The sequence below is a fragment of the Procambarus clarkii genome, chromosome 5, assembly GCF_040958095.1.
Source record: "Procambarus clarkii isolate CNS0578487 chromosome 5, FALCON_Pclarkii_2.0, whole genome shotgun sequence".
Lineage (NCBI taxonomy): Eukaryota > Metazoa > Arthropoda > Malacostraca > Decapoda > Cambaridae > Procambarus > Procambarus clarkii.
In genome coordinates, this window is record NC_091154.1 from 19,153,834 (window position 1) to 19,220,770 (window position 66,937).

At 42.0% G+C, this 66,937-nt stretch overlaps 1 long non-coding RNA gene across 1 annotated transcript; it reads right to left on the bottom strand.

Annotated features, from left to right (window-relative positions):
• Positions 1-25,257: 25,257 nt before the first annotated feature.
• LOC138373591 (uncharacterized) lies at positions 25,258-56,592 on the bottom strand. The gene is made up of 2 exons (XR_011231228.1): positions 54,320-56,592; positions 25,258-27,729 (listed from the first exon to the last, which is right to left on the bottom strand). It is a non-coding gene; the product is annotated as an uncharacterized lncRNA (long non-coding RNA).
• Positions 56,593-66,937: the final 10,345 nt, after the last annotated feature.

Consider the following 66,937-nt stretch of genomic DNA (forward strand, 5'->3'; position numbering starts at 1 on the left):
CTGGCAGACTCATACAACACGGCTGGAGGAACAGGCCCAAATGCCCCCGTCACTACCCCGGAAGAGGAATTCCCCGAGACTGCCCGAGTCTCAACACCACCAAAACCCTGCCCCGAACCTACAGATGGTAAGGAACCGGATGCAGGCAGGAAGGGTGAACCAGGGAAAAGACAAGGGGGCGTGGATGGAACCGAAGCAACCAACACCCCCAAGTCCCTAAACGAACTACAACGGGGCAGCCCCGGGGCTCCCGGGGAGGAAACCACGAGAACGTTGCCACCACCAAGGCTCAAGTGCAACGCCCCTGCTGCCCGCACCCGCTTTGTTAGCACAACTGGGTAACCGAGCCATCAGCAACCAAACTCGCAGGACTCCGGGTCAAAGGTGTCACCGACCCCACAGGCAGCAGACGGAGGCAAAACAGAGTCACCCAGAGACAAAGGGTGAGAGCAACCCTCAAACTCGCTGGAAGCGAGGGGGGCCTCTTGTAACACTGTAAAAGTGTTTGGTTTAGTTTAATACATACATAGAGTACACGAGTCACAGACAGGGATCTGAGAGGCGCCAGTTGTCTGCCTGAGATCTCACACCTCTAAGCGTTAATGACCCCAAGTGACCTGAGGTCAGATCATGCGAATTTCACCTTGCTTCTACTAATCTCTTAATTGTAGTCTGGTAGCCTTCAAACATGCCGACGTTTAAGGAGTGGCTTGGTAGTGCCGGAGGCTATCTATTTGTGGGCGGAGTTAGCTACTAGGTTCCCCAATATAAACTCGGAGAGCTATCGAGCATAAAGCATTAACAGACAGAACGGCAGTCAGCAGAAGCAGAGGAGACGGCCCTAGCAGGGAGGCTGTCGGCCGGCAGGGCGGGAGTCTCTGTCAACTACAGACCCCCCCCCCCCCCCTCTCTATCCAGCTATAGGCAGAGACACTTGGTGAGTTGAGCAGTAAGGTGACTTGGTCGTGTTTACATATGTTGTGTGATGATCAGGGGCAGTCAAGTTGTAGGGTTCTCGAATTCTTGGATGATGACTCACTTTGCATATTAAACTGGAACATTTTAATTGAATTGCTAAATTATGATACTTCATGTGAAATATAATTATGAATTTATTATTTAAATTGTGTTTAACTTTGTTCCCTAGAGATTTTGAGTTGAGGTGAGAAAGCCTCTGTAGTTACTGGTTTCATGGTTTAGAATGAGTACATGATAAAGATGGGACCATACTAATAATGATCTCTTGATAACATCTTTTGAGAATTTTGTGATACAGACAAGTTCCATTCCTTGTCTTGTATGTAATGATCATGAATGGATGGTGGCAGCATTTCGTCTTCTACTATCTACTCTTCTACTTCTATCTACTCTTCTACTTCTACCTATCTACACCTCTCCCTCCACCCATCTCTAAACTCTCACTTTCAACTAATGACCCTCCTCGCTCCTCCCACCTCTCTCCCTCTCACCCCAAACCCTCACTAATTACTTCACTATTCATTTTTTTCCTTTCGTTTTCTCTTATACGTTTGTGGCAATGATTATGTATTCTAGAGTTCTCTCTAGAGTTTCGGGTAGCTGATCCAGTTACGGCGCCGTGTAGTCTTAGCACCTAGGTAGTCAAATACCTAGGTTACAAGGTGTTGAACGAGAGAGGTTGCCTTAGGAACTCTGGAGGGTGCTCTAGAATAGTTAGCTAACTGGGGACGGGATAACGGACTAGAGAGAGCTGTTTCCCCCGGCCTCGTTAGTTAACTGGGGGGTGGAATAATGGACAAGATTTTAGCTATTTCCCCCCACCCCCCGTTACAATGGTGGCAGCGGTGCCGACGGGGCTCCCCCCAGAAATGCCACTTTATAAAATAGTTTAATACAAGTGGCAGAGTCAGGCTAATATTATTGTCAGTTAAGATAATATAATTGTCAGTATTCTAATATAATTGTGTCAGGATAATATTATTGTCATTCAGGATAATATAATAACACTGAACACACTTGAAAGCTTGTTCGCACGAAGTTCCAGATTTTCTATTTTTTTTTTTGTTTCTATGTGACGAGGCCATACCCCTAGCTTTGAACAGCCGAACACCACCGCGTTACCATCACATATTATATATATCACACCACCGCGTTACCGTCACATAGAAACAAAAAAAATAGAAAATCTGGAACTTCGTCTGTGGTAAGGTAAGGAGAAGACACACAAAACACAAGTAAATTTTAACAATGCAATTTTAATTAAGTTAAAGAAAGCAAAACATGAATAAAATGGACATACAAATTTGTATAATAAAATCTATCAATCAAAATAATAAGAATAATCAAATGACAAAATGAAAAGTTACGTTAAGACAAGTGAGTAATAACAAGCAGTGCAATATACAATTAAATGAGAGGTGCAGGAATATTGGCTTTAAGCTATCACCTCTCTTAGTACACGTAAGCCACAGCTTAGTCTACCAAGAAGACGTGTTAACCTTATGAAAGCACTGAATATTCTGAGGACTGAGGTTGTGGCGGCCCCAGACATCAAGTAGTATGGTGGGTGGAGTGCAGTTGCAGCTGGACCCCGCAGCCAATCAGCGACGAGCAGGCAACAAGACAGGTAGTTTGGCGGTTTGAGGTGGAGCAGGTGTTCCTGGCTGCATACGTTTTGCTCTCTGGCAAACCTTGGAGATGATGATGTTGTTGTTGGATATTTCTTCCATACTAGTTTTATATAGATGTTTAGCGACGTAATTTGGAGGAAGAGCAGGCTCAATCTCTTGAAGGAGATTATCGTCACAACTCTTCCCCGAAGCCTGCGGTTCTGGAAGAAGTACGTCGCTAAACATCTATATAAAACTAGTATGAAAAAGTTTCCCCATATAATAGTTGTTCGATATAGACCCAGTAAACTGAAGGAGGAGGACGATTGGGCCAACATCGAACAACTTGTGATTCCTACCAGCCTGCGGCCCACTATTCTACACCTGGCCCACGGAGCACTCCCACTACGGCTTCAACAAGACTTACCATGGAATTCGTCGACTACTACTGGCCAGGTATGGTAAATAGCGTCAAACAGTATGTAAAACAGTGTCATACATGTCAGATGGCAGGCAAACCGAACATCTCCATTCCCAGAGCGCCACTGATTCCCATACAGGTGCCTGCGGAACCTTTCCACAGACTCATAATAGACTGTGTTGGTCCTTTACCTCGGACCAGTTCAGGTAACGCCTATATCTTAACCATCCTGTGTCCTACCACCAGATTTCCCCTAGCAGTTCCAGTGAAGAACATCACGGCTGCTACGGTTGTAAAACATCTATTGAAGATCTTCACTCAATACGGATTTCCCAGGGAGATTCAGAGCGACTGTGGTACCAACTTCACCAGTGATCTCTTCAAAAGGACACTGAGGAGTTCAACATCAAACAGGTATTGTCCAGCCCCTATCATCCTGCTTCACAGGGTTCTCTTGAACGTAGTCATCAGACTATCAAAGCACTCTTGAAAAAGTTTTGTAGTGAAACCTCTAAGGATTGGGATAAGCAAATCGACCTTATAATGTGTATTTACAGAAGTCTCCCCAATGAGTCCCTAGGAGTATCTCCTTATGAGATGCTCTACGGCCGTAAGTGCCATACTCCCCTTAACGCTTTCAAAGACTCTCTCAGAGATGCCACCTTCAGTGAGCATCAGAATGTGCCCCAGTTTCTTCAAAACCTTCAACACATTCTAGAGAGAGTCCACCGTTTTGCCCATGATAATCTATTGAAAGCCCAGGAGAGGATGAAGACTCATTACGACCAGACCAGCAAAGTAAGCAAATTTAAGCCGGGAGACTTCATCCTAGCATACTTCCCTATCCCAGGTTCACCTTTACAAAACAGATTTTCAGGACCCTACCGCATCAAAGAGTGCAGAAGCAACAACAACTACGTTATAGAGACTCCAGATAGGCGGCGGAAGACCCAGCTGTGCCACGTCAACCTCCTGAAGCAATATAATGGTACTCCTCCCACTGTCCTGATTAACTGTTCTACCTTCACAGAACCCTACATCCACAGTGAGACCTTCCCAGCTTCTCCTCCCGAAAGCACTGACAAGGAGTCAGCGCTTTCTAATTCCGAAATCCTTAATGATCTTCCCAAATACTTTCAGGATAATAATAGTGCTCCTTTGCCATATTCTAATTCCACTCTCACCTCGTCAGATAAGCCCTTCATCCTCCATGTCGACGGCAGTGGTACCGACGTTGGTGGTGTCGTGATGCAGCAACGAGGCGAGCAGAACACACCTGTCAGCGACTACTGCTACAAGGAACTACGGAACAATTGGCAAGGAGCTACTCTTCATCATCCTGAAGCTCCAGCACTTCACTCCACACCTGAGAAGTGCTCGGTCTACCATCAACACGGACCACACCACCCTACACCTCCTGCAGCACGCCCACTTCTCATCTCAACGTCTTCTACTATGGGCTTGATAACTGCAGAAATTTAACCTGGAGACACGCTATACAAAGATTCCGACAACATCTTAGCCCATGATCTCTCCAGAGTTTATGAAATAGAAGCGACTCCATCTATTACTCCACCACATGACGACGTACTTCTTCCAGAACCGCAGGCTTTGGGGGAGAGTTGTGACGATAATCTCCTTCAAGAGATTGAGCCTGCTCTTCCCTCCAAAAATACGTTGATATAAACATCTATATATAAACAAGTATGGAAGAAAAATCCAACAACGACAACACCAGCAAGGTTTGCCAGAGCGCAAAACGTATGCAGCCAGGAACACCTGCTCCACCTCAAACAGCCAAACTACCTGTCTTGTCGCCGGCTCCTCGCTGATTGGCCGCGGGTCTAGCTGCAACTGCACTCCACCCACCATACTACTTGATGTCTGGGGCTGCCACGACCTCAGTCTTCAGAATATTCAGTGCTTTCATACGGTTAACATGTCTTCTTGGTAGACTAAGCTGTGGCTTACGTGTACTAAGAGAGGTGATAGCTTAAAGCCAATATTCCTGCACCTCTTATTTAATTGTATATTGCACAGCTTGTTATTACTCACTTGTCTTAACGTAACTTTTCATTTTGTCATTTGATTATTCTTATTATTTTGATTGATTGATTTTATTATACGAATTTGTATGTCCATTTTATTCATGTTTTGCTTTCTTTAACGTAATTAAAATTTCATTGTTAAAATTTGCTTGTGTTTTGTGTGTCTTCTCCTTACCTTACCACAGACGAAGTTCCAGATTTTCTATTTTTTTTTATTTCTATGTGACGAGGCCATACCCCTAGCTTTGAACAGCCGAACACCAACGCGTTACCGTCACCATATATATATATATATATATATATATATATATATATATATATATATATATATATATATATACATATATACATATATATATATATATATATATACACATATATATAATATATATATACATATATAGATATATATACAGTATCCACTCAATTTAACGGCCTCTTTTATACCGATCTGCCGGTAATAACGACCGGTTTGGGAGATCGGTATCTAGAACCTCATATACCAGTCTGGCGGTCGATATTGCGGAAGGTCGGTATTAAGTTTGTTTTGGCATCGGCGGCCCCTCACGTGGCAACAGGCCACTGACCTCCAAGGCCTTGCGGGAGGGATGGGAGGCAGTGATTGATGGAGGGAGGCATTGAGGGGGAGAGGCAGGGAGAGTATTGGTGGTGGTAGTGAGGAAGGGAGAGAAGTGGTGTTGAGGGAGGCAGGGAGAGGGGTGGTGTTGAAGGAGGTAGGGAGAGGGGTGGTGTTGAGGGAGGAAGGAAGAGGGGTGGTGTTGAGGGAGGGAGGGAGAGGGGTGGTGTTGAGGGAGGGAAAGAGAGGGGTGGTGTTGAGGGAGGGAGGGAGAGGGGTGGTGTTGAGGGAGGGAGGGAGAGGGGTGGTGTTGAGGGAGGGAGAGGGGTGGTGTTGAGGGAGGCAGGGAGAGGGGTGGTGTTGAGGGAGGTAGGGAGAGGGGTGGTGTTGAGGGAGGTAGGGAGAGGGGTGGTGTTGAGGGAGGCAGGGAGTGGGGTGGTGTTGAGGGAGGGAGAGGGGTGGTGTTGAGGAAGGCAGGGAGAGGGGTGGTGTTGAGGGAGGCAGGGGAAGTGGTGGTGTTGAGGGAGGCAGGGGGAGAGGTGGTGTTGAGGGAGGCAGGGAGAGAGGTGGTGTTGAGGGAGGCAGGGAGAGGGGTGGTGTTGAGTGAGGCAGGGAGAGGGGTGGTGTTGAGTGAGGCAGGGAGAGGGGTGGTGTTGAGTGAGGCAGGGAGAGGGGTGGTGTTGAGGGAGGCAGGGAGAGGGGTGGTGTTGAGGGAGGCAGGGAGAGGGGTGGTGTTGAGGGAGGCAGGGAGAGGGGTGGTGTTGAGGGAGGCAGGGAGAGGGGTGGTGTTCAGGGAGGCAGGGGGGAGTGGTGGTGTTGAGGGAGGCAGGGAGAGGGGTGGTGTTCAGGGAGGCAGGGAGAGGGGTAGTGTTGAGGGAGGCAGGGAGAGGGGTGGTGTTGAGGGAGGTAGGGGGAGGGGTGGTGTTGAGGGAGGCAGGGAGAGGGGTGGTGTTGAGGGAGGTAGGGAGAGGGGTGGTGTTGAGGGAGGTAAGGAGAGGGGTGGTGTTGACGGAGGTAGGGAGAGGGGTGGTGTTGAGGGAGGTAGGGAGAGGGGTGGTGTTGAGGGAGGCAGGGAGAGGGGTGGTGTTGAGGGAGGTAGGGAGAGGGGTGGTGTTGAGGGAGGCAGGGAGAGGGGTGGTGTTGAGGGAGGCAGGGAGAGGGGTGGTGATGAGGGAGGCAGGGAGAGGGGTGGTGTTGAGGGAGGCAGGGAGAGGGGTGGTGTTGAGGGAGGCAGGGAGAGGGGTGGTGTTGCAGGAGGCAGGGAGAGTGGTGGTGTTGAGGGAGGCAGGGAGAGTGGTGGTGTTGAGGGAGGGAGGGAGAGGGGTGGTGTTGAGGGAGGTAGGGAGAGTGGTGGTGTTGAGGGAGGTAGGGAGAAGGGTGGTGTTGAGGGAGGTAGGGAGAGGGGTGGTGTTGAGGGAGGCAGGGAGAGGGGTGGTGTTGAGGGAGGTAGGGAGAGGGGTGGTGTTGAGGGAGGCAGGGAGAGGGGTGGTGTTGAGGGAGGTAGGGAGAGGGGTGGTGTTGAGGGAGGCAGGGAGAGGGGGTGGTGTTGAAGGAGGCAGGGAGAGGGGTGGTGTTGAGGGAGGCAGGGAGAGGGGTGGTGTTGCGGGAGGCAGGGAGAGTGGTGGTGTTGCGGGAGGCAGGGAGAGTGGTGGTGTTGCGGGAGGCAGGGAGAGTGGTGGTGTTGAGGGAGGCAGGGAGAGTGGTGGTGTTGAGGGAGGTACGGAGAGGGGTGATGTTGAGGGAGGTAGGGAGAGGGGTGGTGTTGAGGGAGGTAGGGAGAGGGGTGGTGTTGAGGGAGGTAGGGAGAGAGGTGGTGTTGAGGGAGGTAGGGAGAGGGGTGGTGTTGAGGGAGGGAGGGAGAGGGGTGGTGTTGCGGGAGGCAGGGAGAGGGGTGGTGTTGAGGGAGGCAGGGAGAGGGGTGGTGTTGAGGGAGGTAGGGAGAGGGGTGGTGTTGAGGGAGGTAGGGAGAGGGGTGGTGTTGAGGGAGGGAGGGAGAGGGGTGGTGTTGAGGGAGGCAGGGAGAGGGGTGGTGTTGAGGGAGGCAGGGAGAGGGGTGGTGTTGAGGGAGGCAGGGGGGAGTGGTGGTGTTGAGGGAGGCAGGGAGAGGGGTGGTGTTGAGGGAGGCAGGGAGATGAGTGGTGTTGAGGGAGGCAGGGGGGAGTGGTGGTGTTGAGGGAGGCAGGGAGAGGGGTGGTGTTGAGGGAGGCAGGGGGGAGTGGTGGTGTTGAGGGAGGCAGGGAGAGGGGTGGTGTTGAGGGAGGCAGGGAGAGGGGTGGTGTTGAGGGAGGCAGGGAGAGGGGTGGTGTTGAGGGAGGCAGGGAGAGGGGTGGTGTTGAGGGAGGCAGGGAGAGGGGTGGTGTTGAGGGAGGCAGGGAGAGGGGTGGTGTTGAGGGAGGCAGGGAGAGGGGTGGTGTTGAGGGAGGCAGGGAGAGGGGTGGTGTTGAGGGAGGCAGGGAGAGGGGTGGTGTTGAGGGAGGGAGGGAGAGGGGTGGTGTTGAGGGAGGCAGGGAGAGGGGTGGTGTTGAGGGAGGGAGGGAGAGGGGTGGTGTTGAGGGAGGCAGGGAGAGGGGTGGTGGTAAGGAAGGCGGAGGGCAGAATTGCTGACCAAGGCGATGGTGCCAAACCTCTCACCCCATACTGTATTAAATTTTGTAATCTTAGTTGTAAAATATTTATGCCAAAATATGTTAATTTTCGTATATAACTATACATTATTAATCGATAACATGTTTTATAGTTTCCTATTGGTAATTAAACAAATATAGTTTTATTTATGAATTATGCACAGCTGGCATCTGCAAGCAGGCGCTGACAGATATGTCTGAGTAGCCAGGCCTCGACCCCTATAGTAGGTCCTTCCTCCATCGCCTGCTGTTCTCATGTTATGAGGAACGCAGTGAGGGAGGGGATGGAAGATAATGAGGGAGGGGATGGAAGATAATGAGGGAGGGGATGGAAGATAATGAGGGAGGGGATGGAAGATAATGAGGGAGGGGATGGAAGATAATGAGGGAGGGGATGGAAGATAATGAGGGAGGGGGTGGAAGATAATGAGGGAGGGGGTGGAAGATAATGAGGGAGGGGGGTGGAAGATAATGAGGGAGGGGGTGGAAGATAATGAGGGAGGGGGTGGAAGATAATGAGGGAGGGGGTGGAAGATAATGAGGGAGGGGGTGGAAGATAATGAGGGAGGGGGTGGAAGATAATGAGGGAGGGGATGGAAGATAATGAGGGAGGGGATGGAAGATAATGAGGGAGGGGATGGAAGATAATGAGGGAGGGGGTGGAAGATAATGAGGGAGGGGGTGGAAGATAATGAGGGAGGGGGTGGAAGATAATGAGGGAGGGGGTGGAAGATAATGAGGGAGGGGATGGAAGATAATGAGGGAGGGGGTGGAAGATAATGAGGGAGGGGGTGGAAGGCATTGAGGTAGGGGATGGAAGATAATGAGGGAGGGGATGGAAGATAATGAAGGAGGGGACGGAAGATAATGAGGGAGGGGATGGAAGATAATGAGGGAGGGGATGGAAGGCATTGAGGGAGGGGATGGAAGATAATGAGGGAGGGGATGGAAGATAATGAGGGAGGGGGTGGAAGATAATGAGGGAGGGGATGGAAGGCAATGAGGGAGGGGATGGAAGATAATGAGGGAGGGGATGGAAGATAATGAGGGAGGGGATGGAAGGCATTGAGGGAGGGGATGGAAGATAATGAGGGAGGGGATGGAAGGCATTGAGGGAGGGGATGGAAGATAATGAGGGAGGGGATGGAAGGCATTGAGGGAGGGGATGGAAGATAATGAGGGAGGGGATGGAAGACATTGAGGGAGGGGATGGAAGATAATGAGGGGATGGAAGGCATTGAGGGAGGGGATGGAAGATAATGAGGGAGGGGATGGAAGACATTGAGGGAGGGGAGGGAAGGTGGTGTTTGGTTTATATGGTTCACTTGTTGTGTGGTCCACTTGTTATACAGTATAAAGTATATCCTACCTGAATGTTACTTGAAAAATTACCGACATCTTAACTTCGGAAATACCAGAACTCCGGAAATAATGACCAGGGTACAGCCCCATATAGGCCGTTAAATTGAGTGGATACTGTGTATATATATATATATATATATATATATATATATATATATATATATATATATATATATATATATATATATATATATAATGTGATAGAGACGACTATTGTGAATATACCTTTGCCAAGTTCTCCAGTAAATCCCTTAAATCCTCCATGACTATCGGTGCCATCTATAGATTTCCTAATACCAACATAGCTTCATTCTCAGACAACGTAAGGAATTTTATTATAAATAACAATCTCAACAAAAATCACATCATTGTAGGTGATTTCAATATTGACCTGGGTCTACAAAATAACCCTCAAGTTGACTATTTCCATAACAGCATGCACTCCTGTATGCTAATCCCCACAATCACCAAGCCCACCCGAGTCACTCAAACATCTGCCACTACCTTGGATCACCTATGGACTAATATAACAGCTCCCCTTACATCTGATGTAATCTATGACAGAACAACTGACCACTATCCTACCTTCCTCATAGCAAACATGGACACACCACCACCAGAGAACAAGAAACTCTCATTCAGACTACACAGTGAATCAGCTTTAGGCAATCACTCAAATGCACCCCACAATATTAACCGGGAATCTGAATTCAACAATACCCAGGATATAAACTCATTAACTAACCTCTTTCTCTCCAAAAATATAAGCCTCTACAACACTCACTGCCCCCTCCTTACCAAACAAGTAACTGACAAAAGAATAAAAAATCCGTAGCTCACAAGTGGCATAATCAAATCAATCAACAAAAAACATGAATATGAAAAGAAATTTAGGACTGGCCTAGTTACAAAGGTAGTAGTTAAAAGGTACTCATCAGTGCTTACCAGTATCATAAGAAAAGCTAAACTTATATATTATGAGATTAGATTCAAAGAAGCAAAAGGCAACATGAAAAACACATGGAATACCATCTCTAATATTCTAGAAACTAAACAACACTCCCACAGATAACTCTCTAAGCATGGCTTTACACCGTCAACTGATTTAGAAATGGCAAATAAATTTAATAGCTTCTTTTCATCGGTTGGTGCTAACTTTGCCAGTAAAATCCCACAGACTCAAGACACATATCAACACATATCTCTCAGGCAGCTATCCAAACTCTCTTCTTCTTTCACCAGTTATTTATTTATTTATTTATTTATGCATATACAAGAAGGTACATTGGGAATGTGAGGATACATAATATGGTAATTACAGTCTTGTAAAGCCACTAGTACGCGCAGCGTTTCGGTCAGGTCCTTAATCCAAGAAAATTTTAAGTAGGTAAATACTTGCAAAATTTATAAAAAAAAAAATGATAACAGTTACATGGCAAGAAAAAAAAATTTGAGAGAAAATTGTAGGTACAGTATATTAAAGCACATAGGTAGCTAAGATTGATTGCAATGACAGCTTGAACGGTAGTTGACAAAAATTGGTAGGCACAATACAGCATATGGCTAGCACATAAAAGAAGACAACAATGAACACAATGATAAGGTTGTTTGGGTTAAATACATAAAAATTAGGAGATTGGGTAACACTAGGTACAGAGCAAATTTAAAGCTCAGTGTAGGAAACAAAGATGATGAAATTAGGTAATTTTTGGTTTTGGCAAAAGGCAAAAGTTTTACAGTTTTTCAATTAAAGTCAGCCCGACAGATGTTGTGTCCATCATACACTCACTAAAAACGAAAGCTGGGAAAGTCAGTGAAATCCCATCCATTGTATACAAGAGCGCCTCCCATGCCCTTACGCCACCTATAGCTCTGCTGTTCAACAAATCCCTCAAGTATCATACCTTCCCTGATATCCTTAAAAACGGAAGAGTAAAGCCAGTTCATAAAGGAGGTAATCCGGCAGACAAACAATTATAGACCAATATCAAACCTACCCATACTATCAAAAATATTTGAAAAAATTATCTACAAACAGCTCTACTCCTACCTCGTAAAATTCGAGATTCTTAGCCCCTGTCAGTTTGGCTTCCGCTCCCAAAAGAATACCAAAGATGCAATTATTAGTCTCCTTGATATAATTTACTCAGCCCTTGACAAAAATGAGTTTCCGATTGGACTCTTCATTGACCTAAGAAAGGCCTTTGATATTCACTGCACATTCTCTCATGTGTATTATACATATATAAAACGCTAAACTATAATGCCAATCCTGATCTCAAAAGCTTCATAGAAGGTTGTATCAGAACCCATGAGCATCACACCAGAAATAAATACAGTTTTGATATTCCTAGAGTACGACTTAATCAAACTAGAAATGCTCTACAAATCAAGGGGCCCAGAATGTGGAATGACCTTCCCAACCATGTTAAAGACTGTACCTCTCTCAACCAGTTTAAGTTAAAAGCGAAGCTATACCTAATAAATTCCCTGTAACCTACCTTACCCTTCTATTGTCAACCAATGTCTGTTTTTTTTCTTTAAAGAGCGCTGTTTGTCGACATAATTGTATTTGTGCTGCTTTTTCATCTATGTTTTCATTTCTTGTTTTCATTCTACTCATTATGCTCAATTAGTATTAAGCTTGTCATTTAAGTTTATCATGCCCGAAACGCTTTGCGTAATAGTGGCTTTAGGCATTGTATGTACTAGCTCTACCTATAAGTCAAACAATCCTTGTAAAAATTTATTGTATGTATGTACCTTACCTAAATAAAATTGTATTGTATTGTATTGTATATAGTATTGTTAATCACAATTACCTCTTATGTAAATTCCATCATTAAGGAATCTGAGGCCATACACTGGACTATATTCAATCCTATCTTAGTGATAGACACCAAAGTGTAGCCATCAATAATATAACCTCTCCCCCACTCTACCAATAATCGTTGGCGTACCACAGGGCAGCATTTTGGGACCTCTCCTATTTCTTATATACATCTATGATCTGTCTAATGTCTCTTAATATTCTGAAACCTATTCTGTTTGCTGATACTACCCTCATCTACTCTAACCCCAACCCACATACACTAAATAATGTTGTTAATAATGAACTAAAAAAGTCCACTTATGGATGTCAACCAACAAACTAACACTTAACATGGAAAAGACCTACTACATCTTATTTGGAAGCAAATCTGCAAATGCAATTCAGCTTCAGGTAGACAATGTAAACATTAGCAATAAAAATGATGGAAAGTTTCTTGGCCTATTCCTAGACAAGAGACTCAACTTCAGTACCACATACAACACATAACTAAGAAAGTCTCTAAAACAGTTGGTATACTCTCCAAAATCAGACATTATGTACCTAACTCTGCTCTCATCTCTCTATATTATGCACTAATCTATCCCTATCTTAATTATGGTATCTGTGCAAGGGGTTCAACCACTGCAAACCACCTCAAGTCCATCATCACCCAGCAAAAATCTGCTATCAGAATAATAACAAATTCTGCTTTCAGACAACACTCAGCCCCCTTGTTTAACTCCCTAAACATAATCTCACTCCACAAATTCTCTTGTGTCAACTACATTTACAAAACCCTGTTCTTAAATGCAAATCCTGCTCTGAAACTCTCCCTGGACAGATGTAATAGGACCCATTATCACCACACCAGAAATAAATATCTCTTTGATATCCCCAGAGTCAAACTTAACCTGTGTAAACACTCTATGCAAATAAAGGGACCCAGTCTATGGAACTCACTCCCTATTGAATTGAAAAGCTGTCCAACTTTTGCATCATTCAAACACAATACTAAAAAGTACCTAATTTCATCTTCATAGTTTTTTACCTTTTGCTTTAAAATTGCACTGTATCTATTGCTACCCAATCTCCCATTCTTTATGTACTCAATCTGAACATCTTTATCATTGCTGTCTTCTTATATGTGCTGTCAATCTGCTGTAAAGTGTCTATTAATCTTGTTTAAATTACCAATCAAGCTGTCAATGTAATCAGAGCTTTAATATACCAATGTGCTTTAATATACTTACTAATCTCTCTCATCTCATTTTTTCTTGCAATGTATTTGTTATCATTTTATTAATTCTGATAGAATTTACCTACTTAAAATTATATGTTAGATTAAGGACCTGCCCGAAACGCTGCACGTACTAGTGGCTTTACAAGAGTGTAATTACTGTACTATGCTATGTATTCTCACAAACCCAATGTACCTTCTTAAGAACATAAGAACATAAGAACATAAGAACAAAGGCAACTGCAGAAGGCCTATTGACCCATACGAGGCAGCTCCTATCTATAACCACCCAATCCCACTCATATACATGTCCAACCCATGCTTGAAACAATCGAGGGACCCCACCTCCACAATGTTACGCGGCAATTGGTTCCACAAATCAACAACCCTGTTACTGAACCAGTATTTACCCAAGTCTCCTAAATCTAAACTTATCCAATTTATACCCATTGTTTCGTGTTCTGTCTTGTGTTGATACTTTTAATACCCTATTAATATCCCCTTTGTTATGTCCACTCACCCACCCGTAAACCTCCATCACGTCACCCCTAACTCTTTGCCTTTCCAGTGAATGCAACTTAAGCTTTGTTAATCTTTCTTCATATGAAAGATTTCTAATTTGGGGAATTAACTTAGTCATCCTACGCTGGACACGTTCAAGTGAATTTATATCCATTCTATAATATGGCGACCAAAATTGAACTGCATAATCTAAATGGGGCCTAATTAGAGCAAGATATTGCTTGAGAACCACAGCAGGTGTCTTGTTACTAACGCTGCGATTAATAAATCCAAGTGTCCGATTTGCCTTATTACGAACATTTATGCATTGATCCTTTTGTTTTTAATTATTACTAATCATAACTCCCAGATCCCTTTCGCAATCTCAACACCATCTAGCTCGTATCTTGTAACTCTATCATCATTACCTTAAGAACCACTGAACTGAACTGCAAAATCTAAATGGGGCCTAACTAGAGCAAGATATAGCTTGAGAACCACACCAGGTGTCTTGTTACTAACGCTGCGATTAATAAATCCAAGTGTCCGATTTGCCTTATTACGAACATTTATGCATTGATCCTTTTGTTTTAAATTCTTACTAATCATAACTCCCAGATCCCTTTCACAATCCGACTTCGCAATCTCAACACCATCTAGCTCGTATCTTGTAACTCTATCATCATTACCTAACCTCAGAACTTTACATTTATCAGCATTAAACTGCATCTGCCAATCCTTTGACCATTTCAAAACCCTATCTAGATCAACTTGAAGTGATAGCGAGTCCTCCTCCGAATTAATTTCCCTACCGATTTTCGTATCATCGGCAAATTTGCAAATGTTGCTACTCAAACCTGAATCTAAATCATTTATATATATTATAAACAACAGAGGTCCCAGGACAGAGCCTTGAGGCACTCCACTTACAACATTTTCCCACTCTGACTTGACTCCATTTATACTAACTCTCTGTTTCCTTTGGTATAGCCATGCCCTAATCCAGTTTAATATAGCACCCCCAATACCATGAGCCACTATCTTTATAATCAGTCTTTCATGTGGCACTGTATCAAAAGCTTTGCTAAAGTCAAGGTACACAACATCACAATCATTACCACTATCAACTGCCTCAACTATGCTAGAATAAAAAGATAACAAATTTGTTAAACATGAACGGCCATTTATAAAACCATGTTGCGACTCAATTATTAATTTATGTTTTTCAAGATGAAGACGAATTTTATTTGCTATTATAGATTCGAGTAACTTACCCACAATAGACGTTAGGCTAATTGGTCGATAGTTAGACGCAAGTGATCTATCTCCTTTCTTAAAAACTGGTATCACATTAGCAACTTTCCAAAAAACTGGCACTCTGCCTGACTCTATTGATTTATTAAATATGGTTGACAGTGGGTCACAAAGCTCCTCTTTGCATTCTTTAAGCACCCTGGCAAACACTTCATCCGGCCCTGGGGATTTGTTTGGTTTGAGTTTTACTATTTGTTTCAGAACATCCTCCATGGTAACTGCTAAACTCGTCAACCTGTCCTCGTCCCCACCCACATAGACTTGTTCGGCTGAAGGCATATTGTTAAGTTCCTCTTTAGTAAATACAGATACAAAATATTTATTAAAAATACTACTCATCTCTTCATCACTATCTGTTATTTGACCTGTCTCAGACTTTAATGGACCTATCCTTTCCCTAGTCTTAGTACGATATAACTGAAAAAACCCTTTAGGATTTGTCTTTGCTTGCCCTGCTATGCGAACTTCATAGTTTCTTTTTGTTTTCCTTATCTCTTTTTTAACATTTCTAACCAGTTGTACGAATTCCTGTTCTAAAGTGACCTCCCCATTTTTCTTGTATATATATAAATAAATAAATAAATAAATAAATATAATTATATTTATATATATATATATATATATATATATATATATATATATATATATATATATATATATATATATATATATATATATATATATATATATATATATGATATGTCGTACCTAGTAGCCAGAACGCACTTCTCAGCCTACTATGCAAGGCTCAATTTGCCTAATAAGCCAAGTTTTCATGAATTAGTTGTTTTTCGATTACCTAACCTATCCTAACTTTTTTGGTTACCTAACCTATAAAGATAGGTTAGGTTAGGTAGGGGTTGGTTAGGTTCAGTCATATATCTACATTAATTTTAACTCCAATAAAAAAAAATTAACCTCATACATAATGTATGACATACATAAAGGTAGCTTTATCATTTCATAAGAAAAAAATTAGAGAAAATATATTAATTCAGGAAAACTTGGCTTATTAGGCAAATCGGGCCTTGCATAGTAGGCTGAGAAGTGCGTTCTGGCTACTAGGTACGAAAAATTATATATATATTATATATATGTATATATATATATATATATATATATATATATATATATATATATATATATATATTCAGTGGTACCTCGCATTACGATTGCCCCAAAAGACGAATATTTTGGGAAACGAACGGCTCGATCGGCGTCAAATCGTCCCTTATGACGAACGCTGGTTTGAGTAACGTCAACACCACATGGTGGGGTCGCGCTGCTTCTTGCACATTCTTAGACGCCTCCGACGATGCACATAAATTATGTTGTTCTTGTTTATAGATGCTAATGATGCTGGGATATAAAAGGGTGACTACTGAGATGTTGCAAAGCATTGACGTTTTTGTAGGAAAAAAGAAATGAAATGTCTGATATACAACAAATGTCAAAAAGGTTCGTTCGGTGTTCGGCAGGTAGGCTGCTCCATTATAACAATCTTTCTTTGTTTCAAATGTGTTCCATTTGTTTTTTATTTGTCATTTGCGTCTCAATAATGGAGAAGCCTACCTTACATACACTGAATAAACCATTATGACATTTTCCTTTCTTCAAATGTGTTCAATATTTATTTTTCATTTGCCTTATAGCAAAAGGTTCATTCGGTGGTCGGCAGGTAGGCTGCTCCATGTTTCTTACATACAAAAAACGTAAATAATAAAAAAAATGAAGAATTTTGAAAACCAGTACAAATGTCAAAAAGGTTCGTTCGGTGGTCTACAGGTCGGCTGCTCCATGTTTCTTAAAAAAAAAAAAAAAAAAAACGAAAAATAAAAGAACTGTTGAAACAATTTGAAAAATGGACAAATGTCATAAAGGTTCGTTCAGTGTTTGTCGGGTAGGCTGCTCCATTATGACAATCTTTCTTTGTTTCAAATGTGTTCCATTTGTTTTGTATTTGTCACTTACGTCTCAATAATGGAGCAGCCTACCCAAGTGACAAATACAAAACAAATGGAACACATTTGAAACAAAGAAAGATTGTCATAATGGAGCAGCCTACCCAACAAAAACTGAACGAACCTTTTGCCATAACAAATATGAAAGACAAGGGCTGCTGGCTGGGTTAGTACTGCGTGAGCAACCATTTGTGGCACACGTGCCTCTGGCTCTCAAACACCTGTCCCACACGGTGTTGAAAGACTGTGCTCAGTCGGTGCAATTCAGACCCTTTTGTTTGAAGAACATAAGGGTCATAACATTGGTGAAGCTAGGCGCAATAAGGGCTTAACACAACGGTCGGATGCCAGTGATACAGCACCTATGAGGATGATACAGCAAGCGTATCCAGGTGTAGCTCTGAGCCCCACCCTTGCCATCTCTAATGTATATAGATGATACATAGATGAGTCGTTTTCTGCGTTCAGTGATGATGCATCTGATACAAGTAGCATAGATTAACAGTGTTAGCGGCTTCCATGGTGGTGGTGTTCATTGATATTTTCAAGAATACCTGAATCTTTTCCTGACTGATGGACACTCTTTGAGGCTAGCTGAATCTCTTCCTGACTGATGGACACTTTGAGGCTAGCTGAATCTCTTCCTGTGTGGGACCTTACAAAGCGATCTTTTCAAGACTACCTTACAAATTGAGCTTTTCCTATAATCGTTTCAATACTACTTTATGCTTTACAAGCTTGGCTACATACCACCTACAAGTACTAAAGCCAAGGGTGCACGCAAGTGCGTTATTTGCAAGCACACATAACGATGAAACAGGAAGCAAAAATCTATCTGTAGCTGGTGCAAGGAGAGCAAAGTCGCGCTGTGTACCATGGACTACTTTGTTGACTATTATGCACCTCCAAAGTACTGAGTGTGTAATACAGTGTGTTACTGTGCAAATAGTATGTGAAACTGTACATATTGTAATATTAGTGAATTTTTACCACGTAATATTGTGACAATAAACATTTATTGTGGACACATTACTGACACATGTATCACAGTTTCATGGAAAATTATGAACATTCTACTGTATACATATTGTAAAGGTCACAAATATGCATCATATACGATAAATGAAACAAATAAAACCGCATTGGAAATGCATAGAAAAAATATTTGAAAATATATTTGTGGCAACACGCGGTGCTTGAATGGCCTGCGCGACCGTGTCTGGGAGCTTCACACACGGGCGACCAGGCCCTGATGACGTCACAGCGCACCTTGTCCACGCCCTCACAGCCAAAGTACGTGGAATTTGGTAATTATTTTTACATAGACATGTTCAGGGACAGTAATTTATCATTTTACAAAGAAAAATTTTATTTTGGGGAACATTTGATGTCATGCACTCTGGGGAAATTTCACAATAAACACAGTGCATCACACTGGTTACATGGGGGGACACTCGTTTTGTATGACGTCCGTTTCACATGACGAACATGGAACGGATTAAATTCGTTATGCGAGGTACCACTGTATATATATATATATATATATATATATATATATATATATATATATATATATATATATATATATATATATATATATATATATATATAACTGAAAACTCACACCCAAAAGTGACTCGAACCCATACTCCCAGAAGCAACGCAACTGGTATGTACAAGACGCCTTAATCCACTTGACCATCACGACCGGACAAAATGAGGTGATAGCCGAGGCTATTTGAACCACCTCACCGCCGGCACTCGGATAGTAATCTTGGGCATAGCATTTTACCAAATCACCTCATTCTTTGGGGCACACGTGAGGAACACAAATACGAACAAGCCTGAATGGTCCCCAGGACAATATGCAACTGAAAACTCACACCCCAGAAGTGACTCGAACCCATACTCCCAGAAGCAACGCAACTGGTATGTACAAGACGCCTTAATCCACTTGACCATCACGACCGGACAAAATGAGGTGATAGCCGAGGCTATTTGAACCACCCCACCGCCGGCACTCGGATAGTAATCTTGGGCATAGCATTTTACCAAATCACCTCATTCTTTGGGGCACACGTGAGGAACACAAATGCGAACAAGCCTGAATGGTCCCCAGGACAATATGCAACTGAAAACTCACACCCCAGAAGTGACTCGAACCCATACTCCCAGAAGCAACGCAACTGGTATGTACAAGACGCCTTAATCCACTTGACCATCACGACCGGACAAAATGAGGTGATAGCCGAGGCTATTTGAACCACCCCACCGCCGGCACTCGGATAGTAATCTTGGGCATAGCATTTTACCAAATCACCTCATTCTTTGGGGCACACGTGAGGAACACAAATGCGAACAAGCCTGAATGGTCCCCAGGACAATATGCAACTGAAAACTCACACCCCAGAAGTGACTCGAACCCATACTCCCAGAAGCAACACAACTGGTATGTACAAGACGCCTTAATCCACTTGACCATCACGACCGGACAAAATGAGGTGATAGCCGAGGCTATTTGAACCACCCCACCGCCGGCACTCGGATAGTAATCTTGGGCATAGCATTTTACCAAATCACCTCATTCTTTGGGGCACACGTGAGGAACACAAATGCGAACAAGCCTGAATGGTCCCCAGGACAATATGCAACTGAAAACTCACACCCCAGAAGTGACTCGAACCCATACTCCCAGAAGCAACGCAACTGGTATGTACAAGACGCCTTAATCCACTTGACCATCACGACCGGACAAAATGAGGTGATAGCCGAGGCTATTTGAACCACCCCACCGCCGGCACTCGGATAGTAATCTTGGGCATAGCATTTTACCAAATCACCTCATTCTTTGGGGCACACGTGAGGAACACAAATGCGAACAAGCCTGAATGGTCCCCAGGACAATATGCAACTGAAAACTCACCCCAGAAGTGACTCGAACCCATACTCCCAGAAGCAACGCAACGGATTAAGGCGTCTTGTACATACCAGTTGCGTTGCTTCTGGGAGTATGGGTTCGAGTCACTTCTGGGGTGTGAGTTTTCAGTTGCATATTGTCCTGGGGACCATTCAGGCTTGTTCGCATATATATATATATATATATATATATATATATATATATATATATATATATATATATATATATATATGTTGTACCTAGTAGCCGGAATGCACTTCTCGGCCTATTATGCAAGGCCCTATTTGCCTAATAGGCTGAGTGATTTTTTTTTTTCAATATAGTTCTTCCAATTAGTTTATTTCAATTATTATTATTATATTATATTAGGAACATATATTATTGACTTAATTGTGTTAGTTTAGGTTGGGTTAATATAGATTAGGTAGGGATGGTTGGGTTCGGTCAAATATCTACGTTAGTTTTAACTCAAATTTAAACAAATTAGCTCATACATAATGAAATGGATAGCTTTATCATTTCGTAAGAAAAAAATTAGAAAAAATATATAAATTCAAAAAAACTTGGTCTAATATGCAAATCGGGCCTTGCATATTAGGCCGAGAAGTGCGTTCTGGCTACTAGGTGCGACATTATATATATATATATATATATATATATATATATATATATATATATATATATATATATATATATATATATATATATATATATATATGTCGCACCTAGTAGCCAGAACGCACTTCTCGGCCTAATATGCAAGGTACGATATATATGTTGTACCTAGTAGCCAGAATGCACTTCTCGGCCTAATATGCAAGGCCCGATTTGCATAATAGACCAAGTTTTCCTGAATTTATAGATTTTTCTAATTTTTTTCTTACGAAATGATAAAGCTATCCATTTCATTATGTATGAGCTAATTTGTTTAAATTTGAGTTAAAACTAACGTTGACATATGACCTAGCTTAACCTAATCTAAACTAACTCAACAAAGTCAATAATTTATGTTCTTATTATAATATAGTAATAATAATTCAAATAAACTGGAAACAATTTATTGAAAATAAAAGAAACACACTCGGCCTATTAGGCAAATCGGGCATTGCATAGTAGGCTGAGAAGTGCGTTCTGGGTACTAGGTATGACATTAACATATGTGTGTGTGTGTGCGTGTATATATATATATATATATATATATATATATATATATATATATATATATATATATGTCGTACCTAGTAGCCAGAACTCACTTCTCAGCCTATTATTCATGGCCCGATTTGCCTAATAAGCCAAGTTTTCCTGAATTAATATATTTACTATAATTTTTTTCTTATGAAATAATAAAGCAACCCTTTTCTCTATGTATGAGGTCAATTTTTTTTTATTGGAGTTAAAATTAACGTAGATATATGACCGAACCTAACCAACCCTACCTAACCTAACCTAACCTATATTTATAGGTAAGGTTAGGTTAGGTAGCCAAAAAAAGCTAGGTTAGGTTAGGTTAGGTAGGTTAGGTAGACGAAAAAACATTAATTCATGAAAACTTGGCTTATTAGGCAAATCGGGCCTTGAATAGTAGGCTGAGAAGTGCGTTCTGGCTATTAGGTACGACATATATATATATATATATATATATAATATATATACATATATATATATAATATATATACATATATATATAATGTTAAATACGACCGAAAAAATAAGATTAATAATTCTAACACAAATTTTGTCGATCTTTCTTATGTTACTTTTCACTGTTGATTGTAATTGAAAAATCAATTCTCCAAAATTCATTATTATTTCTAGTCTGACGCGACACTTGAGCGCGTTTCATAAAACTTATTACATTTTCAAAGACTTTAGTTTACACACACACACAACTATAACTGAATAGAGCTTAAACAACTTCGATTTTTTATACCTGCATTTGGGTGAGGTGATATGTTACAACTGTTTTGGATAAGGTGAAAACAAACTTTCAACCCAAGACAGAACACGAAACAATGGGTATTGAAGGTAGGAATGGAAGTAATTGCAGAGGGCCTATTGGCCCATATTTCTTGATGCTTCTATATTGGAGCGGAGTCTTGAAGTGGGCAGAATATAGTTGTGCAGTAATTGACTGTTGATTGCTGGTGTTGACTTCTTGATGTGTAGTGCCTCGCAGATGTCAAGCCGCCTGCTATCGCTATATCTATATCGATGATTTTTGTGTTGTTTGCCAAGATTTCTCTGGTGATGGTTTGGTTGTGGGAAGAGATTATATGTTCTTTAATGAAGCCCTGTTGCTTATGCATCGTTAAACGCCTGGAAAGAGATGTTGTTGTCTTGCCTATATACTGAGTTTTTTGAGGCTTACAGTCACCCAAGAGGGCATTTGAAGGCATAGACGACGTTGGTCTCTTTTAAAGCGTTCTGCTTTGTGTCTGGAGAGTTTCTCGTGAGTAGGCTGGCCGTTTTTTGGGTTTTATAGTAAATCGTCAGTTGTATCTTCTGATTTTTGTCTGGAAAAAAATTGATAAAAAAATCAATTTTTAGTCCTACTCATGAGAAACTCTTATATTACGTATATTAATATATCTTCCTTCCGAAGATATATTAATATACGAAAGTACTGAAGGAAATTCCCGTTTCAATTCTTCCATTTTTCATCACGTGTTAATTTTCGTGATTTACACACACACACACACACACACACATAATTATTAAACAAATAAATAAATAAATAAATATATATATTATATTATATATATATATATATATATATATATATATATATATATATATATATATATATATATATATATATAAAAACACACAATGGGGCCTCGACTTACTATGCTAATCTGTTGCCAGAGACGGATCGTAAGTCGAAATATCGTAAGTCGAAGCGATTTTTCCCATAAGAAATAAAGAGAATTGAATTGAATTAATCAGTTCTCCACGCTCCAAAATATTAACATACAAATACATTTTATACTGAATACAATGTTTTTTTTCCTAACTACAACACAGTACCAAAGTGTTTCTTACCTTTATGGAGGGCTCTTGATGGCATATGGTGATGAGGGGGGAGGAAGAGAGTTGTTCCTGTTTGAAAGGGGAGTCCCCTTCCATTATCACATCAGGCAGTGATGTTTTCTCTGGGGTACTCTCTCTCCTACGTTTTGCCTGAATACCACTAGGACCTTGTTGTGGTTCAGTGCTTGTTTGTCTCACTACAAATTTGTGATGAGACATTTGTTTTTCCCTTCATTTTTAACATTAGTCTAATGATGCATCAAAGTGTCATTGAATGGGTTAAGGCAACGACCTACTGCAGCTTGATTTGGGTGAATCGTTTCAGCAAAGGTTTGCAATTCTTCCCATGCTGCACACATTTTCTTAATTGTTGAGGATGAGACATTCTGTACTCTTGTTTCTGCTCTATGGTCATCCTTACATGGGTTTTCATATGTTGAGCCTTACCACTGACTTTCCTGGGACTCATGGCGTGATATATAATAATTACTTTAAATGTTCAAAATGCAAAAAATCACCACAAAAGCGAAATTTCTTATAGGCGTGATCGTCACTAAGCGGGCAGCTGTAGTAAACTGAGGCAGGTTGGCCCGTGACTGGGAACCACGCACTCGGTTGACCCGAACGTGTACCAACGGAAGTCGAATATCGGAAGTTAACGATACCATCGGATGTCGAGTCGCATTTTTCGATGAAATTTACATCGTAACTCGAAATTATCTTACGTAGGGGCAGTCGTATGTCGAGGTGCCACTGTATATATATACATACACAGTGGCACCTCGACATACGATTACCCCTACTTACGATAATTTCGAGTTACGATGTAAATTTCATCGAAAAATGTGACTCGACATCCGATGGTGTCGTCGACTTCCGATATTTGTTGGTACACGTTCGGGTCAACCGAGTGTGTGGTTCCCGGTCACGCGGCCGACCTGCCTCAGTTTACTGCAGCTGCCCGCTTAGGCAGCTGCCTTTGTGGTGATTTTTTGCATTTTGAACATTAAAGTAATTATTATATAACACACCAGGAGTCCCAGGAAAGTCAGTGGTAAGGCTCAACATATGAAAACCCATGTAAGGATGGCCATAGAGCAGAAACAAGAGTACAGAATGTCTCATCCTCAACAATTAAGAAAATGTGTGCAGCATGGGAAGAATTGCAAACCTTTGCTGAAACGATTCACCCAAATCAAGCTGCAGTAGGTCGTTGCCTTAACGTATTCAATGACACTGTGATGCATCATTACAGACAAATGTTAAAACGAAGGGAAAAACAAATGTCTCTTGACAAATTTGTAGAGACAAACAAGCACTGAACCACAACCAGGTCCTAGTGGTATTCAGGCAAAATGTAGGAGAGAGAGTACCCCAGAGAAAACATCACTGCCTGATGTGATAATGGAAGGGGACTCCCCTTCCAAACAGTAACAACTCTCCTCCTCCCCCCCTCATCACCATCTTCCATATGCCATCAGGAGCCCTCCATAAAGGTAAGAGAAACTTTGGTACTGTATTGCAGTTAGAAGAAAACATTGTATTCAGTATAAAATGTATTTGTATGTTAATATTTTGGAGGGTGGGGAACGGATTAATTCAATTCCCTTTATTTCTTATGGGAAAAATAGCTTCGACTTACGATATTTCGACTTACAATCCGTCTCTGGGAACGGATTAGCATTGTAAGCCGAGGCCTCATTGTATATATGTGTATGTATATGTATGTATGTATATATGTGTGTATGTATGTATGTGTGTGTGTGTGTGTTGTTAAATATGTCTGAGAAGGTAAGATTCATAATTTTAACACAAATCTTCTCCATATTTCTTTTCACTGCCGATGGTAATTGAAAAATCAGTTCTCCAAAATTCATTTTTATTTCTAGTCTGACGCGACGCTTGAACGCGTTTCATAATAACTTATTACATTTTCAAAGACTTTAGTTTACACACACAACTGTAACCTGTAAACACATCCATACTTATACTCGCATTTGGGTGAGGTGATATAAAAGTTTTGGGTGAGGCGATTGACATTTACACAAGACAGAACTCGAACCAATGGGTATAAAAACATATGAATGAAAGTAACTGCAGAAGGCCTCTTGGCCCATAGCATCACCACTTCCTCCTGATGCTTCTATATTGGTTCGGAGTCTTGAAGTGGGTAGAATATAGTTTGCATTAATTGACTGTTGATTGCTGGTGTTGACTTTTTGATGTGTAGTGCCTCGCGGATGTCGAGCCGCCTGCTATTGCTGTATCTATTGATGATTTCTGTGTTTGTTAAGATTTCTCTGGTGATGGTCTGGTTGTGAGGTGAGATTATATGTTTCTTGATGAAGCGCTGTTGTTTATGCATTGTTAATCGCCTGTAAAGAGACATTGTTGTCTTGCTATATACTGAGTTCTTTGGGGCTTACAGTCCCCAAGTAGGCATTTTAAGGCATTGACGATGTTGGTTTCCTTTAAGGCGTTATGCTTGGTGTCTGGAGAGTTCTTTATGAGTAGGTAGGCCGCTTTCTTGGTTTTATTGTAAATCATCAATTGTATTTTCTGATTTTTGTCTGTAGGGATGACGTTCTTATTAATATCTTTCAGGACCCTTTCCTTTGTTTTATGAGCCGTCAAAAAGAAGTTCCTGTAAAATAGTCTAATAGGGGGTACATGTGTTGTGTTAGTTGACCCTTCAGAGGTTGCATGGCATTTTACCTTTCTTTTTATGATGTCTTCAACAAAACTATCAGAAGCCATTGTTGACTAGGACCTGTCTTACCCTACAGAGTTCTTCATCGACTTGCTTCCATCCTAAGTTGTGGCCGAGAGCATGATCGACATAAGCGTTGACAACACTCCTCTTGTAACTGTCTGGGCAGTCACTATTGGCATTGAGGCACATTCCTATGTTCGTTTCCTTAGTGCAAACTGCAGTGTGGACGCCTCCGCTCCTTTCCGTGACTATTACGTCTATAAAGGGCAGCTTCCCATCCCTCTCCATCTTGTAAGTGAAACTCAACACAGAATTCCGTTCAAATGCCTCCTTCAGCTCCTGCAGATGTCTGGCATCAGGTACCTACATAAAAATGTTGTCAACATACCTACAGTATATGGCGGGTTTCAAGTCCATGTCAACTAAGACCTTCTACTCGATGGTACCCATGTAGAAGTTCGCAAACGGGACACCTAGGGGAGAACCCATAGCGACCCCATCTACTTGCTTATACATATGTCCATCTGGGCTCAAGAAGGGTGCCTCTTTAGTGCAAGCTTGAAATAGTTTCTTAAGTATGATTTCTGGTATGTCAAGAGAGTACAAGCCGGATCACAATACAATCTGTCTACTATTATCCCTGATTGTTTCATCCACAGGTACGCTGGTAAACAGTGATTTTACATCCGAGGCTCTAATCCCTGTGGCCCGTGTTCCTCGCAGTAAGTCAACAAATTCCTTTGGAGACTTCAGGCTGAAAGCACAGGGTACATAAGGAGTCAGCAAGCCATTGAGTCACTTAGCCAGTCTGTATGTGGGTGTGGGTATCTGGCTGATGATTGGCCGAAGTGGGTTTCCAGGCTTGTGGGTCTTGACATTTCCATATGCATACCCAGGTTTGTATTCCCCAATAACCTTTGACAGGTGGAGTCCAGATTTCTTGGCATTCACAGTTTCGATCACTGTTTACCTTTGTTTTCAATTCGGCTGTAGTGTCCTTTGTTACCCTTTGGAATTTAGTTTGGTCAGAGAGTATGAGGTTCATTACTAGAAAGTATGAATCTCATACTCTCTGAACAAACCAAATTCCAAAGGATAACGAAGGACACTACAGCCAAATTGAAACGAAGGCAAACATATTGATCGAAACTGAATGTAGGGTGTCATTGACCCTCAAATGGCTGTCAAAGAAAGCCACTTCCCAAAGTGGGGATACCCTAAATGAGCTTGTGGAGGCCCTCGGACCCTCCCCAGCATATAGGCTCACTGGGTAGCTTGTTTTCCAGGTAAAATCAGAATCTGTCGGGGCTCCCATGTCCATGATCTTCGCGATCACTGGTGCTACCTCCCCTGGAGGTCCCATTAGACTTAATTTGAACTTATTATCCAAAAACTCGAATCTCAAATGAAATGGCCATCCCTCGGGCCTCTGACGGAACTTCTGGCTCCCTCGGCTGGCGTTTAGACCCATAATATGAAAAGTCTGAGGAAGAGGAAGTCATCCCTGCGGTTGCTAAATGAACTTCAGGCTCCGTCTGCTCATACTCAGACCATTAATATGAAAAGTCTGAGGAGGATTTCTTGGTGGTCATCGTGGTCATCGTGCTGCCGGCGTTGGGGTCTGTAAAGGACAGTGCCATTACAGTAAGGAGGACATGCATTTAACTATTCCCGGCTTGGGTCTCTACACTGTGGACATACATAATCTGGCCTAGAACATACATTTGCAATGGTTGCTCCCACACAGTCTCCATGAAACCACTCTGCACACCTATCACACTGTCAACCCGTTCTCACACAAGACAGCACATATATGACTTAATGCTTAAAGTCAATATGTTGAATATGAATTAGTAAATATGTGATATATTCCCAGTTACTTTTTTTACCAAGGCCCAAACTCTTCCTCACGTACCAATTTACGTGTCACAGTACCCGTCCGTCAACATAGATAGCAGAATATTCGTGATTGGTTCAATTATAAGGAAAATTGTAGTTTTCAGGTCCCACATGGGTTGTGAAATTTACCTACTGTTGTCCATGCTCTTATAATATTACAGATCAGCTATATCCTATTGAAGGCTCGTAGTTTTGTTTTGAGAAATATTAGTTGTTCTTAGTAAATTATAATAAGCACTATAAATTATTACATAGAATAACAGTGCTTCACCAATCAATATTATATACCATAGTTTGGCTTTAAAAATCTTTAAAGAATGTTTTGTAGGAACGCTAACAGAAAACGATGTTACATTTGAATGTCTATGGGGTAAACTACTGCAAACAGGACGGAATTGTGTCTACTATACCAACTATAGCTAGGATGGGTATATTGTCACCTACCGCCTGTTAGGTGGGAAAGGGGTCCAATACCACCCACAGGATGGGTATGAGGGTCACATCCACCCACAGGATGAGTATGGGGATCACATCCACCCACAGGAAGGGTATGGGGTCCAATACCACCCACAGGATGAGTATGGCGTCCACTACAACCCACAGGATGGGTATGGGGCTCCAACCACCCATAGAATGGGTATGGGGCTCCAACCACAAATAAAATGGGTATAGGGTCCAATAATACCCACTGGATGTTTAAGGCGTCCATTGCCGCGCGTCGAGCTCGAAAACCGCAGCATTCATCTCAGAACCATGCCTATTTCACACAGATTCCTTAATAAACGTAAGAGTTTTATATGTCACAAGAAAGATAGAAATATAAGCTTCATTCTAAATACCTTACCATGGGCATATTTAAATTTAAAGCGAAGATACGTGTACTTTTATAATAGCCGAGCTTTAACCCCGGACAGATTGATCGACCGAGCAACTCTCTCTCAGAACAATGTTTATTTCACGTGAATTCGTTAATAAACATATATGTTTTATATGTCTCAAGAAAGGCAGACATATAAGCTTCACTTTAAACACTTTACCATAGACATATTTAAAGTTCTAATGAAGATACATGTATTTTAAAAATTACGGAGCTCCCACCCCATACAGACTGAACGACAGAGCAACTCTCTCTCAGATCAATGTTTATTTCACGTAAATTCGTTAATAAACACAAATGTTTTATATGTCTTAAGCAAGATAGAAATAAGAGCTTCATTTTCAATACATTACAATAGACATATTTATAGCTCAAGTGAAGATACATATGTTTTTATAGTAGCGCTCAGTAGCTTGTCGGGCATGGAGTGCAGACGCCTACGCACTTGCCGATATATTGTATAATTAACAAAGATACGCTAATAAAGCCTAAAATCTTATATGCCTCCAGAAAGACCGAGATATGAACATTATTATGATTTCACCAAATGAAATATATCATGTTCGAGAACAAAGATATATCAATTTTAAATTAAGTTTCGACTCTTGCTCGGGCGAGAGAGAGGGAGCGACTCTCGCCCCATCTATTGGAGATTCTGTCCACTAAAGACCCAAAGCTACTAAAACCCTCCTAGCATTATTTAAGTAATGAAGTAATATGGTATATTTACTATAATGTGGGTGCTGAATGCAGAACATGAGAAAACATATATTTACTCCAAACTAATATAATTTCATTATGAAATAAGTAAATAAGTAGCATCAAAGGAAGTCGACGGTCCAAGCGTCAATGTTGTGGAACGACTTATCCAAGATATATCGTTGTTTGGAAAGTGTTTGTTGGCATATCCAGTTGTCGCACTTCTCTGTACAAATTATCACAAATTTAAATTATAATGTTAACAAGTAGAATACGTATTTTTAATAAAATCTAACATAGCTAGCCAGAAAACATTTAACATTTATTAAAAAAATATATGTTTGGAAGTTAAATCGACTTCATAGGACAATAGTGTTGTTATATATACTCGTTATTCGTTGACATGCGTTCGCTACTTAAACTACCATGTACTGTACTTATGTGAAATCTCCCATGTCTCTTCGCTCATCTCACCGAACCCTACAGGCTCTGTGATATATTGCTTAATTAATTGAGATTCACAAATAAAGCTTATAATTGTATATGTTATCAAAAAGGCAGAGCTTATTTTAGTTCATTTATTATGCACCCCATACCCATCCTATGGGCGATAGTGGAGTGTTACAGAGGCGCATAATGGGCTCAGGGACTGAGCCCCACAATTCATATAGCCAAGGAAGTTATAATCTTGATAAGCTAGTTACAAAAGTCAATGCACATTGTCACATCAACAATGGGCTCGAGACCGACCACAAGTACAGTTTATAATTTAAGCAACTGACATATATGGAGGGCTAGTGTCACAATTGATTTGTTTATCCTACACATAACCCCCTCTCCCCCATCCAATGGGCAGCGGTGGATAGGTTACAATCAAGTCGTTTTTTGCGTTTTATTCAGAGATTAGATCTTATTGGGTGAGGAAAGATATTCATATTTTAAAGAAGGCTTCTTGGCTGATGCTCTCCATTGATGGAAAATATACAACCTTTTGAAAATCAATGTTAGTTTGATCTAATATTGTAATTAACGCAGTTACCTGATGTTATTCTTCACCTATATCTTTTTCTGGTTAATCCCTATTTGCATTATGCAGTTCAGGCTTCGTCGCCAGACTATAGTTTTTAGTTTAGTTAATTTATCACATAATGGGTTCAGGGACTGAACACACAATTTATTTATCTAAGCAAGTTACAATCTTGAGGAGCTAGCCACAAAATTCATAACACATCGTCACATCAACAACATGGGTTCGAGATCGACCACAAGTACAGTTTCTAAATTAAGCAAATGCCATAAGTGGAGAGCTAGTGTCACAATTGATATGTTTGTCCTGCACATTTCCACAGTGGCTTGCTTGGGTTCTTTTAATTATCTTAGATATCATTGAAGAGAACCTCCTAGGTACTATACTGTATATATGCTGGTAAGAAGTATAATTATCCTGAGAAATCGTGTAAATTATGTTGTACGAGTGCTTCCAGTTAAGTAACATAGTTCATTTGTGTGCGCGTGCTTGAAGAGGAAATGTTATCCCCCCCCCCACCCCCCATTGTAAATATTTGTGGGTTTCAGACCATACGGCCACGGCTTACCCTCGCCGCGGTCGAGGGTAAGAACACCGGATGTATACCCAGTATTACAAGTAAACATTAGCAATAACAATTATGGAAAGTTCCTTCACCTATATATAGACAAGAGACTGAACTTCAGCACCCACATACAACACATAAGGGGATGCTCTGAGAGAGAGAGAGAGAGAGAGAGAGAGAGAGAGAGAGAGAGGGAGAGAGGGAGAGAGGGAGAGGGAGAGAGGGAGAGAGAGAGAGGGAGAGAGGGAGAGGGAGAGAGGGAGAGAGAGAGAGGGAGAGAGAGAGAGAGAGAGAGAGAGAGAGAGAGAGAGAGAGAGAGAGAGAGAGAGAGAGAGAGAGAGAGAGAGAGAGAGAGAGAGAGAGAGAGAGGGAGAGAGAGAGAGAGAGAGAGAGAGAGAGAGAGAGAGAGAGAGAGAGAGAGAGAGAGAGAGAGAGAGAGAGAGAGAGAGAGAGAGAGAGAGAGGGAGAGTAAAATTATCCACTGAGGTCTGATTAAGTCCTTTTGGGGACCTTAATCATTAGGACGTCCAATGATTAACGCAAAGTGAAGCGTATTCAGATGGTATATTGACAACATTCAGCATATCTCATAATGACCTAGTAGTACTTGGTGCACAAATACCTTTTCCAAAGGAATCGCAAAACATAAACACAACTGTACCGTACAGTGTTATATATTTATTTCAGTTTGAACAATTTTTAACATTAACATTCCAATATTCATTTTAGCAAGTTCTCTCATAATGACGTGTGGGTTAGCAATGTCAAAGGCTGACTTAAGATCTAGGAAAGTGGTATATGACCTATCAGTATGCAGGGTGAGGAATGTGGTAATACAGTGATGTACACTCTTTCCATGCATAAAGCAATATATCTGGGGAGACAACATATTATTAATTTTGTAAAGGAGACGGTTGAGAACCATCTTCTCAAGACACTTATAGAGACAACTAGTGAGGGAGACTGGGCATAAAGCACTCGGCTGGTGAGGTTTAGGAATGGGAATAATAACACTGTTGGTCCATGACTTAGGAAGCTCCCCAGTAACATAGCTCATATTATACAATTGAAGAAAGGTATTCCTTGGAACTAGCAGAAGCATAAGCAGTATGCCGTAAGTAACTCCATCCTCCCCGGGTGATGTAGCTTTGCCTTTATGTAGAGCAGAATCTAGTTTGTATTCAGTAAAAAGCATGTCACAGTCATCCTCTTGATGAAGCATGAAGTCAAGGAACCTTGCCCTATCAGTATATCTATTATTTAATTCATTCTGTGAGGGTAGAGGAAGACTGTCAAAGCTGGAAGTCGTGGCCCAAGCATCAACAAGATCATTTGCTCTGTGCAGAGGATTAGGGTACGAGATCTCTGCAGCATTTTTCCCTTTGATCTTGTTGATATCCTTCCATGCCCGACTTAGTGGCGTGTGAGAATTGAGACCACGGACAAAAGTTTCCCAGTCTGTCTGCCTCAGCTCCACCATACGTTCCCTGGCCTTAGCCAGAGCCGCTTGAAAGAGCCGAAGCATTTCAGCAGTGCGGGTCCTTCTACAAGCTAGTCCAATTATTCTGGCAGTGCGTTTTAGTGCATGCAATTTAGAATCATTATAATAAGCATAAGTGCTATGACCAGTGTAATTTGGGTTACGTGGCCTGGACGATGAATCAAGTGATTCTATAAACTGCTCGATAGTACCTGTGAGCTCATTGTTAAAATCTTCAACTGATGAAGGCTCAGATGAACTGCACCAATCTGACACACATGAGCAACAAGATTGTCTCGTTGATCGATGGGCACAGCCAGCCTCTTCCGCTTGAACACTCCACCAGGGAGGATAGAGCTTCCAATGCTTACAGTGGCTAATATGGCCAGATGATCAGACGCCATAACTGGCACTATTGACGAGGCGCACACGGTGTGGGAGACGTTGACACCGAGACATAGATCAAGAATACCTCCGTAGATATGCGTTGGTTCAAGGTCACCCACAATCTGTGCATCATCGTGGCTACCTAATAGTGACACCAGTTGGTTGCCGTTACGATTACTGAACTGCGAATTACCAATATTCCTATGGCTAGCGTTATAATCACCTCTAATGATGGTAGGCTCAGTCTGAATACAGATAGGAAGGTCAGCATAATTAAAGTTACAAGGAGTCGATTATTTAGTACATAGTTGTTTTTCTCTTAAACTGGATGATAGAGGGGGAGTCTTTAACGTGATTGGGAATACATACATACATACATACACACATGCATACATACATACATACATACATACATACATACATACATACATACATACACACATGCATACATACATACATAATTACATACATACATGCATACATACATACATACATACATACATACATACATACATACATACATACATACATACATACATGCATACATACATACATACATACATACATACATACATACATACACGTCCAGTCAGCATATAGCTATTTCGGGACAAAATCCAATACAGTTTATATTGGTGAGACGCCACTGTGATGAGGAGTTTAAATATCACAGGAACTGTAGGTTAATGTGTGACATAAGTGAGGTTAGATGAGGCATCTACAAGCATCAGCTGGAGGCTGATGGAGTGTTGTGGAGGCTGGTGGTACTATGTCCAGATGTTGGAGGGTGGATTTGACTCTCCCACCCTCCCTCCCCCTCCCCCCCACATTGACCGCAGTACGTCTAAGGTTACTTTTCACTCTCGCTTACCAAGGGTATAACCCCCGCCCCCCCCCCCAACACACACACATGCATCAGATTCTTAACTTACAATATTTATTATTTACCAATTTATGTTACTACACTGACTCTCAATTTCACAATATTGTATAAACTTTGATGAATCGCTCGTCTATGGGTCATCCAATAATGTTAGCAGACTTCTAGATGTTACCACTGCTAGGTTTAGGCTCAGCTACAAGTACCTCTGGAAGTTTGTAACATCTGATGATGTAGATTTGACTAAATGTAAACTCTGTCAGCAGAACTATTCGCATACTTTGAGTCATTATATAATGGAATGTGAAAAATAGCGGAATTTAAAGATAACATCAATAGTGTCCATGAAATGTGTAAGTACTTCATTCATAATGATGTGCTGCCAGAAATCTTAGCGAAGTATCCAAAATTTGCTTACGTAAGATAATGCATGCACATGACTGTAAAGCTGCCGCCCAGTTGGGTGGGTGTGGAGCACATGACTGTAAAGCTGCCGCCCAGTTGGGTGGGTGTGGAGCACATGACTGTAAAGCTGCCGCCCAGTTGGGTGGGTGTCGAGCACATGACTGTAAAGCTGCCGCCCAGTTGGGTGGGTGTGGAGCACATGACTGTAAAGCAGCCGCCCAGTTGGGTGGGTGTGGAGCACATGACTGTAAAGCTGCCGCCCAGTTGGGTGGGTGTGGAGCACATGACTGTAAAGCTGCCGCCCAGTTGGGTGGGTGTGGAGCACATGACTGTAAAGCTGCCGCCCAGTTGGGTGGGTGTGGAGCACATGACTGTAAAGCAGCCGCCCAGTTGGGTGGGTGTGGAGCACATGACTGTAAAGCTGCCGCCCAGTTGGCTGGGTGTGGAGCACATGACTGTAAAGCTGCCGCCCAGTTGGGTGGGTGTGGAGCACATGACTGTAAAGCTGCCGCCCAGTTGGGTGGGTGTGGAGTACATGACTGTAAAGCTGCCGCCCAGTTGGGTGGGTGTGGAGCACATGACTGTAAAGCTGCCGCCCAGTTGGGTGGGTGTGGAGCACATGACTGTAAAGCTGCCGCCCAGTTGGGTGGGTGTGCAGCAAGACTAGTAACTGTGCGACTCCTCATAAATGTAAAGTGCCTTGTATAGTGACTGTTGTGAGCCTCTTGTTGAATCACTTGTGACACAAAAGATTACTGATGTGTGTATTTGTGGTGGTGATTAAATATGTATGTGTATGTATATATGTATACGTGTGAATATGTACATGTATGCATAAGTATGTGTACATTAATAATTTTGTAACTAGCGTCAAACATTATTTGCTTAGCTAAACGAACTAGAGGGTTCAGTTCCTGAACCGATTATGTGCCTCTGTAATCCTTTACACCACCGCCCACGGGATGTGTATTATGGGGTGCATAATAAAGAAAGAAAATGAATGGACCGAACCCCACAAATCATTTAGCTAAGCAAGTTACAATCTTGATGAGCTAGTTACAAAATTCACTATAAGTCGTCACATCATAAATGGGTTCGAGATGGAGCACAAGTAGTGCATTACATAATTTATCAGTATTGTGCAGCCTGTGATCCCCGCCTGGCTGGATACTGATACCTAGGTAATTTTTATGTGTCCGGACACCGGCGATAAGGTGATATTATTTATTTAACTTAAGATATATATATTTTTAAATGTTGTCACATTAACGGCTACATCTTCCTTTCTTCTGACATATAGATTTTTAAGATTAATTAAAATATATGGAAACTAATTATACAATTTATTGGCTGGTGTGCAGGGCTTCACACTCTCAGAGCTAGCCATCAAGTAACTATCAAAACGCATATATCTTCGTTTTCACTTCAGTTATATTTATGACAAAGGATTTTAGATGTAGCCTATATTTCTACCTTTCAGATGACATAAATACTTTCGTTAATTACAATATCTAGATCAAACTAACATTGATTTTCAAAAGGTTGTATATTTTCCATCAATGGAGAGCATCAGCCAAGAAGCCTTCTTTAAAATATGAATATCTTTCCTCACCCAATAAGATCTAATCTCTGAATAAAACGCAAAAAACGACTTGATTGTAACCTATCCACCGCTGCCCATTGGATGGGGGAGAGGGGGTTATGTGTAGGATAAACAAATCAATTGTGACACTAGCCCTCCATATATGTCAGTTGCTTAAATTATAAACTGTACTTGTGGTCGGTCTCGAGCCCATTGTTGATGTGACAATGTGCATTGACTTTTGTAACTAGCTTATCAAGATTATAACTTCCTTGGCTATATGAATTGTGGGGCTCAGTCCCTGAGCCCATTATGCGCCTCTGTAACACTCCACTATCGCCCATAGGATGGGTATGGGGTGCATAATAAATGAACTAAAATAAGCTCTGCCTTTTTGATAACATATACAATTATAAGCTTTATTTGTGAATCTCAATTAATTAAGCAATATATCACAGAGCCTGTAGGGTTCGGTGAGATGAGCGAAGAGACATGGGAGATTTCACATAAGTACAGTACATGGTAGTTTAAGTAGCGAACGCATGTCAACGAATAACGAGTATATATAACAACACTATTGTCCTATGAAGTCGATTTAACTTCCAAACATATATTTTTTTAATAAATGTTAAATGTTTTCTGGCTAGCTATGTTAGATTTTATTAAAAATACGTATTCTACTTGTTAACATTATAATTTTAATTTGTGCAGAGAAGTGCGACAACTGGATATGCCAACAAACACTTTCCAAACAACGATATATCTTGGATAAGTCGTTCCACAACATTGACGCTTGGACCGTCGACTTCCTTTGATGCTACTTATTTACTTATTTCATAATGAAATTATATTAGTTTGGAGTAAATATATGTTTTCTCATGTTCTGCATTCAGCACCCACATTATAGTAAATATATCATATTACTTCATTACTTAAATAATGCTAGGAGGGCTTGAGTAGCTTTGGGTCTTTAGTGGACAGAATCTCCAATAGATGGGGCGAGAGTCGCTCCCTCTCTCTCGCCCGAGCAAGAGTCGAAACTTAATTTAAAATTGATATATCTTTGTTCTCGAACATGATATATTTCATTTGGTGAAATCATAATAATGTTCATATCTCGGTCTTTCTGGAGGCATATAAGATTTTAGGCTTTATTAGCGTATCTTTGTTAATTATACAATATATCGGCAAGTGCGTAGGCGTCTGCACTCCATGCCCGACAAGCTACTGAGCGCTACTATAAAAACATATGTATCTTCACTTGAGCTATAAATATGTCTATTGTAATGTATTGAAAATGAAGCTCTTATTTCTATCTTGCTTAAGACATATAAAACATTTGTGTTTATTAACGAATTTACGTGAAATAAACATTGATCTGAGAGAGAGTTGCTCTGTCGTTCAGTCTGTATGGGGTGGGAGCTCCGTAATTTTTAAAATACATGTATCTTCATTAGAACTTTAAATATGTCTATGGTAAAGTGTTTAAAGTGAAGCTTATATGTCTGCCTTTCTTGAGACATATAAAACATATATGTTTATTAACGAATTCACGTGAAATAAACATTGTTCTGAGAGAGAGTTGCTCGGTCGATCAATCTGTCCGGGGTTAAAGCTCGGCTATTATAAAAGTACACGTATCTTCGCTTTAAATTTAAATATGCCCATGGTAAGGTATTTAGAATGAAGCTTATATTTCTATCTTTCTTGTGACATATAAAACTCTTACGTTTATTAAGGAATCTGTGTGAAATAGGCATGGTTCTGAGATGAATGCTGCGGTTTTCGAGCTCGACGCGCGGCAATGGACGCCTTAAACATCCAGTGGGTATTATTGGACCCTATACCCATTTTATTTGTGGTTGGAGCCCCATACCCATTCTATGGGTGGTTGGAGCCCCATACCCATCCTGTGGGTTGTAGTGGACGCCATACTCATCCTGTGGGTGGTATTGGACCCCATACCCTTCCTGTGGGTGGATGTGATCCCCATACTCATCCTGTGGGTGGATGTGACCCTCATACCCATCCTGTGGGTGGTATTGGACCCCTTTCCCACCTAACAGGCGGTAGGTGACAATATACCCATCCTAGCTATAGTTGGTATAGTAGACACAATTCCGTCCTGTTTGCAGTAGTTTACCCCATAGACATTCAAATGTAACATCGTTTTCTGTTAGCGTTCCTACAAAACATTCTTTAAAGATTTTTAAAGCCAAACTATGGTATATAATATTGATTGGTGAAGCACTGTTATTCTATGTAATAATTTATAGTGCTTATTATAATTTACTAAGAACAACTAATATTTCTCAAAACAAAACTACGAGCCTTCAATAGGATATAGCTGATCTGTAATATTATAAGAGCATGGACAACAGTAGGTAAATTTCACAACCCATGTGGGACCTGAAAACTACAATTTTCCTTATAATTGAACCAATCACGAATATTCTGCTATCTATGTTGACGGACGGGTACTGTGACACGTAAATTGGTACGTGAGGAAGAGTTTGGGCCTTGGTAAAAAAAGTAACTGGGAATATATCACATATTTACTAATTCATATTCAACATATTGACTTTAAGCATTAAGTCATATATGTGCTGTCTTGTGTGAGAACGGGTTGCACACTGTACCATAAATTTCCCATCATATGGCCGCCTACATACACAATAGAGGTCTTCATAAGGTAATGCTGATATTTCCTGAACCTGCGCTGCTTAAATCTAACAACCAAGTCTGGACATAAACGGTCCTTGCATTTCTTCAATCTGTCATGAGATCACGCTGGAGTTTAACCCTGAACAATTAAGATGAAAATTTATGAATTATGACCTGTAGCTGTGCTCGCAGGTCATAATCTCTCTTACACACAGAGATCACACTAATGTGATGCATCAAATGAACAAATCCACAAGGGCTGTGACGAGGATTCAAACCTGCGTCCGGGAGCATCCCAGACACTGCCTTAATCGACTGAGCTACGACAGGGTTAAAAAGAGTTGAAACTAAAGTTCTACTGAACTTACTGGATCCCGTAGCCTCTCCGAGGCACAAACCAGGATTTTACACAACTCCCCCCTGCTATTTAACAGACAAATTGGCAACCGCAAAAGTGGACCACGAAAACTTAAGATAGACAACATACCAATAGACTATGTCTCTTCTTTCAAATACCTTGGTGTGTCTGTCCCTTGTACCTCAACTGCAGTCAATAAGTTACATCAACAATGTAGAGACAGACTCAAGTCTCTCAGAACTGTAGTGGGGTACAGCCTGAAATATGGTGTTAATATTAGAATAGCAAGAATGATGTATTTAGTGTATATAAGGTCTCTGATAGACTATCATGCACCAGCTTTGGTCCTGCAAAATGGCAAAAGTATTGATAGACTGGAAAAAATGCAAAATGAAGCACTCAGAATTATACTTGGCTGTCCTATAACTACCAAAGTTCTCAACATGCGAAAAGAATTAAATATACTTAGCATTAGATAGAATATTTGAAATTAATCTTATGGTGGGATAACAAAAATGGGATGATGGGATATCAGCTGCTGCATGATAACAAAAACAACATTGTGTCAATTGCACTGTTGCACAGACCATATACACTGACGGATCACTCAATACAGCTACAGGGAAGGTAGGAAGTGCTGTTATTGCTCATCAGCCTGATGGCAGCACAATTCAAAGAAATATCCGAATTAGTAACTGGGCGACCATAATGCAAGCCGAGTTGGTAGCGATACTGGTAGCACTCGAAATTATTGACAACACTGAAGTAGACAGCTTAATTATTTCTGATTCCCTTTCCTCACTATGAGCAATAAACAGTTTGCAATCAAGTAATAACGTGCTTGTCTTGGAAGCTAGACGTAGATATATAAGCATACCTAGCAAGAGGGTAAATATAAAAATGTTGTGGATTCCTTCTCACATTGGCATGCAGGAACATGACAAAGTTGACGCCTTTGCTAAGGCTGCAGTAAATAAAGACGGTATTGAACGGAATCTTGAGTTATCAAATAGGTCCCTTAAAAGTGTCATTAGACGAGAACTCCTGGATGGATTTGAAGAAAGTAGAACAGTGCAAACTGGAACTAGCAGCTCCATTGTTCATCACAATGAAATGTGTGAAGTAAAACATGTGTATGGGGCAAGTAACAAAGTCAGTAGACTAACAGATGTTGTCACAGCTCATATAAGACTTGGCTACAAGTATCTCTGGCAGTTCGGCTTGTATACGGATCTAGATGAAGTAAAGTGTAGTGTGTGGACATAGACAGGGACACACACTCGAACACTATCTTGGATTGTTGTAAAATTGAGCCTTTTAGAGATAAATCTAAGCTCACTCTGTATGATATGGCAACCTATCTTATTACCAAGGATAAATTACCCAAAATCCTTGCATTGTACCCACATTTCACTTCCAATAGATGAACGACATGAGATTCAGAAACAAGTAGTGTATTGTGAAGACTAATAATAAACAGAAGCTCCCCTATGACTCTGTAATATCCCCATTGGTCAAACTATTATGTATTAGCGATAAGACCTACCATTAACCCTTAAACTGCGCATGGCGTATATATACGCCCTGAGTAACATGTCCCACTGTGCGCATGGCGTATATATACGCCATAGGGTGCCTGGCCCGCGGCTATACGGGGTTCACAGTAGCTTCCTCAGGGCTCTTGTAAACAGATGCCATTTTAAAAAAAAAATCGTGGGCAATATTCTCAGGTGTGAGAGACACAGTACTGTTGGAGCAACCAAGGCCGGCGCACGCAGCATGAGCGAACAGCATTGCTGTTCAGCTTGTGACCACAGCATCGCCGAAAAATGTCAAAATAAATATATAATTGTTATTATTTAGTGATGACAATATTACAGATGACCCATGACTGTGATATAAATAACCAGGGTTGTGATAATAGCAGGATTGTTGTAATAATTAGCGCTGTGGGAGGAGTGATGCTGAGAGACGGAGGGAGACAGCATCGTTTACTGACTGTGTGGCTACCTGTTGTTTGCATTCACCATACCAGGTCAGTGGTTCTCTATGGTGAACACAAATGTAGATACTTATATATAATGTGTGTATTAGTGTAATAACAGCAAAAGGATTATGCTGGGAGGAGCCATATGGGTGACGGAGGTGACGTCGTCTGCACGATTTGTCTAGCTGTTTAGAGGGTGGCCACTATGCTCTTTGGGCGCACTACAAGCTTAGGTGTACAGTTACCGTGCATAAAACATGTAGATACTTATATATAATATGTGTATATAGGGTAATAACACTGCAAACAGTATTGTTAGGGGAGAAAGTTTAATGCGTGTGACCTTGAATGAGTGAGGGAGCCACCAGCCGCCATCTGTGTATAGCGACGACTCTTAGTGCCTGAACTAACTATATCAGCTTAGCTGTACAGTTGCGGCGAACAAAATATATACATACTTATATATAACGTCTGTATATAGTGTAATAACACCACAAATGGTATTGTTGGGGAAGAAAGTTTAATGCGTGTGTTGAGGGAGTGGCAGCGAGTGGCTGGCTGGTGTGTGGCGGTAACTCTTCGTTGTTTTTCGACTCTCGATACCAACTTAGTGGTTCGTTATGGTGACCAAAACATGCAGATACTTATATATAATCTGTGTATAGAGTGTAATAGCAGCAAAACTATTTGTTTATTGTTTTATAAACATAATAATTGAATCACTAATATGCACATCATACTTTTGAGTATAGCGATTATTCACCACTTTTATTATATAAATATATTACAATGCACACTATTGAATAATATTACTGCAAAAAAACTAAGAAAAAATCAATCGGAGACATTGAAACAATTAGGTAATAATATCTTTGTGGCAACTCCCATCTGTCAGCGCGGGTGACGCTGACCGGGTCTGACGACCGCTCTGTCAACGCCCACTTTTTGCTAGACTTCCTCAGTCAATTGCGCCCAAAATATGTCACCTACAATTTTTTTTTATTTTCCCGTGCTCAGGGGACACAAATTAACATGTTTAGAAGATGAAAAAAAAAATTTGAATTTTTTTTTTTCTTGCGCACAGGGGTGTAAATATCCCCAGGACCCCTGAGCAGTGTAAGGGTTAATGTATGATGACTTACTATAAATATGTATCTCTTGTAATAGCACTTTCTCTGTAACTAGCTGACATTGTAACTATAAGGTGTGAAGGATAGAAGAAATTGTTTATGTAATAATCTAAGATGAGGTCTGATAAAGACCGTTTGTGCCCTCTGTAATGCTTTTGCGCTACCACTCACAGGATGAGTATGGGGTGCACAATAAACTAGCCGCCTTCGGCGGCAACAATCAATCCCCCCTGCACCCGAGCTATGTCAATAGGCAGTTCTCCCTCTTCGCCCTTACATCATTACACACTGAGATCACACTAACGTGATGCATCAAATGAACAAATCCACAAGGGCCGTGACGAGGATTCGAACCTGTGTCCGGGAGCATCCCAGACACTGCCTTAATAGACTGAGCTACGACAGGGTTAAAAAGAGTTGAAACCGAAGTTCTATTGAACTTCCTGGATCCCGTAGCCTCTCCGAGGCACGAACCAGGATTTTACACAACTCCCCTGCACTCGAGCTATGTCAATAGGCCGTTCTCCCTCTTCGCCCTTACATCATTACACACAGAGATCACACTAACGTGATGCATCAAATGAACAAATCCATAAGGGCCGTGACGACGATTCATGGCCCTTGTCATGGCCCTTGTGGATTTGTTCATAATCACACTTCATTCGTTCCTGCGTTGACAATAGGGATTTCCATGCTAACTCGTGTGCTTTTTCTATCTCGCCCTGTAACTGTGCTAAATAGGGTATTGCGCCATGGTGAGGTTGCCTCTCCCGGAGATACATCAAATCTATTGACTGGTTACTTTCTCGACCAAGCATTAATTTATTAGGGGTGAATCCTGTTTGTTGATTCACGCTGGATCTAATTGCCCCTGCTATACATTGAATGTAGTCATCCCAGCTGTCATGTTGAGAGTTAGCATTACATCGCAATGCATCCATGATGGTCCTATTGTATCGTTCTACCTGGCCATTTGCTGATGGCCTGTAAGCTGTGGTACAAGCTTTGTGGATGTGCATCATTTCATAAAGTTTAGTGAACAAGTCACTCTTGAAGTTCCTCACTTGGTCGGTGAAAATCTCAAACGGATACCCAAACCGGGTGAAGAATCCATCGAGCGCCGCTTTAGCCGTGTCCTCTGCAGTCTGGGATGGTAGTGGCATGCACTCGATCCATTTAGTAAATTGATCTACCACCAAGAGGTATTCGTTGCCTTTCCGGATCTTGGGCATTGGTCTCAAAACGTCCAGGTGTACCCTTTCCATTGGTGCACCCTCATGGTACTTGACCAACTCATGCCTGCTGGTCTTGGATGCTTTTTTGTTTACATTGCAGTCATGGCATGAAGCCACATAATTAGCAACCTGGGTTGTTAGCCCATACCAAAAATATCTTGCTTTGATTCTCTCCAATGTACGATTCCTGCCTTGATGGCCCATGTCGGGTACAGTATATCATTGCATAAGCTTACCACGTCCTGTCTCAAACTATTGGGTTTGTATAAAAGTTTTTGGGTCGCTCCGTCCTGGTCTACTTTGTGCCACCACCAAAGGCCATCCTCCAAAATAAAGGCCTCTTTTTTAGCCAGTAATATTTCATGGCGGGGCTGACTCCGAACAGATCACCCTCCGCGGGTTGATGGCCTCCCACCCATGCTCTTACCATACTCGTGTCTGGGCCTTTCTCCGACAGTTCCTGCAGCTCAAGCAAAGGCATTCCATATCTGTCTGCTGTGGTCCTGGTGATAATCTGGACATTTACTGCACTTGTAGGGGCTGCATCCCATCCCCTGCCTGATGTGTCCTCTAGTTCCCTTTGATCCTTACCCTCCGGGTCCCATGGAAATACAACCAAGTTGTTGTCCTCTGACCACCAGTCTTGAAATGGGGACTTGGGGTTTATTTGCCTGACTGTCCCCAGGGCCTGAAAACTACATGCACAATCGAACGACCTTATAGCTGGTGGAATTACATCGTCCACCACTTCTTGGAACTTTGCCAAGTTCTGGTGTGCCTCGTGACAATAAGAACATCCTGCGCATGGCAGGTTTTGTACAGGAATGTCATGGCGAAAGTGTGCGCACAACTGATGGGTATCCCCTTCCCTAGATAAAGAGCCTGCATTGGTGTTTCTTTCCTGCCCTGTGTTGGATTTTTAAGTCAAATTGGCTCAGCTCTTCCAACCAATGAGCTAATTGGCCTTGGGTGATTCTTAAACCTAGTCAACCAAACCAAACTGCCATGGTCAGTACGCACAGTAAAAGGCCGGCCCAAGAGATAGTGCCGAAAGACCCTGGTGAACCTAACTACTGCCAACAACTCCTTTCTGGTAGTACAATACCTTCTTTGTTCCAAGGTTAATGCCAAGTTGGCATAAGCGATTACCTTTTCCTGTTCCTCTTGAACCTGTAGCAGCTCTGCACCTATTGCCCAATCAGAGGCATCGGTATTCAGGATAAAAGGGTCCTGTCCATTTGGTAGCCCCAAAACCGGAGCCGTAGTTAAGGCCGTCTTAATAGCCACAAAGGCCTCTTGGTGTATGTTTCCCCCAATCAATTTATTTGCTCCTGTCAAAGCATATAGAGGAATAGCTAGCTCCGCAAATCCTTTTATAAAGGCTCTGTGGTAATTGGCTAATCCTCACTCTCACTTGAAATATCATCATCACTTGTGGAAACCTCATAAAGCACATCATTTTCCGGTTCGTCAGCCTCCAAATCATCATCAGAAGACCCTGAAAAGGCTTCAACAACGTCGGGAATCTTGGATGGAGTGAGATTGACCCCACGATACAGATCGAAAATCCTGGCGATCTCTTCTGCTTTCCTAGATTTCCTACCTTTCTTTTGCGTTCCACTGCTTGTTCCTGGTGCAGCATCCATGTTGAAGGTATTGAATGGGTTTTAGGTACACGAGAACGGAAACGGAACGGAAATAAATGCGTAAAACGGGTCACGTTTGCCGCGAGAGGGGAGCGCAGTGTGGGCACTTGGCGTGTCAACAAAACAAGGGGCCAACCACGTGACCGGGTAGGCCGAGATGCCATGTGTTCGGTGAGGGAGAACGGGAATTTCATGGAGAAAAAATCTGAGAGTATCTCCATCCATTTCGGTTAGAAAATGGAATTTATAGAAATATTTTTTCGATGGACTACAAAAGTACAGTGGTACCTCGCATAACGAATTTAATCCGTTCCATGTTCGTCATGTGAAACGGACGTCATACAAAACGAGTGTCCCCCATATAACCAGTGTGATGCACTGTGTTTATTGTGAAATTCCCCCAGTGTGCATGACATCAAATGTTCCCCAAAATATCATTTTTCTTTGCAAAATGATAAATTACCGTCCCTGAACATGTCTATGTAAAAATAATTACCAAATTCCACTTACTTTGGCTGTGAGGGAGTCGACAAGGTGCGCTGTGACGTCATCAGGGCCTGGTCGCCCGTGTGTGAAGCTCCCAGACACGGTCGCGCAGGCCATTCAAGCACCGCGTGTTGCCACAAATATATTTTCAAATATTTTTCTATGCATTTCCAATGCGGTTTTATTTGTTTCTTTTATCGTATATGATGCATATTTGTGACCTTTACAATATGTATACAGTAGAATGTTCATAATTTTCCATGAAACTGTGATACATGTGTCAGTAATGTGTCCACAATAAATGTTTATTGTCACAATATTACGTGGTAAAAATTCACTAAAATTACAATATGTACAGTTTCACATATTATTACACAATAATACACTGTATTACACACTCAGTACTTTGGAGGTACGTAATAGTCAATGAAGTAGTCCATGGTACACAGCGCGACTTTGCTCTCCTTGCACCAGCTACAGATAGATTTTCGTTTCCCGTTTCATCGTTCTGTGTGCTTGCAAATAATGCACTCGCGTGCACCCTTGGCTTTAGTACTTGTAGGTGGTATGTAGCCAAGCTTGTAAAGCATATGGTAGTATTGAAACGATTATAGGAAAAGCTCAATTTGTAAGGTAGTCTTGAAAAGATCGCTTTGTAAGGTCCCACACAGGAAGAGATTCAGCTAGCCTCAAAGAGTGTCCATCAGTCAGGAGGAGATTCAGCTAGCCTCAAAGAGTGTCCATCAGTCAGGAAGAGATTCAGGTATTCTTGAAAATATCAATGAACAACACCACCATGGAAGCCGCTAACACTGTTCATCTATGCTACTTGTATCAGATGCATCATCACTGAACGCAGAAAACGATTCATCTATGTATCATCTATATAAATTCGAGATGGCCAGGGTGGGGCTCAGAGCTACACCTGGATACGCTCGCTGTATAATCCTCATAGGTGCTGTATCACTGGCATCCGACCATTGTGTTAAGCCCTTATTGCGCCTAGCTTCACCAATGTTATGACCCTTATGTTCTTCAAACAATAGGGTCTGAATTGCACCGACTGAGTGCAGTCTTTCAACACCGTGTGGGACAGGTGTTTGAGAGCCAGAGGCACGTGTGCCACAAATGGTTGCTCACGCAGTACTAACCCAGCCAGCAGCCCTTGTCTTTCATATTCGTTATAGCAAAAGGTTCGTTCAGTGTTTGTTGGGTAGGCTGCTCCATTATGACAATCTTTCTTTGTTTCAAATGTGTTCCATTTGTTTTGTATTTGTCACTTATGTCTCATAATGGAGCAGCCTACCCGACAAACACTGAACGAACCTTTATGGCATTTGTCCATTTTTCAAATTGTTTCAACAGTTCTTTTATTTTTCGTTTTTTTTTTTTATTTAAGAAACATGGAGCAGCCTACCTGCCGACCACCGAACGAACATTTTGCTATAAGACAAATGAAAAATAAATATTGAACACATTTGAAGAAAGGAAAATGTCATAATGGTTTATTCAGTGTATGTAAGGTAGGCTTCTCCATTATTGAGACGTAAATGACAAATACAAAACAAATGGAACACATTTGAAACAAAGAAAGATTGTTATAATGGAGCAGCCTACCTGCCGAACACCGAACGAACCTTTTTGACATTTGTTGTATATCAGACATTTCATTTCTTTTTTCCTACAAAAACGTCAATGCTTTGCAACATCTCAGCAGTCACCCCATTATATCCCAGTATCATTAGCATCTTTAAACAAGAACAACATAATTTATGTGCATCGTCGGAGGCGTCTAAGAATGTGCAAGAAGCAGCGCGACCCCACCTGGCCCACCATGTGGTGTTGACGTTACTCAAACCAGCGTTCGTCATACGGGACGATTTGACGCCGATCGGGCCGTTCGTTACCCAAAATGTTCGTCTTTTGGGGCGATCGTTATGCGAGGTACCACTGTAGTATGTTATGCGGAATCGTAAGAAAAAACGGTGACGAGCTATCTCTAATCTAAAGCGCGAAAGTGTTAATTTCTGTCCCCTGAGCACGGGAAAAAAAAAATTGTAGGCGACATATTTTAGGCAACTGACAGAGGAAGTCTGGCAAAAAGTAGGCGTTGACAGAGCGGTTGTCAGGGCCGGTCAGCGTCACCCGCGCTGACAGGTGGGAGTTGCCACAAAGATATTATCGCTTAATTATTTCTATGTCTCTGATTGATGTTTCCTTAGTTTTTTTGCAGTAATATTATTCAATAGTGTGTATTGTAATATATTTATATATAAAAGTGGTGAATAATCGCTATACTCAAAAGTATGGTGTGCATATTAGTGATTCAATTATTATGTTCATAAAACAATAAACAAATAGTTTCGCTGCTATTACACTCTATACACAGGTTATATATAAGTATCTGCACGTTTTGTTCACCATAACGAACCACTAAGTTGGTATTGAGGGTCGAAAAGCAACGAGGAGTTACCGCTACACACCAGCCAACCACTCGCTGCACTACCTCAACACACGCACCGTGAGAGTCTCTCTCAAGATTCTCCCACAAACTGACTGGAATGGCTCATTGCTGTGCACAGTGCACCGATTTTGTGCACAAGGTCCTATTTCTGTTAACCCTGGATAGTGACCTGGCATGTTGGGTATCTCCAGAATGCCCACTTAACCAGGAACACTTTTATAATATGGAGGCCGCCGCATGTCCAGGCAGGCAGTAGATACAGGGAGTTAAGCATACTTGCCACACCAAAGGGTCAGTGAGTACATGGCTGGTGCCCGTGTGAGAGCAGAGGGGAGACGCTAGCAGCGTCTGACCTCTGGGGTCAACCGGTACGATGGACAATAACAGCTATGACGTGTTCATGACGTCACCTCTCCTACTGCTCATCGAACGAGCTAATATGATTGGTTCCCGCCCATTTGCTGCAATGCTATTGGTCAAATTGTAACTCTTTTGTGCTGGGTGCCACAAGATGCCCGGCAGCCCTTGCAAAAGGCATTCAAGTGAGGGACACCAAACCTAGAGGACGTGTTCTGTTCTGTCTACCGGCCAATAGACTGAACACAGTCTATTCCTCACCGTCAAGTTAACTCAGCGTCTGGAAAATATACTATACACTCGCCCAGAATCACGAGTGTGAATATATTATTCAGAAGCCTAAAGTGACAAATCTCCAGAGCTAAACAGACTGGTATCAGGTAACCCCTGGTGACAAAGATCGTTGTGAGTGACTTAAGAGTGAACTAAGGCAGTGCCGCCGCCTAAGTATCTGTGTGTGACTTTACCACAGTGTACCTGTACCACAGCGTACAGTGTAGTGCATGGTACCATATAACCTGCAGTAGCCAGCCTGCACTGGGTCCAGAGCGTGTAGCTAGTACCTCTGTGCCTCGAGCCGCCCTCACTACTACATGACGTCACCACCTTACTCATCGCCAGCGCCAGTGTGTGTGCGGGTGTCTGTCTATTAAGCATACAGCCCGCCCTACTGCAAGTACCCTCCGTGTCTACGAGCGAAACCAGCTGTCAGGCCACCTACGAGTGCTTGTATAAATGTGCCTGAGTGAGTGAGTGAATAAGGAAAGGTACCCTATCTGTAAGTACGAGATCTTGTCATTGTTTTATTGTGTCTGTGTTGATCTGAGGTATCAACCACAGTTCTCACCTTCTCATACCTGTCACAGGTTATAGGTGAATTGACGGTGAATGAGTGTTTATCTGTGTGGTATCACTGCATTTCACTAGTCTGTGTTTGTGAGCTTCACATACACCACACATTTAGTTATTGTGTGATTATTATTGTGCATGTTATTGCCTGACCCATTGACAGTGTAGTTGTTGATTTATTGCATATCATCATTACCGAGTATCCGGTTGGAATTCTTGTGATCCCTTTGCATACCGGCAGTTAGGTTGCCATGTTAATGATTGGCTGTCAACTGTGTTAAGTTAGGTGTTTTTCCATGAGTGGATACGAGTTGTTTAGCCAGACGTCAAGAGTCTCGCTAATACAACCATAGCTTTGCTGACGCCAATCTAAAGTAAATCAAGCAGCCTGTGTATTAGTGGTTAAGTTAGTAAGTAAACTACTGTTAAGCTTTATGCGGTGTTTCCATTGAACCACTTCTGAATACTGCCAATATTACACAAGCCTTCAGCTCTAAGTGTCTTCAACACCGAGTTGCCTATATTCACTACTCTATAAATGTGACGAGGACCCTAGGAGTCCCTTAAAGTGTTAAATCATTGAGGAGATTCCAACGATCAACGTGGAGCAGGACCAGGTGAGGCTAGTCTGAGAAGAGACCCTCAAGGACTCTAACTCGACCTTGCTCCCAGGCCCTGTACGGTTGCTCTCGTATTTTCTATTCTGCTAATTCCGACAGCTTCGTGAAGAGTCTGCCGCATGTACATTGGCGACGTACGCATTGCAGTCGTGAAAGCAAAAAAGAAACACCCCACACGCACTAAACTTTCTCCCCCAACAATACCATTTATGGTGGTATTACACTATATACAGACGTTATATATAAGTATGTATATATTTTGTTCACCTCAACTGTACAGCTAAGCTGATATAGTTAGTTCAGGCACTAAGAGTCGTCACTATACACAGCTGGCGGCTCCCTCACTCATTCAAGGTCACACGCACTAAACTTTCTCCCTCAACAATACTGTTTGCAGCGTTATTACACTATATACACATATTATATACAAGTATCTACATGTTGTATGCACCATAACTGTACACCTAAGCTTGTAGTGCACCCAAAGAGCATAGTGGCCACCCTCTAAACAGCTAGACAATCATGCAGACGACGTCACCTCCGTCACCCAAATGGCTCCTCCCAGCATAATTCTTTTGCTGTTATTACACTAATACACACATTATATATAAGTATCTACATTTGTGTTCACCATAGAGAACAACTGAGCTGGTATGGTGAATGCAAACAATAACAGGTGGCCACACAGTCAGTAAACGATGCTGTCTCCCTCCGTCTCTCAGCATCACTCCTCCCACAGCGCTAATTATTACAACAATCCTGCTATTATCACAACCCTGGTTATTTATATCACAGTCAGGGGTCATCTGTAATATTGTCATCACTAAACAATAACAATTATATATTTATTTTGACATTTTTCGGCGATGCTGTGGTCACAAGCTGAACAGCAATGCTGTTCGCTCATGCTGCGTGCGCCAGCCTTGGTTGCTCCAACAGTACTGTGATTCTCACACCTGAAAATATTGCCCACGATTTTGTAAAAAAAATGGCATCTGTTTACAAGAGCCCTGAGGAAGCTAATGTGAACCCCGTGTAGCCGCGGGCCATTTGAATCGGGCCTGGCACCCTTGGGCGTATATATACGCCATGCGCACGGTGGTACATGTTACTCAGAGCATATATCTACGCCATGCGCAGTTTAAGGGTTAAACTTGCCCCCCTTTTGTTGATAAAAGTCTTCCTCCTCCTAGGACACATTAATTTTACCTCCACCTACGTTCCTTGTGTCGGCTGGTGCTGAAATGTCAAGCGCACCGTCGAAAATGTTCGATGGACTGCCTATCTTCCTGATGGATATCTAGTACTGGTATTTGGATGGTATATGTTTTAAACCCTTGAGAAGACCCCTGGCATCATTAAATGTGGCGCAGCCGCACTCTGCTGGCCTGTAAATAGTGGGTCGGATCTAGGCCTCTTGAGCCAACCCGTCCCTGTTTAAAGACCGATTCTCCTCATTAAATGAAACATGAAGCTTATTGTCTGTAATAAGGTGGATGGCTACTGGCTGAGTGGACAGAACACTGGACGCGTGATCCTGTGGTCCCGGGTTCGATCCCGGGTGCCGGCGAGAAACAATGGGCAGAGTTTCTTTCACCCTGATGCTCCTGTTACCTAGCAGTAAATAGGTACCTGGGAGTTAGTCAGCTGTCACAGCCTGCTTCATGGGGGTGGAGGCCTGGTCGAGGACCAGCCGCGGGGACACTAAGCCCCGAAATCATCTCAAGATAACCTCTGTATGTTCCCCTTGTTTACGGCCTTCATCCCAGCCACTCCTGGGTTTTTGGCAGTCCCGAGCAAAGTGACCCTCTTCCCCACATAGGTAACAATTTTTACTCCTCCTAGGTGATGGGGTACTTTGACCACGAGGCGATATGATAGCATTCGTGAGACGCCTCAAACCCTCACATATATCGTCCAATTTGTCACGAATCCGAGATCTCTGAGACCACTTCGTCTAATTTCCTCACCAGGCTCCTGGTGGGCCTGAGAAAATTTCATTATTGCCACGTCCAAAACCTCCCTATCCCCAAATCGCTTGACAAGTTTATACATCATGCGAGTAAAATCAATTGATGGTTCCCGGTCTAGTATCTGGTTATAGAAATCACTGGCTTTGCCTTTAAAACACCAACCCAAATTTGTTTGGGAAGTAGTGCCGCTCCAACCTTTTTCGCTGCATACGATGTGAAACGGCAATAGAAACGGAGTCCAATCTGATTTACCATCATAATTCAGCTCCCGAGGTAGTGGGTGGAACGAGTTACTCCATCGACTATGCCCAGTCCACCGGCTAGGAGAAGTAGAGTCGTCGGACTCAGAATTCTGGGAGCTAGTCGACAACCGTCGAACTGGATGGTGAGTGGAATGAGATGACCTCTTAGTTGAGATATGCCCCTGTCTCAGAAAACAGGAACTATGCAACCCATGGGTAAAATGAGGGGGAGACATACGTCTGACCTGACTGCGTGCAGCCGCACCTCCAGAATCAGCTGAGGCATTCCCAGTGGTTAATGGCAAGTTTGAACGTCCCTTAGCATTTGGTTCTACTATTGTGTTGGAGCTCAAGCCCTGAGGGAGAGGGTCTGTGTCAAAAGATATGGCATTCAACAAGGGAGTCGTAATCTGAAGGCGAGAGATATGGTGGATGTTGTCTGTCGTGATGTACGTGTGTGTGTCTAAATCTTACAATTCGATTGGCCAGTGTGTATGACACTCCAGTAGCGCTTTTAAGTCACCAACAGATGCCGAGTTAATGCGTATGTGGGGCATCTTGCAGTAATGAAAAGCCGAAGCTCAAATATTTTTTGGACAATGTACGTTCACAGCCAGGTTACCAACCAACAAATAAAAATAAGACACGCCAGGGAATAGACCTTAATTCTAGGAATGGTCAAGCATAATATTCCACATCCAAGAATATAGCTAATAGATGCGGATGACGCTTAGGAAATATCCAGTATGTTTGAGGTAGCCATTCAGTGTACCAATTCAAAAAATGGAGAAAAAACAGGGTGGCCCCAATACTTAGGATTACCTGAACTCAATGTTACTCCCTCCCGGAATGTTTAAAACTTAGATCACATTTGGTATGGGAGTGAACACTCAATAGGACTGGATAATCGTAAGTTCGCACACTTAACTTGAGCATGTACTTAAATCTAGGATCATGCACTTAAATCTATGGTCATGCACTTAAAATTTAGGGTGAGTAAATATATACTGCACTTTTACAGGTATGAGTTAGGTAAGAACACATCACTTATTTCTAAGTATTCTCACTGGTCACTTGTAGGAATATCACATGAATTTAAGTTTCTCTAAAAAGTGGAAATCTGCAAACCACAATGTTTCAAGTATTAATATTTCAGTATTTCAATTATATAAATTCATTAGTATCCTTCACTTAACTCTAAGATATCAGTATATTTCACATGTGTATTTCAGGTAAATGTATTAAGCTTCACTCAAAACTAGGTTTATGCACTTATGTCTATATTTACCAATGTATATATTTCAAAGTTCATGCACCCATTAAATAAACAACACATGTATTTCAGGTGAATGGAGAAACTCAATGGTGCACAAAGGGTAGAAATCAGGTTTCCTTTACTCAGTTCTAAGTACACTAGCACTAGTTTTCTTGACACACATGTCTCCCCTGGAGTCATATATATGAGGAAAGTTCGTGCAGCCAATGTATAATACAGCACAACGAGGTGCAACAAACCCTTTTGCATAGCTGAGGCCACTGGGTCTCCACAACCATGAGTAAACAATAACACCGAGCCTCAATACGCTCGTCAACAGCAGGGCTGGATCTGTGAGTTGGTAACCTGGTCTCCTCCTCTAACTAAATTAACACAAATTGCAGAAAACTTGGAATTATGAGGTAGAATATCAAGAAAAATAGCAAATGCAAAGAAAACTTAAGATACAACCATAGTGGTAAGTGGGAATGCCAACTGGTGGGGCAGATGCCAAACTGGTGGGGCTGATGCCAACTGGTGGGGCAGAAGCCAACACATAGGAACAAGTATGGCCGCGGCTGGGCCGGGTGATGGTGTCGTCTTGAGAACAATGAATATTTAAAAAAATTCACGAAAAATAGAGAAAATTAAAAAATGGAGAAAATTGATGCTGCAAATAGGGCAGAAAATCAGGGGAATGAATCTAACGTGGAGAAAATTGCTGGATGACTGGGAGCCATAGAATACTCTTAGTTCAGGAGCACAGATATGATGAAATATAAAATCACAGAAAAATGCAAGAAATGAGGGAATAAAGCACAGATACTGAAACCAGGGACCACAATATCTTAGACACGCAGCTGAAAGGCACTGATCAAATCCTAACTAACTAGAGAACATATATGGAGAAACCGAAGACAGTACTGTACATGTATATGAAACTGTAATGTTGAACACGAAGTCTCAATCACATTCAGCACGAGAATGATGCATACAGCATGGCAAGGTCCTCTTGATCACCGTGTAGGCCGATTACTCACTGCACCAGTGTGGAGGCAGTTACCTATGAGGTACGGGATGACCAACCACGTGGTAATCGACATGCACAGAAATGTGTATGAATGTATGGAAAACAGTTACTCACCTCAAGCTGAAGTCTTCTAGGGCGGGCTGAAACAATGTGATGGGGGCGAGGTCCAATGATAGCTGGCCAATATGATTGCCGAATAACCAAAGTTCAGAAGGCGTCACCAACGGGTGTCTCTTCGGTCAGGTGTGGTTCTCGTTTCTCTCCTCCACCGCCTCCTGGCATGCGCGTGGGTGGTGCACAGGCGCACAACACAGGACTGCTTTCCATCAATCAGGAGCACCTAGCACATGAGATATTGCACTGGAGGGCACTTGAATGTGGTTCCCTCCACAATATATTATACTTAAAAATCTTCTGATTTGTCTCAACTAAAATGTTTCTTGAGGTTATCTTGAGATGATTTCGGGGCTTTTTTTTTTTTTTTTTTTTTTTTAGTGTCCCCGCGGCCCGGTCCTCGACCAGGCCTCCACCCCCAGGAAGCAGCCCGTGACAGCTGACTAACTCCCAGGTACCTATTTACTGCTAGGTAACAGGGGCATTCAGGGTGAAAGAAACTTTGCCCATTTGCTTCTGCCTCGTGCGGGAATCGAACCCGCGCCACAGAATTACGAATCCTGCGCGCTATCCACCAGGCTACGAGGCCCCTAACCTATATGAAGGTTAACCTATCACCCAAATGCTCCATCCTGTGAGTTTTCATACAATGTATTTTTATACTTTCTTACAATGTACATGTAACAAAAAATTTAATTTTGCTAAAAACTACTTTTTTTAAATTAAATGCTAGATTAAGGATCTGCCCGAAATGCTATGCGTGCTAGTTGGCTTTACAAGAATGTAAAACGTCAAATCTCTGTACTCTCATAAACCCAATGTACCTTCTTGAATATAAGTAAATAAATAAATCAATATACTGTATAATACAAAGATGATTGAATCTCTTCCAACACTCTGGACACTCATGAAGGTTTATCATTCAAATGCACTGACATGTGTGCTTTTATATTAAAATGTGTCTTAAATAATTTGCCACATTTATCACACTTAAAAGACCTTTCTTCTGTATGTACTAACATGTGACTTAATATAGATCTACGATCTCTAAACCTTCTGCCACACTTATCACACTCAAAAGATCTTTCATCAATGTGCATCATCATGTGAGTCTTCATACTTCCAAGCCGACTGAACCTTATCTCACACCCTGGACACTTATGAGGTTTTTCACCTGAATGAACTAACATGTGTCTTCTCTTACTTTCAAGCTGACTGAACCTCTTCCCACACTCTGGACACTTATGAGGTTTTTCACCCGAATGCTCTAACATGTGAGACTTCATACTTCTAAGCTGACTGAACCTCTTCCCACACTCTGGACACTTATGAGGTTTTTCACCCGAATGAACTAACATGTGAGTCTTCATACTTCCAAGCTGATGAACCTCTTCCCACACTCTGGACACTTATGCGGTTTTTCACCGGAATGAATTAACATGTGAGTCTTCATACTTCCAAGCTGAATGAACCTCTTCCCACACTCTGGACACTTATGCGGTTTTTCACCCGAATGCAGTAACATGTGAGTCTTCATACCTCTAAGATGTCTGAACCTCTTCCCACACTCTGGACACTTATGAGGTTTTTCACCAGAATGCACAAACATGTGAGTCTTCATATTTCCAAGGTGATTGAACCTCTTCCCACACTCTGGACACTTATGAGGTTTTTCACCAGAATGCACTAACATGTGAGTCTTCATACTTCCAAGGTGATTGAACTTCTTCCCACACTCTGGACACTTATGAGGTTTTTCAGCAGAATGAATTAACATGTGAGTCTTCATACTTCCAAGCTGAATGAACCTCTTCCCACACTCTGGACACTTATGCGGTTTTTCACCAGAATGCACTAACATGTGAGTCTTCATATTTCCAAGGTGACTGAACCTCTTCCCACACTCTGGACACTGGTGAGTCTTCATCTTCTTTATGAAGTTTGTGGGAAGGTTTTTCTCCTCCAGATGACTGCACGAGTGGTGATGCTAGGAGACGCCTCACGGTGGGGCGTCAATGTTGAGGGTTAGGCGAAGCTTGAGTGTTGTTTCTTAAGAGTTAAACTTGATGTGAGCACTTGGCGGTCAATGGTGGGGCTGCTTCTCTGATAGGTGAAGTTTTGGTAAGGTTTTCTCCTCCGGATGACTGCAAGAGTGGTGACTGCAAGAGTGGGGCTTCTTCTTTATGATAGGTGCAGTTTGTGGGAAGGTTTTATGCTTATGTCTGGACACACCGTCCGGTGTTGTGATAATGGCGACGACGCTCACCAAGGCGTTCCAGTGTTCTGTCTGGTGCCACACTTTATTTTTCCTACTTCTTACTTTTGTTTGTAACTGGTTTTCTACATTTAACTCTTATATTTTTATCATGTTTTCGAATTGAAGAATATGCTTGAAATTTTTTCTTAAAATATAATGGAACACGATTATGTACTTTCTGAAGAATAGATTGCTTCCATGGTGAATGCACTACTTTGCATTTTTCTTATTAAGAGGGTTTAAGTATGAAAAAATTCGGAAAAAATCGCAACATTTTGAAAAGTTTATAAAAATACTACATAGTTCTGGCAACACTGTGGTGCAATCCGAATAATTTTATAAATAAATAAATAAATAAATATGTTTATTCAGGTAAGGTACATACATACAAGTGATGTTACATTAATGGATTGATATATAGATAGAGCTAGTACATACAATGCCTAAAGCCACTATTACGCAATGCGTTTCGGGCAAGAAAAACATTAATATCTAGAACTTAATACTAATTGAGCATAAAGAATAAAATGTGTTGAGAACAAATACAAATAAAGATAAAAAAAGGGGGAACATGACTGAAATAGCAGCACAAATACAATAGGTTGACAAACAGTGTTGATTAAAAAAAAATAACAGACATGGGTTGACAATAGAGGAGTGAGGTAGGTTACAGGGAATTTATTAGGTAGTGTTTAGTTTTTATCTTAAACTGGTTGAGAGAGGTACAGTCTTTAACGTGGTTGGGAAGGTCATTCCACATTCTGGGTCCCTTGATTTGTAGAGCATTTCTAGTTTGATTAAGTCGTACTCTAGGAATATCAAAACTGTATTTATTTCTGGTGTGGTGCTCATGGGTTCTGTTACAACCTTCAAGGAAGCTTTTGAGGTCAGGATTGGCATTACAGTTCAGCGTTTTATATATGTATAATACACAAGAGAGAATGTGCAGTGACTTAATATCTAACATATTCAGAGATTTGAGTAAGGGTACCGAGTGATGTCTGGGGCCAGAGTTGGATATTGTCCTAATAGCAGCTTTGTGTTGGGTAATAAGAGGACGTAAATGATTTTGGGTAGTAGAACCCCAAGCACAAATACCATAGTTGAGGTATGGATAGATGAGGGAGTAATAGAGAGTAACCAGGGCAGGGGCAGGGCGGGGTACATAATATCTGATCTTAGAAAGAATGCCAACAGTTTTTGAAACTTTTTTTATATATTTAGAATGTGACCCTGGAAATTCAGCTTGTGGTCGATGAGAACGCCAAGGAATTTGCCATCTAATTTGTTACAAATTTGGGTATTGTTTATTTTGAGATTTATCTGATTAGAGGATTTATTGCCAAACAGAATATAAAACGTTTTGTCAATGTTAAGGGTGAGTTTGTTGGCAGTTAGCCAAAGATGGACTTTCTCTAGCTCAGTATTTACTGTGGCATTTAGAGGAAGGGGGTCAGGACTGGAGTAAATGAAGGTTGTGTCGTCAGCAAATAGAATTGGTTTGAGGTGTTGGGAGGCATTTGGAAGGTTATTAATGTAGATGAGAAAGAGGAGAGGGCCAAGTATGCTGCCCTGAGGAACACCAATGTTGATGGGTAGGGTGGGAGAAATTGTATTATTCACAGAAACATACTGGAGCCTGTCAGTAAGATATAAGATTTGAGGTATTGCAGGGAGTGTCCTCTGACTCCATAATGATGTAATTTAATAAGAAGGTTTTGATGGTTGACAGTGTCAAAAGCCTTACGCAGGTCCACAAATACGCAGTGCAACACAGCACAGTGCAGTACCGCAGTGCAACACAGACTACAAATATGCAAATTACGCAGTGTCCCCGCGGCACGGTCCTCGACCAGTCCTCCACTCCTAGGAAGCAGCCCGTGACAGCTGACTAACACCCAGGTACCTATTTTACTGCTAGGTAACAGGGGCATAGGGTGAAAGAATCTCTGCCCATTGTTTCTCGCCGGCGCCTGGGATCGAACCCAAGACCACAGGATCACAAGTCCAGCGTGCTGTCCGCTCGGCTCCCCTTACAAGCTGCATTTGCAAAACATTCGAGAGAATGGTCCTAAACCGTCTCCTCCATAGAATAAGAACCATGCTATCCCCCCAAAAAATATGGCTTCATGCATGGAAGGAATGTGCATCATTGCATCACCACCTTTCTTACCCTGCACACTGAAAAGTCATATACCACCTTCCTAGATCTTAAGTCTGCCTTTGATATTGCAAATAGACATATTATCTTGAGTGAGCTTGCAAGAATGAATATTGGTGGTCGACTTCTTTCTTGGATCAGGGGTTACTTATCCAACAGAAAGTCATCTGTATTTTTCCAGGGGCATAGGAGTGTAACAAGAGACTTTGAACTAGGTACCCCGCAGGGAGGTGTCCTCAGTCCTACCTTATTTAATATCTTAATAAACACGCTGTTAAACTCTGTACCGAGCAAACCCAACGTCCACATCATTAGCTATGCTGATGATATAATGATACACACCACTGGGTATGCTAACACGCAGAACACTCTTAACTCTGTATTAGACTCATGTCAGGACCTTGGTTTAATTATCTCAGCAGAGAAAACAAAGATACTAAATCGGCGCCCACCCAGGCAGGGAGGAGCTGTTCGCAAGATGCAACTGTCTGATGGCTCCCAGCTTGACTATGTAAACAGATTCAAATACCTTGGCTTTGAGGTGCCACTGTATGGTCCTGTTGAATTCAGACTCTGTCGTCAGTATAAAGAGAGGCTCCAAGCTCTCAAGGCTGTTGCAGGTTATCACTCAGGCTATGGTGCCAATGTCAGGATTGTCAAAATGATGTACCTTGCATACTTGATCTTTAGTGGATTATGCTGCACCTCTGCTTGTTTTGATGCCTGAAAGAAAGCTTGGAGGGCTTGAAAAATTGCAGAACGAAGCCTTGAGAATAATCCTTGGGTGCCCTCGTACCACAAAGATACTTAATATGAGAAAGGAACTTAATATTCCGAGCGTTGTTGATCGTGTTACTGAAATTAACTGTCAAATTGGTATAAAAAGGCATAGGCTAACTCATCCTAATCCTTGCACAGAAGCCCTCCAGAATTTCTTTATTGAAGATCAGCATTGTTCCAAATGGATAACAAAAACTGGAACTCAACTCAGAATGTATCAGGCTCATGATTTGTACCAAGAGAAACAACAACGGCACTTTCCTGCACCGTGGGAGGTTACACCCTTTCCAGTTTTAATCCCTCCCTTTCCACCCAAGAAGCAAATTAGAGATCAGCCCAAGCTTCGTCTTGAGGCAAAGCTCAACGCCTTAAGCCATATTGATGCTCTGTCCACAGAGCATTCTCTCTCTCAAATCATATACACTGATGGTTCCCTACACCGCACCACGGGTGCAGCTGGAAGTGCAGTTGTGCTGACAATGGGCGATGGCTTGTACTTTGAGTGGGGAGTCCGTATAAACAACTGGGCCTCTACCCTTCAGACCGAACTATTTGCCTTGATCCTTGCACTGAAATGTGTACAAGTCTCCAAACTTGATACATTAATTGTAAGTGACTCCTAATCATCCTTAAATGCTCTCAACTCTTTAAGACATAACTGTAACATGCTCGTGTCCGAAGCTAGACACAAATACAACAAAATTATTAAGGATGGTAACAGAGTCCATTTCATGTGGTCTCCATCTCATGTTGGCCTCCGAATGCATGATAGAGCTGATAAGTTAGCCAAAGAATCTGCCTTTAAAGGAGCCGTTGAGTGTAACCTTGGATTGTCAATGAGCAATCTGAGAGCAGCAGTACACCGAGAACTTCAACAAGATCTTGTAGATCTGAGGCAAAGTGAAATTGACACCAGTAATTCCATCTATCATCATACTATCATGCAAGAGGAGCCACACATCTATGGATCATCCAATAAAATCAGCAGACTTCTAGATGTTACTACTGCTCGGCTTAGACTCGGTTACAAGTATCTCTGGGAATTTTCATTATCTGCCGATGTAGACCTGACCAAATGTAAACTGTGTCAACAAAATTATTCGCACACCCTCCGTCACTATGTGATGGAGTGCGAAAAGATACGTGAATTCAGAGACAATTCTATAACCAATGTTCCAGCGATGTGTAAACATTTCATTCAAAATGATCTGCTACCAGAAATTTTAGCCAAATATCCCCAGTTTGCTAACTGTAGGTAGTAACTAAATGATTGTAACCTATCCACCGCTGCCCACTGGATGGGGGGCGGTGTGCAGGACAAACATATAAATTGTGACACTAGCTCTCCACATATGTCAGGTGCTTAATTTAGAACCAGTACTTGAGGTCGATCTCGAACCCATTGTTGATGTGACGACTTATATTGAATTTTGTAACTAGCTCATCAAGATTGTAACTTGCTTAGCTAAATGAATTGTGGGGTTCAGCCCATTATGTGCCTCTGTAACCCTTTCTACTAACACCCACAAGATGGGTATGGGGTGCATAATAAATGAACTAAATTAACTATTGGTTATAATCTCTAAATTCACGCATCTTTTCGCACTCCATCGCATAGTGCAACTCATCCTCCGAATTGACAGTACGTTTTAATACTGTGGGGTGTTTGTTTTTTGCTTTCCCGACTGCAATGCGTACGTCGCCAATGTACATGTGGCAGACGCTTCACGAAGCTGTTGGAATTAGCAGAATAGAAAATCCGAGAGCAACCGTACAGGGCCTGGGAGCAAGGTCGAGTTAGAGTCCTTGAGGGTCTCTTCTCAGACTAGTCTCACCTGGTCCGGGTCCACGTTGATCGTTGGAATCTCCTCAATGATTTAACACTTTAAGGGACTCCTAGGATCCTCATCACATTTATAGTTTAGTGACTTATAGGCAACTCGGTGTTGAAGACACTTAGAGCTGAAGGCTTGAGTAATGTTGGCAGTATTCAGAAGTGGTTCAACGGAAACACCGCATAAAGCTTAACAGTAGTTTATTTACTAACTTAACCACTAATACACAGGGTGCTTGATTTACTTTAGATTGGCGTCAGCAAAGCTATGGTTATATTAGCGAGACTCTTGACGTCTGGCTAATCGACTCGTATCCACTCGTGGAGAAACACCTAACTTAACACAGTTGACAGCCAATCATTAACACGGCAACCTAACTGCCGGTATGCAAAGGGATCACAAGAGTTCCAACCGGATACTCGGTAATGATGTTATGCAATAAATCAACAAATACACTGTCAATGGGACAGGCAATAACATGCACAATAATATTATCACACAATAACTAAATGTGAGGTGTATGTGAAGCTCACATTCACAGACGAGTGAAATGCCGTGATACCACACAGATAACAAGCATTCACCGTCGACTCACCTATGACCTGTGACAGGTATGAGAAGGTGAGAACTGTGGTTGATCCCTCAGATCAACACAGACACAATAAAACAATGACAAGATCTTGTACTTACAGATAGGGTACCATTCCTTACTCACTCATTCACTCACTCAGGCACATTTATACAAGCACTCGTAGGTGGCCTGACAGCTGGCTTCGCTCGTAGACACGGAGGGTACTTGCAGTAGGGCGGGCTGTATGTCTACAGACACACGCACACCCACTGGCACTGGCGATGAGCAAGGTGGTGACGTCACGTGGTAGTGTGAGGGCGGCGGCGGCTGGCGGCTCGAGGCACAGAGGTACAGAGGTACTAGGGTACTGGGGTACACGCTCGTGGCGGCTGTGGTACCATGCAGGTACACTTGTGGTAAAGTCACACACAGGTTACTTAGGCGGCGGCACTGCCTTAGTTCACTCTAAGTCACTCACAAAGATCTTTGTCACCAGGGGTTACCTGATACCAGTCTGTTTTGCTCTGGAGATTTGTCATTTTAGGCTTCTGAATAATATATATTCCCACTCGTGATTCTGGGCGAGTGTGACGTATAATCTTCAGAAGCTGAGTTAACTTGACAGTGAGGAATAGACGGTTGTTCAGTCTATTGGCCGGTAGACTGAACAGAACACGTCCACTTTGCTAGAGATCCCTCACAAGAATGCCTGAAGCTCAGGGCGTCTTGTGGCACACACAAGGGGATTACAATTTGACCAATGGCATTGCAGCAAATGAGCGGGAACCAATCATATTAGCTCGTTCGATGAGCAGTAGCAGGAGTGACGTCATGAACACGTCATAGCTGTTATTGTCCATCGCGCCGGTTGACCCCAGAGGTCAGACGGTGCTAGCGTCTCCCCTCTGTCCCACGCTCCACCACCGATGTACTCCCTGACCCTTTGGTGGCAAGTATGCTTAACTCCCTGTATCTACTTCCTGCCTGGACATACGGCGGCCTCCATATTATGAAAGTGTTCCTGGTTAAGTGGGCATTCTGGAGATACCCAACATGCCAGGTCACTATCCAGGGTTAACAGAAATAGGACCTTGTGCACAAGATCGGTGCACTGTGCACAGCAATGAGCCATTCAAGTCAGCTGTGGGAGAATCTTGAGAGACAATCTCTCACAAATACTAAGTGTAATAAGTACATTTTCTGACTGTTATACATAATACATAATTGCACCTATGGGGCTGTTACATTTACTCATCCCCCTCTCCCGATTTAAATCTCGTTTTCTGTAAGGACACTCAAAATTTTAAATAGATATTTAAAAGTTCAGTTGCTGTAAACAAGTTTTAAATATCAGGATTTTCTTTTTCACTTCTATTAAACAATAGAGATTTTATACAAAATTTGAAAAATATCCTGAGTTACTTTACAATTTATTGAAATATTTTAGGTTTGTTTTATAAAACTGTAATCAATTTGTAATTTGATTACAGTTTTAATTATTTAATTGGTTTAATTACAATAATTTGTAATTATTGATTACAAATGCAGATTAGTATTTGCAATCAATATAGCTATAGGTTAAGTAGTAGTTATAATTAAGATGCAATAAAATTCTTATCTTCACAAACTAAGACGGTTAGCAGTCACCAGAAGAACTGGCTACTTCCCACGGCGTTATTAACATGGACTCTGAAAGCAGCCAGTCAGACGAGGAGGGCGCGTATCAAGAAGTTCTGACAAGGAATAAGAAGAAACGCAGGAGACAGGAGGCAAGGCGTAGTGTGGACAGTAATACACTTAACGGAAACGACAAGAGAATGAAGAACGACGCCGAGACTGATGCAGACAAACGGACGGAACGATGTCAGGAAGGTGAGGGTCAGCGGAGATGGAGGCTTCTCTTCCCTACCTCATGCACGCTGGCCTATCATCAGAAGCTGCTGTGGACCGTCAGACTCGGAAGAGAACACCGCAAGTTCGAGCCCCTGCTGAAGGAAGGTGTAAACAGACCTTACTTAACGGTAGGTTCTATGGAGGCAGTGAAGTTTCTTAGCCAGCAAGGATATGATGGAATTGTTATGGAAATACCGGAGGGGAACGAGAAGCTGACGAAGGTAATTATCTATAAATACCCTCAGATTCTGGACCCCGAGTTCATCCTCGACGACCAACGATTTGTGTGGGCCAAGCGTCACCTTATTAAAGGTGAAGCTATAGGAGTCAGGTGGTGGCTCTAGTGAGAGGTGAAGTACCCGAGAAAGTGTTCATCACCGGGGCTGGCTACAGGCATGTAGCAAAGTATGTGGAAGAGCCCATAATATGCCTGAAATGCTGCAGATGGGGGCATAAATCCTGGAGCTGTCAAAATGATCCACGATGTCGTTTCTGTGGAAAGTCTCACCTCTCTAATGTGTGTAGAAACAGACTTAATCTGGGTGAGAAAATAGTTCCCAGATGCTGCAACTGTGGAGGTGTTCACAATGCCAGCTCGGCTATGTGTAGCAAGAGGCCGAGTATGGGTGTTCTCCGGCCGGTGAATGTTACAGAGCAAGCAAGAGCTCTTACCCAGACACCGGGAGCACAGCAAAACAGTCTGCCCCAAACAGTGCCAGTGAACCGGACGAATGCGTGGGTAAAGTTGTCACCTTTACTTAGGCAGGCTCCAGCAACAAGCAGCCACGCCACCACTCAGGACTTCGGCAGTGACAGTGTAACGGTGAGTGAAGTGGCTACTGTGGCTCAGAAAGAGGGTCATAATGATATGGTCAAGGAAGTGTGGGCTGAACTTAAAAAAGTTGGTGAGTTCCTCCGAAATCTTGGGCAGAGAATCGAGTCCATCGAGGCGAAATTAAACGTTCAGGAGGTCAAGGAAAATCACAAAACGGTGAAGGATAATCAGGATATAGTGGTTGAGGACAATAATGAAATATTGAGTGATGAAATGAAAGAAAGTGAAGTGTGTGAATGATGATAGTCGTAGTGAAAGGAAGAACCCTATAATTACACATAAAATGAAGGAATCATTTGGGCCAATAATGGACGTCACAGGACTGAAAAAATCTCTTGAGAATCGCAATGTCGCTTTTACTGGTGAACTTGGGAGGAGGTCGGAGATGTTATACAAGGTATGGCTATCATTTAGTGAACTTATTGGGGATGACTTAGACAGTGAATTGATTAATAATGGATCACCCTAGACTGAAAGTGTTGTCATGGAATGTTAATGGTTTAAGAAACAGGGTTACAGATGTTCATTGTTATGTGATGGGAAATGATATTGATGTTGTAGCTCTCCAGGAGACAGGGGATAGGAATGAAGGCTTATTGAAATTAAATGGCTATAAAGGGTTTAACCTCTTCGCCGCAAATAACATCAGAGGCACGTCGATTTATGTTAAGAACTCCATACCAGCAGAGTTAGTAGAACCGCCATCAAAAACACAAGGTATAGAGAGTGTCTGTGTTAAATTATCATTAAGGGAAGGGGAATTTATTGTAGTTAATTTGTATGTATCCAGGAACTGCTTCGACGCTAACTATTTACCTGACTGCATTTATACTAATCCTTCACTGGTCATTGGGGACCTTAATGCTCGGCACACAAGCCTTGAAACAGTGGGTAGGATTAATGCTAATGGGGTCAAGTGGTTACAGTTTCTACAAGATCATCCAGATACCTGTCTCTTGGGAAACAATGAACCAACTCACATCAGGGGAGGACGGCTTGACTATGCCTGCATTTTAAACTCTCAGGGGATTATGGGGGAGGCTCGGGTTGTTCGGGAACTACTTAGTGACCACTTTGCCTTGAACGTTGAATTACCACTGGGGAAAAAACAAGTCCACTTTCAAAGGAAAAGGCTAAATATTAAAAAAGATATGAAAAATTATTTTATTCAAAATATGGGAGATTGGTATCAACATTACACGCCGCTCTGCGTTGATAGTTTTTACGAGGACATGGTCGAGAACATAGAGAAATTAGTACAGAGGGAAAATAACGGGGGCAGGGGAAGCAAGACGCATGGACCTAAGAAATTTAAATATTCCAATGATCAGCAAGTCAAGGGGTGGGAGAGAATGCTACGGAGTGCGCATAAAGAATGGTTAAAAAATGGAATGAGGGATGAAGAGAAAAATACAATGTTGGAAGTGGCTAGGGAATGCAGCCAGGTGAGGAAGGAGGCGCGGCACAGATACTGGCAAGAATTTGCTCAGTCCATTGGTAATACTAAGAACCTTAAAGACATATGGAGAGCAGTAAACAAAGTCAGGGGTTGTAAGACCAAATTCATTGCTCACTCAGATCCAGGGAAAGTTGCTAATGAGTTAGTAGATAAATGGGCTAGTGCTGCTGGTATGGAGTCCTTACCTGCAGACACGAGAGTCACCATTGAGTCAGGGGAAAATATTAGAAATGGAGTAACTTTATGTGCCTTAAATACAAGATCTATAACATGCACTGAGATAACTCACGATGAGCTACTGGATGCTATAAAAAGTGGCAGCTCTACTGCTCCGGGGAAAGATGGAGTAACGTATGACATTCTTAATTATTTAGCCGGTATGAAACCTAGTCCCTTACTTGATTTGTTTAATATGAGTTATAGAGAGGGAAAGTTACCAAGAAAATGGAAAGAGGCTGTCATCATTCCTATCCCTAAGTCAAACGGAGGCTACAGACCTGTCTCCTTAATATCCTGCTTTTGTAAAATGATGGAAAGGATTTTGTTAAATAGGCTCCTCTACCTTGTAGGTGATAACATGTCCAGTAATCTCTTTGGTTTTATCAAAGGCAAAAGTACTGCGGATTGTCTCTTAAAGTGTTTGTCTAATGTGGATGACAATTGTAGAGTTTTTGTTGATCTACAAGGAGCATTTGATAAAGCCAATGGGGAAGTAATCTTATACGAATTAGCCAATTTGGGAATAACAGGGAGATTGCTACACTGGATAAGGGATTATCTACAAGGCAGAAAAGGTCAGGTGTATTACAGGGATACATGTCGAGGAA